Raw genomic sequence first — 72,089 nt, forward strand, 5'->3', positions numbered from 1 at the left:
CACAAACCACCCAAATGACCGACATTCTTTGAGAGACGGGGAGATCCGAAATAAAATCCATAGAGATATGTGTCCAAGGCCTCTTCGGGACCGGCAAGGGCAAAAGCATCCCACTGGCACGAGAACAGCAGGGCTTAGCCCGAGCACAAATCCCACAGGACTGCACAAAAGAACGCACATCCCGCGACAGAGACGGCCACCAAAAGGATCTAGCCACCAAATCTCTGGTACCAAAGATTCCAGGATGACCAGCCAACACCGAACAATGAACCTCAGAGATAACTCTATTCGTCCACCTATCAGGGACAAACAATTTCTCCGCCGGGCAACGGTCAGGTCTATTAGCCTGAAATTTTTGCAGTACCCGCCGCAAATCAGGGGAGATGGCAGACAAAATTACCCCCTCTTTGAGAATACCCGCCGGCTCAGGCAAACCCGGAGAATCGGGCACAAAACTCCTAGACAGGGCATCCGCCTTCACATTTTTAGAGCCCGGAAGGTACGAAACCACAAAGTCAAAACGGGAGAAAAACAGCGACCAACGAGCCTGTCTAGGATTCAACCGTTTGGCAGACTCGAGATAAGTCAAGTTCTTGTGATCAGTCAAGACCACCACGCGATGCTTAGCTCATTCAAGCCAATGACGCCACTCCTCGAATGCCCACTTCATGGCAAGCAACTCTCGATTGCCAACATCATAATTTCGCTCAGCAGGCGAAAATTTCCTGGAAAAGAAGGCGCATGGTTTCATCACCGAGCAATCAGAACTTCTCTGCGACAAAACAGCCCCTGCTCCAATTTCAGAAGCATCAACCTCGACCTGGAACGGAAGCGAAACATCTGGTTGGCACAACACAGGGGCAGAAGAAAAACGACGCTTCAACTCCTGAAAAGCTTCCACAGCAGCAGACAACCAATTGACCACATCAGCACCCTTCTTGGTTAAATCAGTCAACGGTTTAGCAATACTAGAAAAATTATTGATGAAGCGACGATAAAAATTAGCAAAGCCCAGGAACTTCTGCAGACTCTTCAGAGATGTTGGCTGAGTGCAATCATAAATGGCCTGAACTTTAACAGGGTCCATCTCGATAGTAGAAGGAGAAAAAATGAACCCCAAAAATGAAACCTTCTGAACACCAAAGAGACACTTTGACCCCTTCACAAACAAAGAATTCGCACGCAGGACCTGGAACACCATTCTGACCTGCTTCACATGAGACTCCCAATCATCCGAGAAGACCAAAATATCATCTAAGTATACAATCAGGAATTTATCCAGGTACTCTCGGAAGATGTCATGCATAAAGGACTGAAACACTGATGGAGCATTAGAAAGCCCGAATGGCATAACCAGGTACTCAAAATGGCCCTCGGGCGTATTAAATGCTGTTTTCCATTCATCGCCCCGTTTAATACGCACAAGATTATATGCACCACGAAGATCTATCTTGGTGAACCAACTAGCCCCCTTAATCCGAGCAAACAAATCAGACAGCAGCGGCAAGGGGTACTGAAATTTGACCGTAATTTTATTTAGAAGGCGGTAATCAATACAAGGTCTCAGCGAACCATCCTTCTTGGCCACAAAAAAGAACCCCGCTCCCAATGGCGACGATGACGGGCGAATATGACCCTTCTCCAAGGACTCCTTCACGTAACTCCGCATAGCGGCGTGCTCAGGTACAGATAAATTAAACAGTCGACCCTTAGGAAACTTACTACCAGGAATCAAATCGATAGCACAATCACAATCCCTATGCGGAGGTAGGGCATTGGACTTGGGCTCATCGAATACATCCCGGTAATCAGACAAGAACTCTGGGACCTCAGAAGGGGTGGATGATGAGATAGACAGAAATGGAACATCACCATGTACCCCCTGACAAGCCCAGCTGGACACAGACATAGATCTCCAATCTAATACTGGGTTATGGACTTGTAGCCATGGCAACCCCAACACGACCACATCATGCAGATTATGCAACACCAGAAAGCGAATATCCTCCTGGTGCGCAGGAGCCATGCACATGGTCAATTGGGTCCAATACTGAGGCTTATTCTTGGCCAAAGGCGTAGCATCAATTCCTCTCAATGGGATAGGACACTGCAAGGGCTCCAAGACAAACCCACAGCGCCTAGCATACTCCAAGTCCATCAAATTCAGGGCAGCGCCTGAATCCACAAATGCCATGACAGAATAGGAAGACAAAGAGCAGATCAAAGTAACGGACAAAAGAAATTTCGACTGTACCGTACCAATGGTGGCAGACCTAGCGAACCGCTTAGTGCGCTTAGGACAATCGGAGATAGCATGAGTGGAATCACCACAGTAGAAACACAGCCCATTCTGACGTCTGTGTTCTTGCCTTTCAGCTCTGGTCAAAGTCCTATCGCACTGCATAGGCTCAGGTTTATGCTCAAATAATACCGCCAAATGGTGCACAGATTTACGCTCACGCAAGCGTCGACCGATCTGAATGGCCAAAGACATAGACTCATTCAGACCAGCAGGCATAGGAAATCCCACCATGACATCCTTAAGGGCTTCAGAGAGACCCTTTCTGAAAATACCTGCCAGCGCACATTCATTCCATTGAGTGAGCACGGACCACTTTCTAAACTTCTAGCAATAAATCTCTATCTCATCCTGACCCTGACACAGAGCCAGCAAATTTTTCTCTGCCTGATCCACTGAATTAGGCTCACCATACAGCAATCCGAGCGCCGGAAAAAACGCATCAATATTACATAATGCAGGATCTCCTGGCGCAAGGGAAAATGCCCAGTCTTGAGGGTCGCCACGTAATAAAGAAATAATGATCTTAACTTGTTGAACTGGGTCACCAGAGGAGCGGGGTTTCAAAGCCAGAAATAGTTTACAATTATTTTTAAAATTCAAAAACTTAGCTCTATCTCCAGAAAATAACTCAGGAATAGGAATTTTAGGTTCTAACATAGGATTCTGAACCACTAAATCTTGAATGTTTTGTACACTTATAGTGAGATTATCCATCAAAGATGACAGACCCTGAATGTCCATGTCCACACCTGTGTTCTGAACCACCCTGATGTAAAGGGGAAAAGAAAGACAGAACACAGTGCAAAGAAAAAAAAATGGTCTCAGAACTTCTCTTTTCCCTCTATTGAGAAGCATTAGTACTTTGGGCCTCCAGTACTGTTATGAACAGGTTATTCAGAACCACAATGGACCTTGTAGTTCAGAGCACACAAAGTGACCTGACAATTACCAAAAACATAGGACGAGCTCTGAGACGTGGGAACTCTGCTGACCGCAATCCCTAATCCTATCCAACCACACTAAAGGTAGCCGTGGAGCGCTCCTGACCAGTCCTATGCGCCTCGAGCACAGCCTGAGAAACTAGCTAGCCCTAAGAAAGAAAAATAAGCCTACCTTGCCTCAGAGAAATACCCCAAAGGAAAAGGCAGCCCCCCACATATAATGACTGTGAGTAGAGATGAAAATACAAACGCAGAGATGAAATAGATTTAGCAAAGTGAGGCCCAACTTACTGAACAGACCGAAGATAGGAAAGATTGCTTTGCGGTCAACACAAAACCCTACAAACAACCACGCAGAGGGGGCAAAAAGACCCTCTGCACCGACTAACGGTACGGAGGTGCTCCCTCTGCGTCCCAGAGCTTCCAGCAAGCAAGAAAAACCAATATAGCAAGCTGGACAGAAAAAATAGCAAACAAAAATAACACAAGCAAAACTTAGCTTATGCAGAATAGACAGGCCACAGGAACGATTCAGGAGAAAGCAAGACCAATACTAGAACATTGACTGGAGGCCAGGATCAAAGCACTAGGTGGAGTTAAATAGAGCAGCACCCAACGACTTAACCTCATCACCTGAGGAAGGAAACTCAGAAGCCGCAGTACCACTCCCATCCACCAAAGGAAGCTAATAGACAGAACCAGCCGAAGTACCACTCACGACCACAGGAGGGAGCCCGGCCACAGAATTCACAACAGGGTACATGGTGATGTTCCATTTTTGTCTATTTCGTCTTCCACTCTTTCTGAAGTTCCAGAGTTTTTGTCGGATTATTGGGATGTATTTGATGAGCCCAAAGCCAGTGCCCTACCTCCTCATAGGGATTGCGATTGTGCAATTAATTTGATTCCTGGTAGTAAGTTTCCTAAGGGCCGATTGTTCAATTTATCTGTGCCAGAACACGCCGCTATGCGGAGTTATTTAAAGGAATCCTTGGAGAAAGGCCATATTCGCCCGTCGTCATCACCGTTAGGAGCAGGGTTCTTTTTTGTGGCCAAGAAGGATGGTTCTTTGAGACCTTGTATTGATTACCGCCTTCTTAATAAAATTACAGTCAAATTTCAGTATCCTTTGCCATTGCTGTCTGATTTGTTTGCTCGTATTAAAGGGGCTAGTTGGTTCACCAAGATAGATCTTCGAGGGGCGTATAATCTTGTGCGTATTAAACAAGGCGATGAATGGAAAACAGCATTTAATACGCCCGAGGGCCATTTTGAGTACCTGGTTATGCCATTCGGGCGTTCCAATGCTCCATCAGTATTTCAGTCCTTTATGCATGACATCTTCCGAGAGTACCTGGATAAATTCCTGATTGTGTATTTGGATGATATTTTGGTCTTTTCGGATGATTGGTAGTCTCATGTGAAGCAGGTCAGAATGGTGTTCCAGGTCCTTCGTGCAAATTCCTTGTTTGTGAAGGGGTCAAAGTGTCTCTTTGGAGTTCAGAAGGTTTCATTTTTGGGGTTCATTTTTTCCCCTTCTACTATCGAGATGGACTCTGTTAAAGTCCAGGCCATTTACGATTGGACTCAGCCGACATCTGTGAAGAGCCTGCAAAAGTTCCTGGGCTTTGCTAATTTTTATCGGCGCTTCATCGCTAATTTTTCTACTGTTGCTAAACCGTTGACTGATTTGACCAAGAAGGGTGCTGATGTGGTCAATTGGTCTTCTGCGGCTGTAGAGGTTTTTCAGGAGTTGAAGCGTCGTTTTTCTTCTGACCCTGTGTTGTGCCAGCCAGATGTTTCGCTTCCGTTTCAGGTTGAAGTTGATGCTTCTGAGATTGGAGCAGGGGCTGTTTTGTCGCAAAGAAGTTCTGAGGGCTCGGTGATGAAGCCATGTGCTTTCTTTTCTAGAAAGTTTTCGCCTGCTGAGCGTAACTATGATGTTGGTAATCGTGAATTGTTGGCCATGAAGTGGGCATTCGAGGAGTGGCGTCATTGGCTGGAAGGAGCCAAGCATCGCGTGGTGGTCTTGACAGATCACAAGAATTTGACTTATCTTGAGTCTGCCAAACGGTTGAATCCGAGACAGGCTCGATGGTCATTATTTTTCTCCCGTTTTGATTTTGTGGTTTCGTACCTTCCGGGCTCTAAGAATGTGAAGGCTGATGCCCTCTCAAGGAGTTTTGTGCCTGACTCCCCGGGTGTTCCTGAGCCGGCGGGTATTCTCAAAGAGGGGGTAATTTTGTCTGCCATCTCCCCTGATTTGCGGCGGGTGCTGCAAAAATTTCAGGCTGATAGGTCTGACCGTTGCCCAGCGGAGAAACTGTTTGTCCCTGATAGATGGACTAGTAGAGTTATCTCTGAGATTCATTGTTCAGTGTTGGCTGGGCATCCTGGAATCTTTGGTACCAGAGATTTGGTGGCTAGATCCTTCTGGTGGCCGTCTTTGTCGCGGAATGTGCGTTCTTTTGTGCAGTCCTGTGGGACTTGTGCTCGGGCTAAGCCCTGCTGTTCTCGTGCCAGTGGGTTGCTTTTGCCCTTGCCGGTCCCGAAGAGGCCCTGGACGCATATTTCTATGGATTTTATTTCGGATCTCCCCGTCTCTCAAAAGATGTCGGTCATTTGGGTGGTTTGTGATCGCTTTTCTAAGATGGTCCATTTGGTACCTTTGTCTAAATTGCCTTCCTCCTCTGATTTGGTGCCATTATTTTTCCAGCATGTGGTTCGTTTACATGGTATCCCGGAGAACATCGTTTCTGACAGAGGTTCCCAGTTTGTTTCAAGGTTTTGGCGATCCTTTTGTGCTAGGATGGGCATTGATTTGTCTTTTTCCTCGGCTTTCCATCCTCAGACAAATGGCCAAACCGAACGAACTAATCAAACTTTGGAAACATATCTGAGATGCTTTGTTTCTGCTGATCAGGATGATTGGGTGTCCTTTTTGCCGTTGGCTGAGTTCGCCCTTAATAATCGGGCCAGCTCGGCTACTTTGGTTTCGCCGTGTTTCTGCAATTCTGGTTTCCATCCTCGTTTCTCTTCAGGGCAGGTTGAGTCTTCGGACTGTCCTGGTGTAGATACTGTGGTGGATAGGTTGCAGCAGATTTGGACTCATGTGGTGGACAATTTGACATTGTCCCGGGAGAAGGCTCAACGTTTCGCTAACCGCCGGCGCTGTGTGGGTCCCCGACTTCGTGTTGGGGATTTGGTTTGGTTGTCGTCTCGTTATGTTCCTATGAAGGTTTCCTCTCCTAAGTTTAAGCCTCGTTTCATTGGTCCGTATAAGATTTCTGAGGTTATCAATCCTGTGTCATTTTGTTTGGCCCTTCCTGCTTCTTTTGCCATCCATAATGTGTTCCATAGGTCGTTATTGTGGAGATACGTGGCGCCTGTGGTTCCATCTGTTGATCCTCCTGCCCCGGTGTTAGTTGAGGGGGAGTTGGAGTATGTGGTGGAGAAGATTTTGGATTCTCGTGTTTCGAGACGGAAACTCCAGTACCTGGTCAAGTGGAAGGGTTATGGTCAGGAAGATAATTCCTGGGTTTTTGCCTCTGATGTTCATGCTGCCGATCTGGTTCGTGCCTTTCATTTGGCTCATCCTGGTCGGCCTGGGGGCTCTGGTGAGGGTTCGGTGACCCCTCCTCAAGGGGGGGGGTACTGTTGTGAATTCTGTTGTCGGGCTCCCTCCTGTGGTCATGAATGGTACTTCGGCTGGTTCTGTCCATGGACTTCCTTTGGTGGGTGTTTCTGAGTTTCACAGGTGACGAGGTTAATTCGTTAGCTGCTGCTCTATTTAACTCCACTTAGATCTTTGCTCCATGCCACCTGTCAATGTTCCAGTATTGGTCTGTTCACTCCTGGATCGTTCTTGTGACCTGTCTTCCCATCAGAAGCTAAGTTCCAGCTTGTATTTCTTGGGTTTGCTATTTTTCTGTCCAGCTTGCTATTTAATTTTTTGTCTTGCTTGCTGGAAGCTCTGGGACGCAGAGGGAGCGCCTCCGCACCGTGAGTCGGTGCGGAGGGTCTTTTTGCGCCCTCTGCGTGGTCTTTTTGTAGGTTTTTGTGCTGACCGCAAAGTAACCTTTCCTATCCTCGGTCTGTTCAGTAAGTCGGGCCTCACTTTGCTATATCTATTTCATCTCTGTATTTGTATTTTCATCTTTACTCACAGTCATTATATGTGGGGGGCTGCCTTTTCCTTTGGGGAATTTCTCTGAGGCAAGGTAGGCTTTATTTTTCTATCTTCAGGGCTAGCTAGTTTCTTAGGCTGTGCCGAGTTGCATAGGGAGCGTTAGGCGCAATCCACGGCTATTTCTAGTGTGTTTGATAGGTTTAGGGATTGCGGTCAGCAGAGTTCCCACGTCCCAGAGCTCGTCCTTATTATCAGTAACTATCAGGTCATTCCGTGTGCTCTTAACCACCAGGTCCATTATTGTCCTGACCACCAGGTCATAACAGGATGCCTCATCTGTTGGTGCTGGAGCAGTCCTCTTCCAAAAGGATGCTCAAGGTTGGAAGCATCCTTGCTTCTTCTTTTCTAAGACCTTTTCACCAGCAGAGAGGAATTATTCCATCGGGGACAGGGAGTTGCTAGCCATGAAGTTGGCTTTTTCGGAGTGGAGACATCTCTTGGAGCGAGCTTATTTTCCTTTCCAAGTCTTCACAGATCATAAAAATTTGGTGTACCTGCAGACAGCCCAGCGGTTAAATTCTCGCCAGGCCAGATGGTCCTTGTTCTTCTCCCAGTTCCATTTCACCCTTCATTTTCTTTCTGGGGAGAAGAACATTCATGCTGATGCTCTCTCTCGCTCCGTTGTGCCATCTGTGGAGGAGGAAGAGGAGCCTCGGCTTATTGTCCCCACCGAGAGCCTGAGAACTGTGGCCCCAGTTTCGCTAGAGTCTGTGCCTCCGGGCAAGACTTTTGTACCACCCAGTTTGCGACCGGAGGTTCTCTCTTGGGCACACTCATCCAGGGTGGGTGAACATTTTGGTCCCAAAAGGACATCTGAGTTACTGGCAAGGACATACTGGTGGCCGCATATGGCTCGTGATGTCGCAGACTATGTTCAGGCGTGTGTCTTTTGCGCCAAGAACAAGTCCCCCCGGCAACGGCCAGCTGGTTTGCTTTATCCTCTGCCGGTGGTGGACAGGCCCTGGGAGATGGTCGGGATGGACTTTGTGGTGGGCTTACCCAAGTCTCGTAGTTGCACCATTATCTGGGTGATCACCGACCATTTTTCCAAAATGGTTCATTTGTTGCCTCTTCCAGGGCTACCATCTGCACGGGCTCTGGCAGCCTTGTTCATCAAACATATCTTTCACTTACAAGGTATGCCGGACAAGATTTTCAGTGACCGGGATCCCCAGTTTGCGTCTCGATTCTGGAGGGAGCTTTGTCGTCTACTCAGTATTGAGTTAAATCTCTCTTCGGCTTATCATCCCAAGACGAATGGGTTGGTTGAGAGAGCCAATCAGACTCTGGTCACTTATTTGCGACATTTTGTTTCTGCTAGGCAGGATCACTGGGCATCCTTGTTACCGTGAGCAGAGTTTGCCCTTAACAACGCTGTAGCCGACTCCACTGGTCAGACTTCTTTCCTCCTTAACTACGGCCAGCATCCGCGGGTTCCTGTGCCTATGCCCGTGTCATCTGCTGACTCCAGGGTGGCAGACTGGGCAGTGGAGGCACGAGACATTTGGGACCGCACTCAGGATGCCATCCGGGCCTCCAAGGAGAGAATGAGGTCCTCCGCCGATGCACATCGGCGCCCTGCCCCGACCTTTGCTCCTGGCGACTTAGTGTGGCTCTCCGCTCGTAACATCAGGCTGCGTGTTGAGTCCACTATGTTTGCTCCTCACTACTTGGGTCCCTTCAAGGTCCTCGAACAGGTTAATCCTGTGGTCTACCATCTGGCCCTTCCTCCACACCTAGGTATCACCGACACCTTTCATGTGTCCCTCCTTAAGCCCGTATACATGTCCCGGTTTTCTGAGTCATCTGCCGGGACATCAGGTTTGTCTATGGACGATTACGAGGTGAACACAATTTTGGGGTGCAAGGTGGTTCGTGGCAAAAAAATTTATTTGGTGGACTGGAGGGGTTACGGCCCTGAGGATTGATCCTGGGAACCTCCTGAGCACATTCGGGCTCCGCAGCTCATTGCTGCCTTTGAATGTAGCGAGGCCCAAGGGAGGGGTGCCCTAAGAGGGGGGGGGGTAATATTAGGGATCGAGTTCCTGCCTCTGCACAGGGGGGATCTCAGGCCATCTCCGCTGCGGTCTCCTATTCTTCTCCTGCCGCAGTGGAGCCTGCTCAGCAGAGACGTCGATCCCAGCGTCTCGCTCAGTCTGACTCTGTGCTAAGGGTTACTGCTGCATTTCCTGCTTCTGCCATTGAAGTCAGTGCTGGGCAGCGGCGAGCAGAGGGTTCTAGGACTAAGTCCTGCTTTTCACGTTCTGAGCATGCCTAGAGTAAGATCTCTCAGTGGAGATCGAGGGTCACATGGTCAGATACTGCAGCTAAGGTCATTGGTCCTTCTTGGAAAGTCCTTGTAGGTGCTAGGACTAAGTCCTGCTTTGCACTCTGAGCATGCCCAGGGCAAGATCTCTCAGTGGAGATCTGGGGTCACATGCTCAGGTACTGCAGCAACTCCATTGGTCCTTCTTTGAAGGTCCTAAATGTGCTGCAACTATTTGCAGTGCGGCCGTGCGCTAGTGTTGTCTTTTGTTATGTGCTTTGCGCCAGTGTGGTCACGTGAGAGTGCGTTCAGGGACCCGGTTGAAATAAGCCCCTAGAATCCTGGCACCTCCAGCGAGGAGTTTTTGTTTGAATGTATTCAGGGACCCGGCTGAAATAAGACCCTAGAATTCTGGCACCGCCGGCGAGGAGTTTGTGTTTGAATGTATTCAGGGACCCGGCTGAAATAAGCCCCTAGAATGCTGGCTCCTCCGGCGAGGAGTTTTATGTACATGCGTGACCACTGACTGCTCTCTGTTTGGGCAGTTAGCCTGTGCCTCTGTGGAGTCTAACAGGGCACAGTGCTTCTCTTCCACGGCTACTCAGTGAATTAACTGAGTTAGTCTATACCGCCATATAGTACTGCCGTTTGCTAGCAGCAGGTACTCCTGCACAGTGGACCCCGGGCTGCGAACGCACCAATATCAATAAAAACATCTCTATTTACTCGGTGCGTTCTGCTAGCCTTAACAGACAGTTCTTGCATAAAGAATGAGCACTTCTCCAGTTTTGCGTATAAATGGTTCTCCCTGAGTCTCACAAGAACTGTCTGGAGATGATGTAAGTGAGACTGACTGTCCTCTGAGTATATCAAGATGTCATCCAGGTAAATGACAACATAGCGCCCAATCAGGTCAGAAAAAACAACATTAATAAAATTCTGGAACACAGCAGGGGCGTTAGTGAGACCGAAAGGCATAACCAAATTTTCAAATAAGCCCTCGGTAGTCAGAAAAGCTGTTTTCTATTCATCTTCCTCTCGAATCCTTATCAGGTTATAAGCCCCTTGTAAGTCAAGCTTAGAAAACCATTTGGCCCCAGTGAGTTGATTACATAAATCAGGAATCAGAGGAAGAGGATACGTGTTTTTCACAGTGATCTTATTCAGTTCCCGAAAGTCGAGGCACGGTCGCAAACCACCATCTTTTTTCTTCACAAAGAAAAACCCCACTGCGACGAGTGAAACAGAAGGCCGAATATGCCCCTTACGGAGACTCTCAGTGATGTACTCTTTCATGGCTTGGCGCTCGGGCCCAGACAAATTGTATAAACGAGCCTTAGGTAATTTGGCTCCTGAGATTAAATTAATAGCACAATCACCGGGTCGATGTGGTGGAAGCGCCTCAGCCTCACTTTCGGAAAACATGTCTTCAAAGTCTTTCAGGTACTCCGGAATACTCTCCAGACCGACAGACGACACAGATACAGACTTTATCGGGTTAACAAAAGGTCCCAGGTTACAACACGGACCATTACCCTTACATCTCCATTGAGTAATCTCCCCCACCACCCAATCAATGGCAGGATTTTGGCGTTGCAGCCAGGGCATTCGCAGAACCAGTCCTCCATTGAAATTCAGGCAACAACACAAACAAACGTATCCGTCAAAACACTGGATGCGTTGCACACGTTTTTCACTATTTTCACGACGTACAGCAAAACGTCACAACAACGCATTACGATGCCCACCAGCAGACGGAAGTGTGAAACAAACCTTAGGAACCCTTCCATCCTTCCTCTCCCTCCCCTTATACACATGGCTAATCCCTGGATTATTCACCATTGCCTATGGAGTATATCAGGAAAAGACATGTCAGTTATATAGATATAGATGCACAGGTCAGTGCCAAGATCCATTCAGGACCAATATGGTACCAAGTAAAAATCAAAAGGAGCAAGGCAGGAGTTATATCAGGATGTAGCAAATGTTTTTAGCAAGAGGGTCCTGCGGGTGTAATAGATTAGCGCTCCCAATTGCTTGCAAGGTCTAAGAGCAGGTTTAGGTTTATAAGTCCTTGAAACAGTGGCAGTGTTGGGATTGCAAAACCCAGCCTGACCGCCTGGTATGAGGCAGTCATCATTGGTCAGGAGACCCAGCGGATGGGCCATGTAGTGTTATTCAAGCAGGTTCTGTGTTTCACGTATGTGTGAAGCCAACCAATCAGTAAGCTTATAATTAAAGTAAGCTGCGTTTGATGTCATGGAGCCCGATGAAGCCAGAAAGTGGCATTGGACTGTGGAGAGGTGACGCACAATAACTGAGTCATGTTGCAGGTATAACGGGCAGGGAAGCCGTGGCCAAGAGTCACATCTGCACCCTGCCACACTACAGAAAAAGGGTGCTCCTGGCTACGTGTGTGCTATCAGTTTAGCAATTCGTCGATGCACCTAATCCATTATTTCCCAGTATTGTGAAGTCCTTTCTCTCAGGAAAATAAGGAAACGAATTCAGGTGAGCTCCTTGAGAGAATCCAGGGTTGCCACAATCGAACAATTTTATGTTGTCACCCGTGGCTTCTGCTGAAAGACCAGAGTTTAAAAATAGACTTCCCTTTACTAAGCAAACTAGAGAAATGCATAAATATCAGATAGAAGGCAAAACACTTAAAGGATACATCTTTTGTACAATACAGAGGCAGCAACTTCACGGTTACATGTGACGGTACATATCTTCCATTACATGTTAGTCAGTGAACAGATCACAATGAGGACCTCCATCTTCCCTTGAGTAGGCCACACACCCTGAGATGCATCGCTGCAACCCTCTTAACCATTCTCAGCTTCCAGTTGATGTAGGCCATGCGGCTCTTGGTTTGTCACTGCACCTTCAGTTCCCCTTAGGAAAACACCTGTCTCAACCTGGCCATCGTCTCCTCTAAGATCCTCAGGTCTGCCTACACTTTTGCCTCTTATCTATTATAAATAAAGCTTGCTGTAGGCCTCACTTGCCTGAGAAAGGATTCCTTCTGCCACTTGATATTTGTTTCTTTCAGAACGTACTGCCTGAGAATGGTCTCCCTTTCCTTTTTTTGCACATGACACCCCTTTTCAATGAAGGTCTGCAAACTACATGACCATAGGTTATTCCCTTTTCAATGCTTTTCCACTAACTGTCTCTTAAACAGGAAACTAAATTTCCTATGCCCTCTTATCTCTTCCCATCCTGGGCTGGCCCCAATAGGTAAACCTATCCACAGGCGACTTAAGTGTTGCAGATCACAAAACATTAAAAACATTGCAATGCATTAAATTACTATAAGGTGTTCAAGGGAGTGTTGACAGCTTCTGCATTCCTTTACACTCCCCCACTTTAACAATGGCCATCCTCAGCCATCCATTACCTGCAAGAGAATAAAAGCAACCAAACCATAAAACAATATAAAATGCATTCTTGAACTTAAGAGAATCTGAAACATCTTCTCCTTTAGAGTGTAACAGTCCAACAGTCTGTGGCCACCAGCTCTGCCGGTAAGAGATTGCTGCTGTGAGAGGGAGGTAAGAACAACAGGGTAGAATATGTTTCATCAGAGCACATGGATGGTACACTTCTATGGGAACTTGTAGTATAAAGATCTCTATAACTTCTAATTTCGGAGGAGTAGAAGTCACATCTACCTGCTCTGTGTCTGATACAATCTAAGCAGGGGCGTTACTTCCTGTGATTATAAACAGGAAGTCCGGAAAATTCCCGCCAAACAATCCTCAGTTTTTCTCTAAATCTCAGAACCACCTGAACACTGCACATACATATGCATTGTACGTTTTGGATAGCAGTTTTTTTTTTATTATTGGCGCTCAGTATTTTCAGATGAGGCTTTTTTTAAATTGCCATTGTGTAAATACAAAACATGTTTCCTCAGGAAGACCAGTAGAAAGAGTCGTCTCTGAATGCTTCCTACCATTGTACTTGGCAGAGATCACGGAAACAGACTTCTGAACAGGATACGGGCAGCATGAAGTTGCCAGCGGGAAATTCCAGCAAAATATCTCATCGAAACAAAGTCTGAAAACCTGCGATTTCTGTGAAAATCCCAAGTATTTACTTAGGATTGTACACTATATGTATCTTTCATGCTTTTTTACTATACACTTTCTGCTATTTTTTTTTTTACTTCACTATCCTAAAATTGTGGTACTTTTATTAAACTCCTCCGAGGCCACAAATGTTGACGGTAACGCCTGTTTTTGTGCAAATTTACACATTCCACACCTCTTTTCCAACTCATTTGCAGGATAGTGGCACAAGAAGTCCCACTATTGGAAATCTCAGGGATCAACTGCAGTTTGTAAAGGATTGGGCATTATGTGTTTTTCTTTTCCCTTCAGCGCCACCACAGGAAAAAGGAGGAATTACACAGTTCCCATAAAATGTAATGTACGAACATGTCAAGTGAAGCATTTGTATTTGCTTTCCCCTCGGCTTGTACATGAGGGTCCTATTCCCTAACGCAGTATTGTCACGATACCACCAGGGGATCGTTCAGCGGATGGCATGACACACACAATGGAATGGAAATGGGGAGAGGGAGGATTTACCAATAGGGAATGAGGGATGGTCACCACCTGAGCTCAAACCTGAGCCTGTCCCTGCACTCCCCTAACGCCCTAAGTGGGTCCTTCCTCCCCACTGCCATCAGGAACCTTGTCCCTCGCTGTTACCTAACACTGCCCTGCCTAGTGCACTGGCTGGCAAGGGCGCTAGCCTCACCATTGCAAATAGAACAACACAGGGGACAGTGACAAACACGAGAAAGACAAGGAGAAAACACCAAACTTGGCTTAATAGCCTTCTCTGCTGCAAAGCACCGTACAGCAGAAGCAAGGCACCCAGACCACATACTCCACGAAACCAGCAGATTCACCACTGCACCCACAGAGCTCCTTACTCCAGGCTTGGTCAACATAGATTGCTCTATCACCGACAGTAAGCTGATGCATCAGGTGACTATTTAAAGGATGGTGGGAGTGGTCACCACCCACATCAGCTGACCGAGCAACTCTGCAATTGCAGTACACTTCCAGCAGGGGAAGCTGACATTAACCCCTCATGGCCATAAAAAGAAAAAGCTACATTTAAATCATAGTGGAACCAGAGCTGCCACGCATCCAAAAATGGATTGTGATTCGTGACAAGTATTCTGTGTTTGTATGTGACCGGCTTTCCCATGGGTAATTTCTGAGGTCAATATTTGTGCATAGACTGGACCATAATGTGAAGATCAGTAATGTAATGAATGTACACAGTGACTGCACCAGCAGAATAGTGAGTGCAGCTCTGGAGTATAATACAGGATGTAACTCAGGCTCAGTAATGTATGTACACAGTGACTGCACCAGCAGAATAGTGGGTGCAGCTCTGGAGTATAATACAGGCTGTAACTCAGGCTCAGTAATGTATGTACACAGTGACTGCACCAGCAGAATAGTGGGTGCAGCTCTGGAGTATAATACAGGATGTAACTCGGGATCACTAAAGGATCAGTAATGTATGTACACAGTGACTGCACCAGCAGAATAGTGAGTGCAGCTCTGGGGTATAATACAGGATGGAACTCAGGATCAGTAATGTAATGTATGTACACAGTGACTGCACCAGCAGGATAGTGAGTGCAGCTCTGGGGTATAATGCAGGATGTAACTCAGGATCAGTAATGTAATGTATGTACAGTGACTGCACTAGCAGAATAGTGAGTGCAGCTCTGGAGTATAATGCAGGATGTAACTCAGGATCAGTACAGGATCAGTAATGTATGTACACAGTGACTGCACCAGCAGGATAGTGAGTGCAGCTCTGGAGCATAATGCAGGATGTAACTCAGGATCATTACAGGATCAGTAATGTATATACAAAAAAAATTATTTTGGTAAACGGTAAACTTGTGATCATAGTTAGACACACACACACACATGAGAGAACCATAGTTGGGACAATTTCCATGTTCTTCTCTTTATTAGTTTTTGGACATTATATCAGGACCAATGAAAATTACCCAATTCACAATCTTGTAACTAAGATCAATTACCTTTATTTCACAGATATTTATGAAAATGATAAATGTTAGAGTCAAATACATTTATTGAGAAGGGAAAAAAGCACAATTTCCATGCTATCAAAGTAACAATATTTAAATATTAACAAATGTATATGTAAAGAATACAAACTGTGCGTAAGAAATCTGATATAGTAAAACCATGTAAGTGTATGCTAGAATTTTCTTTCATCTGTGAAATTAATCTCTCATCTAAACAGTCCTTTAAAATAACATTGGTCCGAGTGCTGCACTTGGACTGATAATATGGCTGTGTCAACGTTGCCTTACAATGACTGCCGAGAGATTTTGGGATATTTTATGACCTTCAACCATTGTGATTTAAAGACTTTAGTTACATCATATAAAACGCAAAAATTGAAGCCCATTACGCAAATTAAAGGGACACTGTCACCTGAATTTGGAGGGAACAATCTTCAGCCATGGAGGCGGGGTTTTTGGGTTTTTGATTCACCCTTTCCTTACCAGCTGGCTGCATGCTGGCTGCAATATTGGATTGAAGTTCATTCTCTGTCCTCCGTAGTACATGCCTGCACAAGGCAAGATTATACTGTACAGGCATGTACTACAGAGGACAGAGAATGAACTTCAATCCAATATTGCAGCCAGCATGCAGCCAGCGGGTAAGGAAAGGGTGAATCAAAAACCCCAAAACCCCGCCTCCGTGGCTGAAGATTGTTCCCTCCAAATCCAGGTGACAGTGTCCCTTTAAAGGGAATCTGTCAGCAGGTTTTTGCTATGTAATCTGAGAGCAGTATGATGCAGGGGCTGAGAGCCTGATTTCAGTGATGTATCACTTACTGGTCTGCTTGGTCCAGTTTTATCTGGTGCAGATCTAGCAGAGCTCAAGAATGCTGAACCCCGCCTATTCCACTGATTGGCAGCTTTCTATATATAACTCCGCCCATACCTCTGATTGGCTGATTTCTGTATACACTGTGCATTGACAAAAAGTTGCTTATCAGTGGTGGGGGTGGGGATGGACCAGGAGGTACCAGACACTTAGTTCTGAAATGATAATCTCCTGCTGATAAAACACTGATTTTATTGAAAGAACAACACAGCCTAGTAAGTGACACATCCCTGTAATCAGGGTGTCTGCCCCTAATTCATGCAACTTTCACATTATATTGCAAAACACTGCTGGCAGATTCCCTTTAATGTGTTCTGCCACAAAACAGCTTCACCAAAATCTTAGAAAATGACATGGCCAACAAGGGATATTTGTAAACAGCTGCCTGTCTTGTGGGTCTTCCAGGTTGGTGGTGTTCAACATATTAACTGCAGATATCCTCTGAGAATTCGACAGGTCTTTTTTGATGCATAAAAAGGACTTTACGTGTCGTCTCCTGTAGGAATAGAGGTAAATTATTCTGCAATTTATGCAAGAGGAGTTTGAGTAGTGACTCCCATGCTGTACGTGGGCAGTCATGTGGATGCACAGCAGACCCCCCATCTGTTGTATGCGCACAAGCACGGTAATGTGACTATTCCTTGTACCTGTACATGTGACATGATGACTGCCCTGATAATGCTGCACCCAATTTCACCCTACATTTAAAGGGGTTGTGCAGGATTAGAAAAACATGGCTTCTATTTTTTTAATTTTTTTTACAAAAATGTATTCTGCCTGTGAGTGTATCATATGGTATTAGATGTTGGATCTAGTGCGATTTAGCTGGGTTACCACTGAAAAATGGCAGTCATGGTTTGTAATTTTCTTTACTTTTTTGACATCTGGAAGGTCACATTTATTTTTTGGTCACCCTTTTGACTCCTTACCTGATATCTGGGCATGTGTCGCCGAGGGCACCTACTTCTAGCTTAATTGTTTCCAAATCCTTAGGGTCAGATGCTATGATATTGGCCACCTTGTGGATCACATCATTCGCCCAGGCGGCTTCTGACTGTTGAGCAACATTTAACTGTAAAAGGGAGAATTATTATTAGGGGTATAGTCCAGGATACAGCCATGACTGATAAGATATACAGGTAGGTCCAAAAATATTTGGGCAGTGATAGAATCTTCACAATTTCAGCTCTGCAGGCCACAATTTTGGATGTAAAATGAAACACCTGAGATGTAATCGAAGTGGAGACTTTCAGGTTTAATTAAAGGGGTTGAGCATTTTAGAATTGCAAACATTTTTCTACAAATCAAGAATTATCACAACCAAAAATCCACTGGTTGGATATAAAGAGCGACACCACTCAAAAGATAGTAAATACATATAATTTTGTTATAGTATATTTAAAATATAATGAAATAAGGTACCAAAACCTTATTCTACCCCATAGATTCTCTTTACTTTTCCAGCTTGGTTTATGCTGCTACAATAAACCAAGCCTTTTCTTAAAGAGACAGTGTCCCAGTCTTACCTCTGTGTCCAGTCGAGTGAGCCACTCTACCACTATATTATATATATATATATATATATATATATATATATATATATATATATATTGTCTAAGGGTCACTTCCGTCTGTCTGTCTGTCCTTCTGTCACGGTTATTCATTTGCTGATTGGTCTCGGCAGCTGCCTGTCATGGCTGCCGCGACCAATCAGCGACAGGCACAGTCCGATTAGTCCCTCCCCTACTCCCCTGCAGTCACTGCCCGGCGCCCGCTCCATAATCCCCTCCACTCACCGCTCACACAGGGTTAATGGCAGCGGTAACGGCCTGCGGTGTAACGTACTCCGTTACCGCTGCTATTAACCCTGTGTGTCCCCAACTATTTACTATTGATGCTGCCTATGCAGCATGAATAGTAAAAATATGTCATGTTAAAAATAATAAAAAAAACAAAAACCCTGCTATACTCACCATCCACCGCCTTTTCCGCTCCTCGCGACGCTCCTGGGATCGCTCCATTGCAAGCGGCAGCTTCCGCTCCCAGGGCTGGTGTGCGACAAGGACCTGCCGTGACGTCATGGTCATGTGACCGCAACGTCATCATAGGTCCTGCTCACACCAGCCCTGGGACCGGAAGCTGGCGCTTGCAATGGAGCGGTCCTGGGAGCGACGCGAGGAGCGGAAAAGGCGGCAGATGGTGAGTATAGCAGGACTTCAACGGGCCTTCGGAAGGTGAGTATATGTTTTTTTTTTAAGTCTCTATACTACGTTGCTCTGTGCTGGGCAATATACTACGTGGCTGGGCAATATACTATGTGGCTGGACAATATACTCAGTCGCTGGGCAATATAGTACGTGACTGGGCAATATACTACGTGGCTGGGCAATATACTACGTGGCTCTGCTATATACTATGTGGCTGGGCAATATACTACGTGACTGGGCAATATACCGTACTACGTGGCTCTGCTATATACTATGTGGCTGGGCAATATACTACGTGGATGGGCAATATACTACGTGGCTCTGCTATATACTATGTGGCTGGGCAATATACTACGTGACTGGGCAATATACCATACTACGTGGCTCTGCTATATACTATGTGGCTGGGCAATATACTACGTGGCTGGGCAATATACTACGTGACTGGGCAATATACTACGTCACTGGGCAATATACTACGTGTCTGGGCAATATACTACGTGACTGGGCAATATACTACGTGGCTGGGCAATATACTACGTGGACATGCATATTCTAGAATACCCGATGCGTTAGAATCTAATTGGGAATACATATTAGTCATCTGGGGTGCAGGAAACACAAATAAAGAGACATACAGATTCAAAATGAGAGTGAGATGCACAATGACATGGAAACTATTATATTTAGCTAGTGAAAATGTAAAAAAGGAACCTGTGATGAGACCACACAGTATTCGTGCCTACACTGTCAGCGAACCATGTACATGTGCACAGATGTGACTTTCAGTTCACGATTTAAATCTGTTACAAAAAAAAACCCATGAAAGCTGCAGACTGTACCACAGGCGGCTGAATACATTAGATTCACATTTACTTAGTCATAATAGGTAAAATCAGGCTGACCATGTAATATGTATGGATGCCTTTCCATTTGCTCCCAACTTATGATGTTGGGGAAGAGAAGAATCGGACATGTTGAATTTTAATGTGTGATCCTTTTGTTCTCATAGAAGATACGCAGCTGGCAGGAGTGTCTAGCAGGAGCATACTCCTTTATCCTGAGTGTGCATGTGTATGCAGTGGTTGGGAGAGCTGGAGCAGATACACATAGTCTTCTCCCACAGTTATTCATTACTACAGCCCCTGCCTGTACTTACATGGTCAATACTGAACTGCCTGAGGAGCTTTGCCGTCTCACACATTTGGGTGGCCAGTGACTTCTGCTCATCTATATCGCAATTCCTTATTTCCTTTATTTCTGTTAGATATTTGGTCACTAGGTGCATATGGATTTTAGCAGCCACAACCTATAGAGAAAATACATTTAGATCTGTCATCAGATATGTTCCTAGTACTAGTCATAGTTGGCTATTGAAGTATTGCTTAGACCAGTGTTCCCCAACTCCAGTCCTCAAGAGCCACCAACAGATCGTGTTTTCAGGATTTCCCAGATGATGGAATTGTTGCCTGTCAAGGTGATGGAATTCTCACCTGGACAATACTAAGGAAATCCTGAAAACATGACCCGTTGGTGGCTCTTGAGGACTGAACTTGGGGAATACTGGCTTAGACTATAAAGTCTGCACAAGCTATGATTAGCAAGACATCGATACTGAGTGGGCTTTCAAATGGTGAGGTGACCAACACTCGTGTTTTATAAATTTGATTTCTTTGTGCTAGTAAAACTGAACAAGAGTAAATCTAAATAGTTATGAAAGACCGATTCCCTTTAAATAATACAATTCTTGCTGCCTGCAGCCACCACTAGAGGGAGCTCACTGCATACTGTTTCACCACAAGGTATACAGAAGGCTCCTAGGCTCCCTCTAGTGGTGGCTAGAATTTTATCATTTATCTCTTTGTCTATGCAGAGGGATTTGGAACTTTATATATTAAGTACAGACCAAAAGTTTGGACACACCTTCTCATTTAAAGATTTTTCTGTATTTTCATGACTACGAAAATTGTAAATTCACACTGAAGGCCTCAAAACTATGAATTAACACATGTGGAATTATATATTTAACAAAAAAGTGTGAAACAACTGAAAATATGTCTTATATTCTAGGTTCTTCAAAGTAGCCACCTCTTGCTTTGATGACTGCTTTGCACACTCTTGGCATTCTCTTGATGAGCTTCAAGATATACGGTAGTCACCGGGAATGGTCTTCCAACAATCTTGAAGGAGTTCCCAGAGATGGTTAGCACTTGTTGGCCCTTTTGCCTTCACTCTGCGGTCCAGCTCACCCCAAAGCATCTAGATTGGGTTCAGGTCTGGTGACTGTGGAGGCCAGGTCATCTGGCGTAGCACCTCATCATTCTCCTTCTTGGTCAAGTAGCCCTTACACAGCCTGGATGTGTGTTTGGTGTCATTGTCCTGTTGAAAAGTAAATGATGGCCCAACTAAACGCAAACCAGATGGAATAGCATGCCGATGCAAGATGCTGTGGTAGCCATGCTGGTTCAGTATGCCTTCAATTTTGAATAAATCCCCAACAGTGTCAACAGAAAAGCACCCCCACACCATCACACCTCCTCCTCCTCCATGCTTCACGGTGGGAACCAGGCATGTAGAGTCCATCCGTTCACTTTTTCTGCGTCGCACAAAGACACGGTGGTTGGAACCAAAGATCTCAAATTTGGACTCATCAGACGAAAGCACAGATTTCCACTGGTCTAATGTCCATTCCTTGTGTTCTTTAGCCCAAACAAGTATCTTCTGCTTGTTGCCTGTCCTTAGCAGTGGTTTCCTAGCAGCTATTTTACCATGAAGGCCTGCTGTACAAAGTCTCCTCAAAGCTCATCAAGAGAATGCCAAGAGTGTGCAAAGCAGTCAAAGCAAAAGATGGCTACTTTGAAGAACCTAGAATATAAGACATATTTTCAGTTGTTTCACACTTTTTTGTTAAGTATATAATTCCACATGTGTTAATTCATAGTTTTGATGCCTTCAGTGTGAATTTGCAATTTTCATAGTCATGAAAATACAGAAAAATATTTAAATGAGAAGGTGTGTCCAAACTTTTGGTCTGTACTGTATATAAAAAAAGGAGTCTCAAAGACTGCATTAATATTTTCTCCAGTTATACAAAGTTCTCAAGACTTACGATGAGGGATGCCTAGGCAGAAACTAAGTGGTTGTGCACAGTAAGGCTACTTTCACACTAGCGTTGTTTGGCGCACGTCGCAATGCGTCGTTTTGGAGAAAAAATGCATCCTGCAAATGTGCCCGCAGGATGCGTTTTTTCTCCATAGACTTGCATTAGCGACGTATTGCCACACGTCGCATCCGTCGTGCGATGGATGCGTCGTGTGTTGGCGGACAGTCGGCACAAAAAAAGTTACATGTAAGGTTTTTTTGTGCGTCGAGTCCGCCATTTCCGATCGCGCATGCGCGGCCGGAGCTCCGCCCCCTCCTCCCCGGACCTTACAATGGGCCAGCGGATGCGTTGTAAAACTGCATCCGCTGCCCCCGTTGTTCATTTTTTTCGCAGTTTGCGTCGGTACGCCGGGCCAACGCATGGCGACGGCCCCGTACCGAAGCGAGTGTGAAAGTAGCCTAAGTGCACTCTATTGTCAATTATAACATTCAATATCTCACCTGGCGACATTCATCAGACAACGTAGATAGAGAGGACAGATGGTTTTTGGCTTTAGAAATTATTTTCCGCATGATTTCCAGACTGTTCAGTCCTTTTGTCTTGCTCAGCCTTCTGAGATTACACTGGATAGAAAAGTTTGCTTAGAATAGTATTAAAGTGTTCCAAGCGGTATATTATAGTGACCATGTATTGACATGCCGTACATTGGTACACATTAAAGGGGGTTGTCCAGGTATACATTTTATGGTGGGGGGCTCAGCTATCATGTTAATGTAGACCTAACCAGCTTCAGCGGTCATATGCGCTGTAGGCAAGACATCGCCAATGCAGCCTGTCAGCAAAGACCAGCGCAACGGCGGTGAAAATCCATGGTGGATGATAGGTGAATGGTGGATGATGGGCACGTCGGATTATGCAATGGGCTGCTACAGATATGTATAAAAATAGATTCTCCTAAACCACCAGAAATATAACAAAAAATGTGTCTTCCCATGAGCAGTTGTTTGCCGCTGACAGATGGGAGCCCTGCAATCTTTTTCCTGTCTAAACCCCTGATGCCTCTTCTTTTTAGAAGGTCCAGTGCGATGTTATTTGTGTGTCACACTGCAATGATGGCATCGAGTCAGGCCTACATATTAGAAGAGGCGCAGGGAATTCTGGCAGGTAGGAGGTAGTTTACGGAGTTCCTATCCAGCAGCCATGGACTACTGATGTATCCTCTGCACCAGGGTCCTGCTAAGCGATTTCCAAATCTCTATTCATAATTCCCAATAAGGAAAATACCTTGCTAGAGCCACATGTATTCTGATGTCTGGGAATGCCCAAAAATGCAAAAATATAGGATGGTTTTCTATATTTAACCCCTTCACACCGCGTCCAATTTCCGTTTTTTGAGCTTCTATTTTTTCCTCACCCTTCTTCCCAGAGTCATAACTCTTTTATTATTCTGTCCACATAGACAGATGAGGGTTTGTTATTTGGGGGACGAGTTGTACTTTTGAATGACACCATTTGTTTTACCACATAGTGTACTCGAAAATGGGAAAACAATTCCAAGTACGGTGAAATTGTGAAAAAAAAAAAAACAACACACTTCTAACATTTTTTTTTGGGGGGGGGAATTGTTTTTACGGTGTACATTTTGTGGCAATAATGACCATGTAGTATGATTCTCCTCAGTGGCGTAACTACAAAGTTAGGGGCCCCGGTGCGAACTTCCAAATGGGGCCCCCCCCTGCAGCCCTGCCATACAACTCAATGTAACCCCCATAGAATACAACGTAGCCCCCCTAATAGTATAATGCAGCCCCTCATACAGGGGCAGTGAGAAAGACACGAGCAAATGGTGACGAGGGGGCAGGGGAGAGGGCACAAGGGGGCTAGGGGAGACAGGCACAAGGGTAACATAGGGGGGCTAGGGAGCAAGGAAGACAGGTACAAGGGGACACATGGGAGCTAGGAGGCAGGGGAGAAGGTTACAAGGGGACTAGTGGGCAAGGGAGACTGACAGAAGGGGACAAGGGAGACTGACACAAGGGGACTAGTGGGCAAGGGAGCCTGACACAAGGGGCACATGGGGGCAAGTGGGCAAGGGATACAAGCACAAGGGGACACAGGGACAAGTGGGAAAGGGAGACTGACACACAGGGACTAGTGGGCAAGGGAGACTGACACAAGCACAAGGGGACAAAGGAGACAGGCACATGGGGACACACAGGGACAAATGGGCAAGGGAGACTGGCACACGGGGACAAGGGAGACTGGCACACGGGGACAAGGGAGACTGGCACACGGGGACAAGGGACACAAGTCCCTGACACACACACACACACACACTACCAGCTCATATACACAACTCACAATCTCCTCTCTGGTACAGGGGTGGCTGATGTAAATCGGCTGCAGCTCTGCAGCTCCTCCTGACTAAAGCGGCTCCGTCCTGCACCTCCCCCCCTGCTCTCACCTTCCATCCCGGGGCTGCAGAGCAGAAGCTGACAGTCTCACCTGGCATGATGACTGGAGCTGCTTCCTGTCTCTCACGTGCCCCGGCTGACCCCTCCCCCTAGATACGCCTCGGACTGTTGCCGTGCAGGAGGAATCTCCTGCACTGCAACATGGTGTTGGGTGCCCCTGACCTGCCGGCCCGGGCCCCTGACCTGCCGGGCCCGGTCGCACTGGCGACCGCTGCGACCGCGGTAGTTACGCCACTGATTCTCCTCATCAATACAATTAAGGCGATACCAAATATGTCCAGTTATTTTAGTTGTGATAAAAAACAAAATCTGAAGTTTGCAAAAAAAAAAAAATGTTGGTTTTTATTTTTCACAGTGGCAACTTGTGGGGTAGGGGCGTCTCTAAGGTCCCTATAAACAAGCCTCAGGCCATTAGTCATACGGGTTTTGTCCTATCCGTACCATCTGGGGGACAGAGAGGAGTAACAACAGTGAGGACCTTATGGTAGCTTATGCAAGTAAGGACCTACTACATTACTGTGCGCTAGGGGAAGCCTATTGAATTCCTCCTGGATAAAGGGGACTCTGGATTTGCCTTCAGACCAGCCGGACTCTGCCTACCCTGTGGTCCCTACCCTGGACTGTGGATGCTGAAGCCTCCAGTAAAAGGTAAAGAGACTGCACCCCTGTGTTCTCGTTATTCACTGCGCCTTACATCATCCACCATCTACACACCGGGAAGCCCTGGGGACATACTTCACCTGTGGGAAGGTATACCATCTAGCTGCCATAACATCACCCCAGCGGACCCCTAAGCAGCGTCGGTCACCTTGACCGAATACCACAGATGGCGTCACGAACACTGCCCCTTTACAGACCTTTCCCCCACTACATCAACGGACCTCCCGAGGGCCACGGACCGGGTCAGCCGCCGTGACATCCCCATCGACTACAGAAGGGCCTGGTACCGAGTTCCCCATAGGCCTTGGGGGCGATCCACTTTACAGTTTTCACACATTATCATAACGGTCCCAGTTGGGGCTCACAATCTAAATTCCCTATCGGTATGCCTTTGGAATGTGGGAGGAAACCCACGCAAACACGGAGAGAATATACAAACTCTTTGCAGATGTTGTCCTTGGTGGGATTTGAACCCCGGACTCCAGCGCTGCAAGGCTGCTGTGCCACTGTGCCACCATGCTGCCCCACATTTCTGAATGCGGAGATACTCTTTAATATCTTTATTTTTAATGGGGTGAAATGGGGGTGATTTGACCTTTTTAATTTTTTTTTTAAACCTTTTTTTATGTTTTGCTGTTCTTGTTAGCCCCCTTTAGGAGACATCAAGATGCATGTAGCAGAAATCATGGTCTCCTTTGAAGCCCGGCCACAGTCAAGGTTTCAAAGGAGCTCTGTGATGCCAACCCATCAGTGACCCGCAATCATAAATGTCCTCTGGAAGTAGACTCCTCATCCTCTGGGGCTTGAGCAGTCCTCACGCAGAAGTTTTCCTCTGGTTGCGTGGTAACCTGTGGTGTCTTCTCCAAAACTTTCTCTGCTCCTGAACATAATAACTCGTTTGCGAGTTATTAGCGATTAAGATGGCTTTGAAGGAGTAGCGTTACCTTCTCAAAAGGTACTCAAAAACTTGGCTTATCTGCAGTCTGCACAAAGGCTGAATCCGCACTAAGCTAGGTAGTCGCTGTTCTTTGCCCGCTTTGAAGTCGTTATACATTTTCACCCGCCAACAAGAACATCAAGGCGAATGCACTCTCTAAGTCCTTCCTAACCACCGACCTAGAGGAGGAGCCCCAACATGTCATCGAACCTTCCAAGATGATTATTGTGGCCCCAGTGAACTTGCCTCAGGTTCCTCCAGAGAAGACTTTAGTGTGATAATCAGATAGGAGGCATGTTCTGTTGTGGGAACATCTTTTTAAATTGGTTGGCCATGGCAGGCAGAGAAAGACTACACACCTTATGTTGCGTCATTATTGGTGGCAATCCATGAGAAAGGATATTGTGGAATTCATTTCAGGCTCTCCGTCCTGTGAACAAAACAAGATTCCCAAGCAAATTTTGTGCTGGCAACTTTTACCTCTTCCTTCAGCTCCCTGGCAGCACATTGTGATGGACTTTATTATGGATCTCCTTATGTCCTCTGGATGCACCATCACTTGGGTGGTGGTAGATCGCTTCTCGAAGATGGCTCACTTTGCTTGCTCTTCTGTCTGCTTCTGTGCTCACGGAGAAGTTTATTCAGGACATCTTCCGTCTTCACGGATTTCTACTTCATGCTGTATCCGACTGGGGCATTTCCATTCACATCCAGATTCTGGAAAGCCACTTGTAAACTTTTGAACATGATCCATGACTTTGCTTCTGCATACCACTCTCAATCCAATGGTCAGATGGAGGGGGTCAACCAAATTCTTTCAAGTTTTCTGTGACATTTTACGAATGTGCACCATGACGACTGGGTCAAACCTTTGCCTTGGTCGGAGTTCTCCTATAATAATCTTGTTGTGAGTACTCTGCAAAGTCACCATTCTTCATTGTCTATGGTCAACAGCCTGGTATTCCGCTTCCGGTGTCTGCTGCTTCTGGTGTCCATGCAGCCAAAGTTCTCCCTGAAGATTTCTCCTACATTTTGAGGAACACCAAAGCCACTCTTGAGTAGTCCTCCGAACGGATAAAAAGGCATGTTGACAAAACACACATGGATCCACCATGTTTTCAGTGAAGAGATAAGGTGTGGCTCACCTCATAATTAGTGTTGAGCGATACCTTCCGATATTCAAAGGTATCGGTATCGGATGGTATCGGCCAATATCCAAAAAATATCGGATATCGCCGATACCGATACCCGATACCAATGCAAGTCAATGGGGCACAAATATCGGAAGGTATCCTGGATGGTTCCCAGGGTCTGAAGGAGAGGAAAATCTCCTTCAGGCCCTGGGATCCATATTCATGTAAAAAATAAAGAATAAAAATAAAAAATATGGATATACTCGCCCCTCCGAAGGACCCTGGCTGTCACCGCTGCGAGCGTCTGCCTCCGTCCCTAAGAATGCAGTGAGTGAAGGACCTTCGATGACGTCGCGGTCAGGTGACCGGTCTCCTGACCGACCGCTCACGTGACCGTGACGTCATCGAAGGTCCTTCACTCACTGCATTCTTAGGAACGGAGGCAGACGCTCGCAGCGGTGACAGCCAGGGTTCGCCGGAGGGGTGAGTATATCCATATTTTTTATTTTTATTCTTTATTTTTTACATGAATATGGATCCCAGGGCCTGAAGGAGAGTCTCCTCTCCTCCAGACCCTTGGAACCATACGCACCGCACACGCCGATTCCGATTTCCGATATCGCAAAAATATCGGAACTCGGTATCGGATTCCAATACAGCAAATATCGTCCGATACCCGATATTTGCAGTATCGGAATGCTCAACACTACTCATAATACATCCGCCTCAAGATTCAAGCTGATCAACACCATCTCCTACAAGTGAAAGCTTCCAGCTTCTTTATGCTTGCCTAACTCCTTCCATGTATCTCTCCTTAAGCCAGTTGTGTTGAGCCACTTCTTCAAAAATCCTGGTTCCACAAATGTGCCAATTTGCTCTGAGGATGTCTTTGAGGTGGAGAGCATCCTGACCATGAAGAGAGTGAGGTAAAAAAAATTTCCTGGCCTGGTGGATTGGAAAGGTTTTGGTCCCAAAAAGATTGTGCGAGCCCAAGGAGAATGTTTATGCCTTACTTCATCTGCAGAGATATCTTGTGGGCTTGAAGAAGAGGGGGTGTAAAGAGGGTGTACTGTAACGACGGCATTCCTGCATGATTCATCCGCTTTCCCCCAGCAGGGACGCCATCATTCTCACTGCCACAACTGCATGGCTCTTTCCCCTCATCTGGCTCCCACTGCAACGCCCAGGTCTTTGAGCCTGCGCACGCTGTTGAGATCTCCCTGCAATGATCTTAGGGCGTGCACACACTCCTTGCTGTTAAAGGGGCAGCACATTCACTCTGATGTGTACCTAGCCTATAAGTGATAGGCATCATGTATTTAAGGTACTCACCCCTGTAGGGAGGTGTCTGAGCAACTTTAGTGTCTAGTCGGCCTTGCTAGTTAGTTGTTAGGCCCTTGTTTCTGATTGCACCTGGTCTATACCTGAACCTGAAACTGTCCAGTCTGTGCCTGTACCTGAATCTGCTAAACCTGTATGCGCACTGTCTGAACCAGCACCAGTATCCATACTGTCAGTTATCCTGTTCCAGTCCTACCTTGGACTCAGAGTCCGTACCTACTTCCCAATACCAAAAGTCTGCCCTGGGACTCTGATCCCATTTTTCATGGGACTCCGAGTTCCTACCTGTGTCCTTGACCATTGGGGTTAGCTGCTGCAATACTGGAGACCGCCCTGGAGTGGTACCTGGGGGCTACCTGCAGCTCAAGCATAACCTCACCATCAGAGGCTCTAGCGAATACCAGGTAGCTGCTTAATAACGCCCCTTCAGGGTAGGCCCAGCCTGTGGTGCAGTGAGTCCACACCCACCAGCTTGACAGTTTAGTTGCACTTTCAGACACTTACTTCTTCATCTTTAAACACGTTCTGGAGGAGGATATTGTCTCCTTTTTTTTCAATCTCTTGAAGGATTAAATTAATTTTCTGCTTTTCTTCTTCATTGGCTCTGAGATTTTTAGCAAAGTCTCTAAGATGAAGAGGGACAATAGAATATATGAACAGACCGCTGTATAGGGACATCCCCCATACTGGCCAAACTTGACCAACCTAGGTTTCCTTCAGAAGCAGATAACCTCTTTATAGAAGAGTCCGTTCATACCTGTGGGGTGCTTATTTTCTTTAAGGAAATCTGTCACCAAGTCTTTGCTATCTCATCTGGGATCATATATCCAAAAAGGAAGGGAAGTAACAAACCAAGAAAAATAAAATATAAGAAACTTTATTCAATATGATTAAAAGACAAAAATGCAATTCATATATAAGCGTATACAAAACAAGGGAAAAACACGGCAGAATGGACCCAAGGCAATCCACAAGGTGTAGATAAATAGAAAAAATAGAAAAAAGTGGATTACTAAATACATATGCACCAGCAGGCTCTGGATTATAGAGCCACAAGTGTAGGTGGACGACAAATAGATATAAGTGTGTCACAATAGAGGACTACTATAATGTACTGGACAAGAGGCCATATAATTATACTCATATATAGTACTAGTGTACATAAAAAATGTAGGGCAGTATCAACTATCCGGTAACCACATAGGTCCGGAGTAAAGTGTCAGTGGATAGTGCAAAATAACGCAGAAGTCCATGTCAGTCCATATAAGAGTCATACTGAAGAAATCATACATAAGGTATCAGCGTTGTATGCATACCTGCTGGTGAGGGGATTTGCCGTGGGACAGGATAACCCCGACGCGCGTTTCGCAACGTGGCTTCTTCCAGGGGGTCGCAATAGTAAGTGGGACACAGTGCGATCTTATAGTGTGCGGCGGTAATAAATTACTGCATTTTTGTCTTTTAATCATATTGAATAAAGTTTCTTATATTTTATTTTTCTTGGTTTGTTACTTCCCTTCCTTTTTGGATATATGCTATTTCTGGAGGTACGCCTCAGATATTGTTTGGTCTAACCTTTTGGGTATACTCATCTGGGATCAGCATGATATCAGCAAAGAGACCCTGAATCTAATGATGTATCACTTAGTTTACTGGGTGCAGCAATTCTGAGAGCTAATCCTGCCCACATAAGGCTCTGTATGTACATAGTCTATAAACAGTGAGCTGGTTATCACAGAAGGGGGTGGAGCTGGACACGGAAGTTCAGGCCAGCTGGTCACAGCAAACATAATCATCCGGTGATAAAACCTTCAGTATAAATAAACAGAACACAGCCGGACATGAGACACATTGTTAAATTCAGTGTTTTCACACTTTCCTTATGCTGTCCTCAGATTACTTAGCAAAAACCTGCTGACAGATTCCCTTTAAATGTTTTGTTTTTTTTTAATTTATTAAATCATTTTTGCACGTGGGATCATTATTGAAGTCTCAGATACCTGGAGAAAACTAGGCTTATTGCTCTGGAAGTCGCCGTGTAACAGTCATAATGAAGTGCAAGGAGCGAATAGTCATTGTTCACAGCTTTGAGAGTTGCGGTTGTTAACATGCCCGAGCACTCTGACAGCCTGCTCTGCACAGATGCACTAAGGCTACGTTCACATTAGCGTTTCCCGACACAGCGTCGGGAAACGCTGCGGCGACGCATGCGTCATGCGCCCCTATATTTAACATGGGGGACGCATGGACATGCGTTGTGCGACGCATGCGGTTTTTTTGCCGCAAGCGTTGGGCGCAGAAAACGCAACAAGTTGCATTTTTTTTGCGTCCAAATTTCGGCAAAAAAGGACGCATGCGTCGCAAAACGCAGCGTTTTTGCGTGCGTTTTTATTTGCGTTGTGCGTTGCGTCGCCGACGCAGCGGCGCACAACGCAAATGTGAACGTAGCCTAAACCATGAACTGTCAAAGTGCTGAGGCGTGCTTACAGCCACCGCTTATGTACTGAGCAATGACTGTAGTCACTCTGCGCATGCCTCTACGACTTAAAGGGAGTCTGTTAGCGCAGAATTATTGCCCAAACCAAATGTGTTTTGTCAAGATCCTTACCGGAAGTGGCTGCAGTAGTCAGTGTTTGCCATGATTATTTCTGTGAAATTAGACTTTGTCCGGTTCTTTTTTTGATAATTATTAAATGATGATTTGTATCTAAAACAAAACATTACAATGTATCACTGGATGACAACAATAAATGCTATTTGCCTTATACTTCCTCTTCTTAGAATTACCAAAAGATAAAAATTTATAGTGCTTCACGGAAAACAAAGGCGACTTTATACAAATGTAATGGGAGTTTCATATATAATGGAGGGTTGGCTAAATTATCGTGAAGTCTGTTTTCCTTGTGGTTGCTGTCATTTCCTCAAAATGTATGAACTTGTAAAGCGCCATGGAATAAATGGCGCTATAACAATAAATAATAATGATAATAATTGATATTTAATTAAACTAGTTGCATCTTTAGATATAACACACACCAATTCTGTCCAGAACTGTGTTCCCATACTTTACTCTGTCCCCTACTAGATTGAAAATTGCAACTTTTTTTGCAAAAAATTTTTTTTCTTCATGTACGGTATATAAATCAAGCATAGACTTATGTAGCTGAATTCCCACTGATATTTCAAAAGTGTAAAGTAAAATTGTGAAAAGGACTCATCCCCCCCACACTCTGTCTCAATTGTCTATGTAATTGCGGAAAAAACTTCATAGAAAGGAACTTTTTGTAGAATTCTTACTGTACCTATTTAGGAATTGCAGAAATTCACTTTCCACCATCGGCATCACTCTGCTTACAAAATCATCTGGTATTTCCTTAGCTGAGTTGATAACTCCCATAAACATCTGTTAAAAAATGCTAATTAATCAGCAAAATACATTGTGTACTGTACTTGGGAATGAGTACGGTATCTACTACAGATCTCCAACAATCACACATCATTCATCATGCTGATCTCTTCATAGATGGCAGGCTTGGGGACCCAGGTTTATTGACAACCTCTGCACTTGTAGGCTATGTTTTGTATGTGCTTTTTTTATGCAAATTTTCAGCTGCGTTTTACAGTACTGGCAAAGTCTATGAGATTTCAGAAATGTCATGCACACAGTTTGGTTTTTTTTTGTCTTCAGTATTTTGTGCAATACCTTAGTTTTTGCAAAATGTAGCATGTCACTTCTTTCAGTGTTTTTTCAGTGTTTTTCACCCATTCAAAGCAATGGGTGGTGCAAAAAAACGCTGCAAAAACGCAGGTATCAGGTTTTGCTGCGTTTTTTTTGTGCCAAAACCTGACGAAGTAGAATCAGATTTTTTTTTACGAACTAAACTTTGTCAACATGCAGAAGAGACAAATGTATCCTAACAAAAAACATGAAAAAATGCACCAAAAACGCAGCAAGAAACACAATAAAAACTAAGCAAAACCTGCTTTTTTGAGGCAAGCTTATTATTGCCAAGAGAGCAGGTTTTGCCTGTGGATAAAAACGCAACGTGTGAACATGGCCTTACAACAGTATTCCTAGATTTGATTCCCCTAAGGATTTAAGACCAGGGGCAGCTGTAACTTCTGAAATTCCTATAGCAACATCCCTACATTTGGTCCTCTCAGTCTCCTGGGTGGCTGTACCGTCTGCAACCTTATAGCACAACCCTACTTTTCCGCTCCTCTAAGCGCTGGGGCCAAGGTATGACAGTAATCTCCGCATACTCTGCATTTGTAGTTTTGGACTCCCTCTGGCCCAGATGGAGCTATAACTTCTGCACCCCTGATGGCCAACATCGCTAGTTTGGAGCTCAATTAGGCACCAGGGCCCAGATGTGGCTGTATTCTCTGCACTTTCTACAGCTACATCCCTACCTTTTTGGTTCCTTCCACCTCTAAGGCCAAGGTGTATATTCTCTCCCTATATCTATATCACTTATTTTGGGCTCTCTTAGGCACCATGGCCTAAGTATAGATCCTCAGTAATCCCAGCTACATCCATTCTTTTGGGTGCCCTTAAGATTCAAAAGACAAGAGACAGTAGCAACAGCTTCCTCTCTACCTACTTATGAAGACTGCAATGATATGCAAAATTTGCCAAAAGTCCAATTTCTGGCGTTACACTGCTAAAAATCTGGATAGAAAATAGGTGAGGTATTATGCACTTGTCCTGGATCCGTGCTTTGCTTCCCTCACCCTGATCATTTAAACTCTGTGCTCCATGCCATGTGATTATCTGTCCTGGCTTATATGAGGCCTACCAAAACACACACAGGTGTCTTGGTTTTAAGACTTCAGTATTCCTAGGACTTTCAGTTTGTTAGTGCAATGATCCTGTTTGCCTGCGGCTTCCAGTAACTCTGCTACTGGTCTGTGATGTCCAGGACGTCTTCTGTCTGCCCGCAGCTTCCAGTAATCCTGCTACCTGTCTGTGGTTTCCATGATGTCTCCGGTCTGCTTGGTATTTCTAGTAACCCTGCTACCTATCTGTGATCTCCAGGAAGTCTCCAGTCTGTCTGAGGCTTCCAGTAACTTTACCTGTCTGCGGACTCCATGATGTCTGCTACCTGTCTACAGTCTCCAGGATGTCTACAGACTGCCTGCAGCTTCCAGTAACCTTGCTACCTGTCTGTGCTCCCCAGGACATCTTTGGTCTGTCTGGGGCTACCAGTAACGCTACCTGTCTGCAGACTAGAGGACGTCTGCAACCTGTCTGTGGTCTCCAGGACGTCTCCTGATTCCTGTAGCTCTGCTGCACTGATGCCTGCAGGCTGTGTGCCCACCCGGAACTTGGGCTTGGCGGATCCACCTTACCAGGTGAGCCTAACACAAGGCTTGGAAAACCAATGTCCAAAAGTCGGTATTTTGGGGTGATACATTAGATGGGCCTTAATTGTCCTGCATTTTGCTGTGTAAATGCCTGTAAGTTTATGTATGTGCACATTTTCCACTGCCAATAGCATGACTGGGTCCATGTTTAATATCAGTATCTCTCTTGTAAAAATTAAATAATTTATTTTTAATATACCTTTAGGATGATGTGAGATATTTCATAAAGACTAGATGGGTTTTGTTTCCAACTTTTCTCCAATTCTTCTAATGCTTTGTTCCACCACTTCTTCAGATCGTCCTGTGTAAAAGTAATGTTAACATAATTTCTATGCAAATTACAAATAGAGTAAAAAAATTAAAAAAAAGAACAATGGGAGAAAGGAAATGAAGATCAAACCTAAAACTGCCTATAGTTTTTCAATTTTTTTTCTAGTAACACTGTGTTTTACTACATGCTGTTCAAAACATATAGCATTATGTTCAGGAGGAGTTGCAGTAAGTTCTATTTGCCCTGCACAGGCTTGTTTAACCTTCCTTACATGGGACTTCTCCACCATGCTGTTCAGGCTTTTTTTTAACTGTCCTCCATGGGATTTCTCTTTGTTTACATGGCTTGGTTTACCTGTCCTACATGGGATCTCTTTTCTAAACTGTGTATCTGTCCCACTCAATAGAACAGTACACTTGACTATACACTATCAAAATAAGAGGAATGTCAAATAGAGAAAAGTTTATCAGTTCAGCCTTATTTAAAGAAGCACTCCTCCTCCCATTAAAGTTTTAATTCTTCTAATATATTACAGTCACCATATTATATAGCACTGTGTACTTCCAATTGCTCATTTGCCTTTCTACTCAGCTAATTCTTCTCTTATTCCATTAGGTGTATGACATCACGTGATTAAAAACATGAGGTCGATTTTCCCTGCATGACTCATAAGTCACTGCAAAAGTCCATGGCAGGGGGGATTGGGGAGGCAGCTGAGTCAGGAGTTGAAGAGGGGAATGACTCCTGCATGCAAATTAGACTTCTCTTTTCTCTGCCCTGTGTAGAAACAGGAAGAATTAACTGGGTAGAAAGGCACAATGAGCAATTGTAATTACACAGGGCTATATAATATGGTTACTGCAGTATATCAAGAGGATAAGAATGTTTTATGGGAGTGCTTCTTTAAGTTAATTAGACTGAGATACAAACCCATATACATACAGCCCATGTACAAGAGTGCTGCTAGTGTGAAAATATTCAAATCCCACTTATCTCCAGTAGTGTCTTTAGAAATTCATTCTCTGCCTGCCTTTTAATATAAAATAACAGCTTATACAGAGTATCTGCATATTGCACAATCTCATTATATTATCAACAGATACCTATACATATAAAAGACTGTGTGACTTATCATCACTATTGTTTGCAAACCCAACACAAGAAAAGATGATATTTTGGTCCAAATTATTCAAAATATACCAAACTTTATTTTATAAAAATTACAAACACAATAGAAGGGGACTGAGACACAAAACCATAACCCCCAATAAATGCTATACAAAAAGGAGGCGTGCCCCCCTGTGCATCTAGTAGTGGGCATATGTTGATAACTAGCCTCTCTAACATATAATCCCATAACATCAGAATACACAGAGACAGCCTATATGTAATTAAGTAAATAGCCCACTATCTACCATGATCACTTCTCGGAGTTGTTACTATTCCGAGATCTGTTTGAATAGATCCAAATACTCAATATAATCACCTTCTAGTAACTGTGATCCAGATGTCCCTGGGGTGCGCCTCCGCCTCAATGCGCGTTTCGGTTCCCCCTAACGAAGGTGCTTCTCCGAAACGCGCGTTGGGGCGGAGGCGCCCCCCTATGACATTTGGATCACAGTTACTAGAAGGTGATTATATTGAGTATTTGGATCTATTCAAACAGATCTCGGAATAGTAACAACTCCGAGAAGTGATCATGGTAGATAGTGGGCTATTTACTTAATTACATATAGGCTGTCTCTGTGTATTCTGATGTTATGGGATTATATGTTAGAGAGGTTAGTTATCAACATATGCCCACTACTAGATGCTCAGGGGGACGAGCCTCCTTTTTGTATAGCATTTCTTTGGGGTTATGGTTTTGTGTTTCATTCCCCTTCACTTGTGTTTGTAAATTTTTATAAAATAAAGTTTGGTATATTTTGAATAATTTGGACCAAGATATCATCTTTTCTTGAGTTGGGTCTGCCTTGTAATATACTCTATACTCCTGTAAAAATAATGAAGGAGACACAACAAGCAATATTCTCAAAGAGAATCTGTCATCAGCATTTTACTACACCATCTGAGAACAGCATGATGTAGGGGCAGAGACCCTGATTCCAGCAATATATCACTTAATGGGCTGCTTGCTACAGTTATGATTAAAAACTGTCTTTTTGGCTGCAGATCTTTGCTGTTCTCTGAATGCTGACCTCTGTAACCCCGCACACACCACTGATTGGAAGCGTTTTGTGTACGCTGCTTATAGGCAGCTGCCAATCAGTGGTGGGGGTTATACAGAGATCATGAATATGGAGGACTACATGGCAGCAGGTTTACAAGTACTCTAGTGATAATATCCTGCTTATGAAACAGCAATTTTATCAAAACTACAGCAAGCAGCCCAGTAATGACACATTACTGCAATCAGGGTCTCTGTCTCTGAGATGCTGCTCTCAGATTAGGTGGCAAAAAAACTCAGTGATGGGTTCCCTTTGAAGGAATTCTGCATTGTGACAATCCCTGCTTGCTTAATAGCTGCTATGACAATAATGATCACAAAAGTGTCTTAGTACCAAGTTTCTCCACAAATCACAGCTGATAGTGGTGGTTTTAGCAGGAAGTGTTTAATTTCTCTGCAGCACCACCACAGGAGAAATTAAGTATTACATACACTGTTTCCATTCCAATAAATGGGCCGTCTGTGTTTGGCAGGACATGACCGATCCACTAGAGCAGATCTCCACCTTGCCCAGCTGATGAAGATCCTATACAGAGGACCTCCTCTATTAATGTAGAATTCACTAATGAAGATGGGATTAAATGTTAATAGGGAACTCCTATTATTATTTCTTTTATGATATACATGAAATGAACTTTCCTTTTGTTTTTGTGTATATTGGTCTTCAAGTTGGCGTATTTCATCTGTAGACAGCAGTTCTCCCAGTTGGGCCTCATATAAGTGTTTTCTAATGAAACTGTTGTACAGAAGAAAAAAACAATGCAGATGTTAGAATATTCCTCTTCCCATGTATGCCCAATTATTTTATGTTTTTTTGCAATAAGTGAATTTATTTCCCCTAGCTGAATAACGACCACACAAAGCATTGTATCGGGGGTGCTTATATAGACTCTCATCAAAACACAATAAACACCTGTCCGTTCTCCTGATATTGCATCCTCATATCAATTCCTGAACATCTTCTCATAGAACTTTTGCTTTGATTTTTTTTTTCTTTTATTCCTCTTTGAAATGTAGAATAAATAGACAACTGGGTGTTATCATTCCCTTTGTAAAAAAGGTGAGATCCCCCACCGTATTGCACTGTTGACAATGACATATTGTGCCCCCTCTATATTGACACCGTTTAAGTATCGAGGGATGATTAAACCCAGTTGTCAATTTATTAATTCATTTCCAAGATGAATAAAAGAGGAACAGTACAATGCAAACTTGTCAGAAAATATGCACCAAAATTATTTAATGGGAAATGCCATTATTTGCTAAAATCGACATGTTCTCCTGGCACCAAGGCCTGATGTGACTGCTACGTCTGTACCCCTTATAACTGCACTCCAGGACTTGGGCTTCATCATTTGATGAAGGGTCTAAAGTTGACCATATACTTAAAGGGAATCTAACTTTATTTTTTGACCACTTAATTTGAGAGCAGCATAATGTAGAGATGGAGATTCTAGTTCCAGGGATGTATCTTGTACCGGGCTACTTGCTGTAGTTTGGATAAAATCTCTTTAATCAACAAGAGATTATCACTAGAGGTTTAGAAATCTTGCTGCCATGTAGTCCTCCATATTCATGATCCCTGTATAACCCTGCCCTCTAATACAGATTGGCAGCTTTCTGCCTATGCACTGGAAGCGGCCAATCAGTGGTGTGGACGAGTGTCACGATGCAACAAGACCCAAAGTGGGGTCGGTCAGTGGACGGCGCAACACACAACACAACGTGATGGAAATGGGGAGAGGAAGGCACTGCTGATAGTGAAATGGGGGCTGGTCACCACCTGAGCTCAAACCTGAGCCTGTCCCTGCACTCCCCTAAAGCCCTAAGTGGGTCCTTCCCCCCCCCCCCCACAGGAACCTCATCCCTCGCTGTCACCTAGCACTGTCCTGGCTAGTGCACTGTGTGGCAAGGGGTGCTAGCCTCACCACTGCAGATAGTATCACACAGGGGACAGTGACAAACACGAAAGGAATAAGGAGAAAACACCACACTTAGCTTCCAGACTCCACTGTCAAGCTCCACACTGCAGATGACACTGAAATTGGACTCAAAACTCCAGAAACAACAGACAGCAGAGCGCTGCCACTGCAAGGCTGGGCTCCATAGAGAAACTCTATCACCAACACTCAGCTGATGCATCAGGTGACCATTTAAAGGATGGTGGGGCTGGTCACCACCCACATCAGCTGACCCAGCAACTCTGCAACTGCAGTATATTGCCAGCAAGGGAAAAACTGACATTAACCCCCCGCTGGTCCTGAAAGGAAAAAAAGCTACATTTAAAACAGAGTGAAACCAGAGCTGCCACAAATCCAAAAATGGATCGTGACAACGGGGTTATACAGAGCTCAGCATTGAGAGAGCTGCTAGATCGCTAGCAAATCAAGCCATGATCTCATCACAACTGCAACAAGCAACCCAGTAAGTGACACATCACTGGAATCGGGGTCTCTTCCCCAACATCACTCTGCTCTTGGAGTAACAGGAGTGGTGACAGATTCCCAATAAATGTTTTAAGGTGACATTCTTCTTTTCTCTACTGGTTTGGTAATAAGTGCTAGATAAGTTTGGGTCCTACAGCCTGGATTCCTGTTACGCTGTGACTGTAAGAAAGTCAGTGAAGGGGGACCTTATATTGCCCCTTAATTTACAGAGAAGGTGGAGATGTCTGGTTCTTGTACCTCTCTATGTTCCTATGAGATCCTACACAGCTCTCACTCTCCTCCCAGAGAGGAAAGAGGCAGGACAAAAAGGGTAACGCTGGCTGGACACACAGGGGGCAACCAAGGCACAATCAAACGACAGACACACAGGATAAAATTCAAAAGGAAAATGGGTACACAGTAAAGAGGCAGAAAAGCAACACAAAAGAAAGACAGAAGGGGACAGTAAAGGTATTCACCACAAACCGCATGCATCAATCTCAAGATGACAAGAGCGACTCCCCAGACCACTTTCTCCAATGCTGCCAGTAACAGAATCAAGATTCTATTGCTCACATGGAGGGAAGCCAGGCACAGGCTCATATAATGGAAGGGAGTGGTTCCAATAACCAGCCAATAGACAACAAGAACTATAAACCCTTTCCATGCCACAAGACACTTGTTAATTCATGAATGTTCGTATAGATTTAAAGAAGATCTGTGCTCAGCTAATTGCTGCAATCTTCTAATCTCAGATGTACCACAGGTCTCAGCAGAGTGCGGCATATTCATGACAATTTCATCTCTCCTGCAGCTAGGCCATAGCTAGGATTCTGAGCGAGCAGAGTGGTGGCCAAGCATTCTCAGTGCTGCTTCATGCAAACTCCTCCTAGTCAAGGTATTGCTGATGTGGTGAATGGAGCGCTGGGATCCCCAGTTCTGGCAACTGGACTTCCGCTAAACTAGTATTTATCAACTACATACTGGATGGGTAATAATATTATTATAATAATAATAAGTGGTCAAAACTATCACTGTAGACCCATCCAGCACTCAGATAGTCAATCGATCCAGTCCCACATCAACATTGCCAATGATTTGACCCACTCTGAGATGTCTCCCTCTTTCTCTCTGGCCTATAGTGATAAATATCAGGAACTTACTTGGGATATATTGTTTTTGCCCAGCTCAGCAGACAGTGGATATTATTAATTTCGAGGACACCACTTTTTGCAGCGAGCCTTATGACAAACTGCAACTGCTGTTGATACAGTTTGGACGACTTATGATCCATCTGCATAGCATTTGCCAGAGTCACTAATGTTTGAGCCAAAACGGAGTCTTGAGCATCTTTTGGAAATATTGTCATGATCTTAATCTGTTTCGTAGCAGGAACGGTATCACTAACTTTCACGCTCTGCTGATCTGGAATATTTGGTTCTTTAGTTCTCTCCAAAAGATTTTTTAGTACTTCTGCTTGCTCATCCTGTTCTTCAAAATCTGCAAAAAAAAAAGTCATGATTGGGGAAGTTTACCTGTCATTTTAGGTAACTTTTTAGAATAAACTGTTGTATGTATGTACATAGGGAAGGACCTGTCAATCATTGGGAGCGATGCAGGGAGAAGAGGATCGGGGGACTGTATCAGACAAGTCAGGTCTCTCCCAGTATTTTCCAGCCATAACTCAGGATCAGAGTCAGGATATATAATGCGACAAAATTGAAATATTTGAAAGGTTTTCATGCACTGCTCACTTCAGCATCAGGACGCAGTCGTGTCAGCAGATGCCTGCCGAGATGTGTGCAAGAACAGCCGAATTTGTGCACCCGTCCTACTCTAATGAATACAATACCTGTGGTCTGTGCATGCATTTGCACGGGCATCGGCCAACACTGCAGCATCAGTGCCTCTTATCTCCCAATGCGGAAGATGTTTGTAGATTGTTGCAGATTAGTGGGGTTGTCCTGACATAGGATAGGCCATTAACATTACATTTAGTGGGTTCCATCACCAGGCACACCCACTGATCAGTAATTACGGTAATACCGTCAGCGGCAGTTAGGCGTAAATATTGAATAGCAGTTGATCAGAAATACAATTATGCTCCACTCAATGCATTTTCATCTTTCCGCCTCCGGAGCTTAAAAGGTGATAGCTGGTTGTGTTGGACGCCGCCAATCTGATATTAAGGCCATGTTCACATGTTCCTGATTTCCCTGCTGTTTTTTCTGCACTAAAAACCGCAGCTCTTGGCAGAAAACGCAGGTGCGTTTTTTGGTGCGTTTTTTGATGCGTTTTTTGATGCTGTTTTTAGTGCAGTTTTTTATGCAGTTTTCTCTGCAGAGTCTGTGTGTTTTCTAGGAAGTTTTTTTAGGGTTAAAATGGCTGAAAATACCCTAACCCTACCCCTAACCCTACCCCTAACCTTAACCCTAACCCTACCCCTAACCCTAACCTTACCCCTACCCCTAACCCTACCCCTACCCCTAACCCTAACCCTAGTTCTAACTGTAGTGGGGAAAAAAAAAAATTCTTTATTTTATTATTGTTACTACCTATGGGGGTGATAAAGGGGGGGGGGAGGCATTTACCTTTTTTTTATTTTGATCACTGTGAGGTTATCACAGTGATCAAAATGTGCCTGGAACGAATCTGCCGGCCGGCAGATTCGGCGGGCGCACTGCGCATGCGCCCGCCATTTTGGAAGATGGCGGCGCCCAGGGAGAAGACGGCCGGACGTTCACCGGGAGGCCCGGTAAGTATAAGGGGGGGAGATTAGGGCACGGGGGGGGGGGGGCGTCGGAGCACGGGGGGGTGGCATCGGAGCATAGGGGGGTGGGATTGGGGCACGGGGGGGCAGCCACACTGCAGCGGTTCTGCACCACAAACCGCAGAAAACCCGCAGATATTTTTTTCGTCTGCGGGTTTTACTGCGGGTTTGACCTCACAATGGAGGTCAATGGGTGCAGAACCGCTGCAGTTCCGCAAAAAGAAGTGACATGGTACTTCTTTTTTACCGCAGCTATTCAGCGCGGCTTTTTTCGGGATTTTCCGCAATGTGGGCACAGCAGTTCCTGTTTTCCATAGGGTACATTGTAATGTACCCTGCATGGAAAACAGCTGCGGACCCGCAGCGGCAAAATCGCGGCGGTTCCGCATTAAAAAAAGGATGGTGTGAACATGGCCTAATAATCTATATAACTAGAAACAGCCTGATTAATGGCTCCAGCATGGGGATGAAACGCGTCATGTTACTTTTAAAGTGAACCTGTCAGAGGACACATGCTTCACGATCCATAAGTATGATTTCAGCCATGTGTGTTTGACTATGAAATGCTGCTGGCGGGGACCAAGTCGCACAGGTCACAAGTCTCCCCACCTGCTCCCCTTGAGAGTCTGGATATGCACTGTATCCATCCATAAATCCATCCATCCAGTGACTTACCAGTATGGTATGTTGCGCCTTTACCAGCTACTGACTCCATTTCAATCTCTGATGATAAAAATAGAAGCAAATAGAATAAAATTGGGTTGTCCCACAAACAAAAGTTGATTTTAATCAATAGATCTTGGAATAATAATAAGTTCCACAGTTGGATGTGTTTGTATAAAATATTCCTGTGCTGAGATAATCTTATAAATGTGCCCCTGCTGTGTACTGTGTAATGGCCGTGTCTGACCGTACAGGAACATGGTCTGAGCCTACCACATCTACTGGGCAGAGGAAGATGCAAAAAAGTATACAGACATTACAGGACTGAATCGCAGCTGATACTTTCTGTAAGGAAAACATGTTTAAAAACAACAAGCAAATGTTTTATCTCACAGAAACAAATCAGCTGTGATCCCCTGCTGTCCTTTCCGTATACTCTTTTGCTTCCTCCCCTGCCCAGGAGCTGTGGTACCTGTTCACCATGAACTGGAGCAGCTCTGCACGGTCAGACACAGCCATTATACAGTACACAGCAGGGGCACATTTATAAGATTATCTCAGCACAGGAACATTTTTTTAGCACATACAGTTGGGGAACCGTTACTTGTTATTACCTGTGTATTGTTGGTTTTTTCCTCAATTTATCTTTTGATTGCCAATCTGTGTATTTTTTTAGTTCCCTGCATTTTTTTTTCCCGTCGTGGCAAAAAATTATAATATCTCTCTTTCTCCTTCCTGTCGCAGCTAAACTATTCACGGAAGATTTCTAGAGTATGTGCAAAAAAAATTATAATATTCCTACAAAAAATAATAAAATTAAATATCTTTATTGAATTCTATTAAAAAAAGAGTATTCAATAAAGATATTTAATTTTATTATTTTGAAGTGTTTTTGTAGGGATATCATATCTATCTCACATTAAGGGTATGTGACCATGTTCAGATTTGTCTCCTGCAAATATTGGATGGATGGCAGGAAAAACCCTGCATAAAATAAACCTATTGTATCGGCGTTACCCATTCCCTGTAGACTGTGAGCCCTCTCTCCTCCTGTACCTGTCCGTGACATGTATAGTTCAAGATTACTGTACTTGTTTTTTGTTATCTATACCCCTCCTCACATGTAAAGCGCCATGGAACAAAAGGCGCTATAATGATAAATAATAAGAATATTTTTACTTGTGTTTTTCTTTTCCATTAATTTTAATGGGTGGAAATGCTGAAAAAATTGACAGGCTGCACATATGAAGAAAAGAAAAAAGGTTTTTAAGGTTCAAATCTGCAAGGATGGGACGTGGGGGTCTGCTGATGACCCCTGTGCCTGTCATTACAATCCTCCTGGGAAAGTCAGGCCATGGTTGGCATTCATATGAGATCATGATTTTCTCTATACATAGCAGTGCTGCTTCAAGTCCCCTAAGGGGACTATTAAATACAGTAAAAAGTGAAAGAAAACGTTTATAAAAATGTGAAAGAAAAAAAAAAACACAAGTTCAAATCACCCCACTTTTTGCCCTATTAAAAATAGACACATTTGGTATCACCACATTTGTAAAAGTCTGATCTATGACAATATTAAAAAAATTTAAAAAAAATAAAAACACCAGAATTACATTTTTTTGCCTGCTGCAGCATTGCAATAAAAGGCAATAAGAGGCGATCACAACATTGTATCTACCCCAAACTGTTGAAGGATGATGGAAAGGTAGGAATCAATGCAGTCTATTGGTCAACGCGTTTCGAAGTTTCAAACTTCCTCATCAGCACAATACTACATCAGCTCAGGGCACAAAAAAATAAGCCCTCACACAGCCCCATATCCCGAAAAATGAAGAAATTACAAGTCTCAGAAAATGGTGACAAAAGCAAAAACATTTTAATACAAATTTCATATCTTTTTTTACCATGTAAATAAAAACAAAAACTATACGTTTGGTATCTGTGTACTGATACTGACCTGGAGAATCATATTGTCGGGTCAGTTTTACCTCATAGTGAACATGGTAAATAATCCCCCCCCCCAAAAAAAAAAAAAAAACAACTGTTGAAATTCACTTTTTTGCCATTTCAAGGCACTAGGAATTTTTTTCCTGCGTTCCAGTGCATCACATAATAAATTGAATGGCGTCATTCAAAAGTTCAACTAGTTACGTAAAATACACAAGCCCTTGTACGGCTATGCGGATGGAAAAATAAAAAAAAAAAGTTATTGTTCTTGGAAGAAGGGGAGGAAAAAAAAGGAAAATTGCCCGGGGGGTTAAGGGGATAAAACCTATGCCTGCATTTATACTTTATATTGGGTATTTGTGGTTCTGCTTCTTGTCTTGTGCGGTATATGATCAGTATTTACCGAGTTTGATACAATACTAACAACAATAATTTATTTTTCATTTTCTATTGACTTCCTCGGGGTGAATTTTGCATTATATTTAGTGACGACTGATCGGTCGACTTACCTTTAATGTCCCGTGCATCTTTAGGAGGAGAAAATTGTGGAGTTTCATTACTTTCTGACTTCTTTTTAGGTTTTATCTTTTTAAAAAAGTCTGATAAAAATAGAAAATAATAATAAGAATCAGAATAATAAGAATATAATAATTCTATTCATTTTACTTTACCTTTAATCTTGGTAAATATATTTTTCTCTTTTGGATTTGCTTTGCCATCCTTTTCCTTTTTATTAGCTAGACTGATTTCTTCATTTTCCACATTTACATCTTTTTTGCCACCTGATCCTTTGTTATATTCCGGCATTTTTTTCACCACCTGTTATGGCAAAAAAAAAAAAAAAATAAATAAATAAATAAAATACAAATTAGAACAGGAAAACTTTGGAACAAAAATATGAATTGGCTAAACATAATATGAAAAACAAAGGAGATGTTACAGCTCCTAGATGAAAAAAAAAATTACATTTTTCATTCTGAGTTTAAGATTAAGACGGCAGTTTGTAGCCGAAACGCGTCACTTTCTTTCTCTCCTCTTGTCCTGCAGTTTTGGATAGCACAGAGCAGTGCAATTTTTTTTTAGTTTTGTAGTAATACAGCATTGAAAATTTGTAACTAGGAACTCAAACTACTTTTTTTTGTTTTTAAAATCGTACTTACATGGGTTCAGGACAGAGTTCTGCGCTCCTGGAATTGGTGAGCAACTACGGGTCTAAAAATAATACATTTATTAAGAAATTAATACACTTAAGAATATGCACAGATAGATGGAGAGATACATTGATTACTATAACATTAAATACATTGTAATCTACTATCTCTATAAAAATATGCTGTATTACAACAGGGAGAGAGTGATGTGCTTACAAGAGCTGCAGTCTTAGGATTGAACCTGAAGCTCTGTGCAAAATAAACCCACTGAGGTTACACCCACTGACATTACACCCACTAGTCACCGTCCCACATTTTGTTGTGGAAAAATACTCAGACAACCCATTTACTGGAAATGCACTTATCTATCTTTTATTTTAAAGTGAAAGTCCTTTCAAACAAGACCTGCATAAAAAAATCACGATCCTGCTTCCTCGTAAGTTAAAACTGATTTTGGAGCACATTAGAGTCTAATATCTCCAGTAACTGTCCCAATTCTCATACTATACAACTTGCCCTCTTTTTTTGTTCCTGTTCGTCTGCATTCTGCCAGCATTACAAGTGTTGGAGCTTTCTTAACCTCACTTCTCAGAGTGTATTTCTTTTGTGGTTGTCCAATAGCATTGTCGATTATGTGACAAGCACAATGCAAATATTTGTTGTTGTTATTTCTGTGTGTAGAGTGATAGAGGAGAGCTAAAGCCTAAAGATTTGTCCCCCCATCCAGTAGAGAGCTAAAGACCTGCTCCCATCCTGTAGAAACCTAGGGATGCATCTCATCTGGTAGAAAACGAGGGACCAGTGCCCTCATCCTGTAGATGGCTAAGGACCCTCGCCCCCATCCTGTACATGGCTAAGGACCTGCCCCATCCTGTAGATGGCTAAGGACCTGCCTCATCCTGTAAAAGGCTAAGGACCTGCCCCATCCTGTAGATGGCTAAGGACCCACCCCATCCTGTAGATGGCTAAGGACCCATCCCATCTTTTAGATAGTTAAGGACCCGCCTCATCCTGTAAATGGCTAAGGACCCGCCCCATCCTGTAGATAGCTAAGGTCCCACCCCACCCTGTAGATGACTAAGGTCCCGCCCCATCCTGTAGATGGCTAAGGACCCATCCCATCTTTTAGATGGCTAACTACCCACCTCATCCTGTAAATGGCTAAGGACCCGCCCCATCCTGTAGATGGCTAAGGACCCACCCCATCCTATAGATGGCTAAGGACCCGCTCCATCCTGTAGATGGCTAAGGACCCTTCCCCATTCTACAGAAAGCTAAGGACTCACCCTCACATACCGCAGAGAACAAAGGACCCTCCTGCACATCCCGTAGGGTGCAAAGGACCTGGTCCCACATCCTGTCGGGAGCTAAGGATCCACCCCCCACAGTCCGCAGAGAAGAAAGGACCCACCCTCATTCGGTAGAGCCGAAGATCCACCCTCACATCCCACAGAGAGCCAAAGTTCCGTCTTCACATCCCATAAAGAGCAAAAGAACTACCTTCACATCCCGCCATGAGGCAAGGATACACATTCACATCCTGCAGAGAGCTAAAGACCCGCCCTCACATTTCGTAGAGCACTAAGGACCCGCCCCCACATCCCACTGAGATCTAAGGACCCGCTTCCACATCGTGTAAAGAGTAAAGGACCCACCCTCACATCCTGCTGAGCACTAAGGACCCGCTCCCACATCCCCCCGAGAGCTAAGGACACGCTCTCACATCTCGTCAAGAGCTAAGGACCTGCCCCTACATCCCATAGAGAGAAAAAGATCCACCCCCACATCTCACTGAGAGCTAAGGACCCTACTTTGCATCCCGCAGAGAGTTAAAGACACACCCTCATATCTCGCAGAACACTAAGGACATCCCTAAGAGAGGAAAAGACCCACCCTCACATCCTGCAGAGAGCTAGGGACCTGCCCTAACATCCTGCAGAGAGCTAAGAACCCACCCTCACATCCCACACAGAGCTAAGGACCCACCCTCACATCCAGCAGAGAGCTAATGACCTGCCCTCACATCCCGTAGATGAAAGGATTCGCCCTCACATCAGGTAGAGAGCAAACGACCCGCCCCAACACCCCACCGAAAGCCAAGGACCAGCCCTCACATCCCGTAGAAAGCTAAGAAAGGACTAGTGATGAGCGAATATACTCATTGCTCGGGTTTTCCCGAGCATGCTCGGATGATCTCCAAGTATTTATGACTGCTCAGAGATTTAGTTTTTGTTGATTCAGCTGCTTGATTTACAGCTATTAGCCAGCCTAAGTACATGTGGGGGTTGCCTGATTGCTAGGGAATCCCCACATGTAATCAAGCTGTCTAGTAGTCACAAATCATCTAGCTGCGGCAAGGTAAATGAAATCTCTGAACACTAACAAATACTCGAAGACCATCCGAGCGTGCTCGGGAAAACCCGAGCAACGAGTATATTCGCTCATCACTAGAAAGGACCCATCCTTACAACCCAAAGAGAGCAAGGACCAGCACTAACATACTGTAGAGAGCAAAGGGCCCGCCCCCACATCCTGCTGAAAGCAAAGGGCCCACCTCCACATCTTATCGAGAGCATAGGACTTGCCCTCACAACCCACAGAGAGCTAAGGACCCACCCTCACATCCCACCAAGAACTAAAGACCTGCCCTCACATCCGTAGAGAGGAAAGGACCCACCCTCATGTCCCATAGAGACCAAAGGACCCACCCTTATGTCCCGTAGGGAGCAAAGGACCCATCCTCACAACCCCTAGAGAGCAAAGGACCCAACCTCACATCCCGCAGAGAGGAAAGGATTCACCCTCACATCCGGTAGAGCCGAAGATCCACCCTCACATCCCACAGAGAGCCAAAGTTCCATTCTCACATCCCATAAAGAGCAAAAGAACTGCCTTCACATCCCGCCATGAGGCAAGAATACACATTCACATCCTGCAGAGAGCTAAAGACCCGCCCTCACATCTCGTAGAGCACTAAGGACCCACCCCCTCATCCTACCAAGAGCTATGGATCCGCCTCCACATCCCACTGAGATATAAGGACCCGCTACCACATCGTGTAGAGAGTAAAGGACCCACCCTCACATCCTGCAGAGCACCAAGGACCCGCTCCCACATCTTGCCGAGAGCTAAGGACACGTTCTCACATCTCGTCAAGAGCTAAGGACCTGCCCCTACATCCCATAGAGAGAAAAAGATCCACCCCCACATCTCACTGAGAGCAAAGGACCCTACTTTGCATCCCACAGAGAGTTAAAGACACGCCCCCATAACTCGCAGAACACTAAGGACATCCCTAAGAGAGGAAACGACCCACCCTCACATCCTGCAGAGAGTTAGGGACCCGCCCTAACATCCTGCAGAGAGCTAAGATGATGATCTCCAAGTGTTTATGACTGCTCGGAGATTTAGTTTTTGTTGATTCAGCTGCTTGATTTACAGCTATTAGCCAGCCTAAGTACATGTGGGGGTTGCCTGGTTGCTAGGGAATCCCCACATATAATCAAGCTGTCTAGTAGTCACAAATCATCTAGCTGCGGCAAGGAAAATGAAATTTCTGAACACTAACAAATACTCGAAGACCATCCGAGCGTGCTCGGGAAAACCCGTGCAACGAGTATATTCGCTCATCACTAGAAAGGACCCATCCTTACAACCCATAGAGAGCAAGGACTGGCACTAACATACTGTAGGGAGCAAAGGACCCACCCCCACATCCTGCTGAAAGCAAAGGACCCACCTCCACATCTTGTCGAGAGCATAGGACCTGCCCTCACAACCCACAGAGAGCTAAGGACCCACCCTTACATCCCAACACGAGCTAAAGACCTGCCCTCACATCCTGTAGAGAGGAAAGGACCCACCCTCATGTCCCATAGAGACCAAAGGACCAACCCTTATGTCCTGTAGAGAGCAAAGGACCCATCCTCACAGCCCCTAGAGAGCAAAGGACCTTCCCTCAAATTCCGTAGAGAGCAAAAGACCTGCCCCCACATCCTGCCAAGAGTAAAGGGCCCGCTCCCACATTTTGTCGAGAGCATAGAACCTGCCCTCTCATATTGTAGAGAGCAAAGGACCCATCCTCACAACCTGTAGAAAGCCAAGGACCAACCCTCACATCCTGTAAAAAGCTAAGAAAGGACTAGCTGCGGCAAGGAAAATGAAATCTCCGAACACTAACAAATACTCGGAGACCATCCGAGCGTGCTCGGGAAAACCCGCGCAACGGGTATATTCGCTCATCGCTAGAAAGGACCCATCCTTACAACCCATAGAGAGCAAGGACCAGCACCAACATACTGTAGAGAGCAAAGGGCCCGCCCCCACATCCTGCTGAAAGCAAAGGGCCCACCTCCACATCTTGTCGAGAGCATAGGACCTGCCCTCACAACCCACAGAGAGCTAAGGACCCACCCTCACATCCCTCCACGAGCTAAAGACCTGCCCTCACATCCCGTAGAGAGGAAAGGACCCACCCTCATGTCCCATAGAGACCAAGGGACCCACCCTTACGTCCCGTAGAGAGCAAAGGACCCATCCTCACAACTCCTAGAGAGCAAAGGACCTTCCCTCATATTCCGTAGAGAGCAAAAGACCTGCCCCCACATACTGCCAAGAGTAAAGGGCCCGCTCCCACATTTTGTCGAGAGCATAGGACCTGCCCTCTCATATTGTAGAGAGCAAAGGACCCATCCTCACAACCTGTAGAAAGCAAAGGACCTGCCCTCACATACCGTAGAAAGCAAAGGACCCGCCTTCACATCGCGCACAGAGCTAAGGACCCGTCCTCACATCCTGCAGAGAGCTAAAGGCCCACCCTCACATCCTGTAGACTCTACAGGAAAGAATTCGACCTCATATCCGGTAGAGCGCAAAGGACCCGCCTCTATATCCCGCCGAGAGCCAAGGACCCACCCTTACATTCCGCAGACTTGCCCTCACATCCCACAGAGAGCTAAGGACCCACCCTCACATCCCATAGAGCAAAGGACCCACCCTCACATATCGTTTAGAGCATGGGACCTACCCTGACATCCTGTAGAGTGCAAAGGAGCGGCCCTCACATCTCGTAGAGAGAAAAGGGCAAGCACATCCCACCGAGAGTGAAGGACCTATCCTCACATCCCACAGAGAGCTAAGGACCTACCCTCACATTCCACAGAAAGGTAAAGACCCACCCTCACATCCCACAGAGAGCTAAGGACCCGCCCTCATATCCCACAGAGAGGTAAAACCCACCCTCACATCCCACAGAGAGCTAAAGGCCCACCCTCACATCCCATAGAGAGGAAAGAACCCACCCTCACACCCTGTATAGAGCATAGGACCTATCCTCACATATCGTAGAGAGACAAGGACCAGTCCTCATAACCCGTAGAGAGCAGAGGAACGCCCTCACATCCCATAGAGGAAAGGATTCACCCTCATCTGGTAGAGAATAAAGGACCCACCTCCACATCCCGCAGAGAGCTACAGACCTGCCCTCACATCCCATAGAAAGTAAGGACTGGCCCCCACATACTGTAGAGAGCAAAGGACCTGCCATCACATCCCATTGAGAGTAAAGGGCCCACCCCCATATCCTGCTGAAAGCAAAGGGCCCGCCCCAACATCTTGTCAACAGCATAGTACCCGCCCTCACATCCCACAGAGGTAAAAACCCAACCTCACATCCCACAAAGAGCTAAGGACCCACCCTCACATCCTGCAGAGAGCTAAAGACTCACCCTCACATCCCGTAGAGAGCAAAGGACCCACCCTAACATATTGTAGAGAGCAAAGAGCCTGCCCCCACATTTTATAGAGAGTATAGGACCTGCCCTCTCATCCCATAGAGAGCAAAGGACCTTCCCTCATATCCTGTAGAGAGCAAAAGACCCGCCCCCACATCCTGCCAAGAGCAAAGGACCCACTCCCACATCTTGTCGAGAGCATAGGACCTGCCCTCTCATCCCATAGAGTGCAAAGGAGCCACCTGTCACGCTGCTGCAATGCAGGTAGGTGCAGGCTCCATCAGATGGCAGTAGAGGGAAAGCACCTAAACAGAGCTGACCTGCAGTGCAGCAGTGAGGCTACCACAGGTGGCAGCAGAATAGTCAAACAAGATGAGTCAAATCCTAGACTGTAGCACAGTACCAAAGGAATAAGCAAACTCACGGTCAGAGACAAGCCAGGAAGTCAGTAACTTTCAGGAGCGGATAAGCCAAAAGACAAAATGCAGAAGCAGGTCAGGATACAAACCAAGTCAAAACCAGGGAGTCAGCACACTAAAAGGAAACACGGAGTCAAGACGGGAACAGTGGAAAACAGAGACACAGGTTCAGACAGCAAACGCAGCAGGACAAATCAGAGCAATCAGAGTCAGCTACAGCAGCACTAGGCAAAAACTATAACTGACATCGCCTGCAGGAAGCAGTGGCGATAAATAGCCAACCTGAACCCAGACAGAGGCTGAGAAGGGTTAACTCTTGACATGACCAGACCAGGAAAAGGGAAAACAGGACTCAAAACCTGGTCTGGATCATGACATCGCCCTCACATATTGTAGAGAGCAAAGGACCCATCCTCACAACTTGTAGAAAGCAAAGGACTAGCCCTCACATACCGTAGAGAGCAAAGAAACCACCTTCACATCCCACATAAAGCTAAGGACCTGCCCTCACTTCCCGTAGAGGAAAGGACTCGCCTTCACATCCGGTAGAGCAAAGGACCCACCTCCACATCCCACCGAGAGCCAAGGACCTGCACTGACATCCCGCCGAGAGCCAAGGACCCACCCTTACATTCCACATAAAGCTATGGACCTGGTCTCACATCCCACAGAGAGCTAAAGACCCACCCTCAGATTCCACAAAGAGGAAAGTACCCACCCTCACATCCTCTAGAGAGCAAAGGACCCACCCTCACATATCGTAGAGAGCAAAGGACCTGCCCTCACAACCCGTGGAGGGCCTGCCCCCACATCTTTTTGAGAGCATGGGACCTGCCCTCAAATCATGTGGAGTGCAAAGGAGCAGCCCTCACATCCCCTAGAGAGAAAAGGACCAGCTCCTTCATCCCGCTGAGAGCTAAGGAACCATCCTCACATCCCACAGAGAGCTAAGGACCCACCCTCACATCCCACAGGGAGGTAAAGACCCACCCTCACATCCCACAGAGAGCTAAGGACCCACAGTCACATTTTGCAGATCGTTAAAGACCCACCCTCACATCCCGTATAGAGGAAAGAACCCACCCTCACGCCCTGTAGAGAACAAAGAACCCATCCTCACATATCGTAGAGAGCAAAGGACCAGTCATCACAATCTGTAGAGAGCAGAAGACCACCTTCACATCTTGTAGAGGTAAGGATTCATTGTCACATTCAGTAGAGATCAAATGACCTGCCCTCGAAATTCCGCAGAGAGCTAAGGGCCTGCTGTCACGTCCTGCCATGAGCTAAGGGCCAGCCTTCACATCCTGTAGAGAGCTAAGAACCCACCCTCACATACCACAGAGAGCTAAGGACCAACACATCCTGCAGAGAGCTAACGACCTGCCCTCACATCTCTCAGAGAGATAGGGACCTGCCCCCATCCTGTAGTGTAGACCGTTATATAGTAATGAGTTTTGATCTTTTCCCTTTTATCTCTGGTCCTCGTCAAGGGAGAAATATCAATAAGGTTTTCTTTTTTCCTCTTGGTTACATTTGTGATTGTTATTGTACTTGTCTTGCCCTTTATCATTTTTGTATCCCAATAAATAGGAAGTGGCATTGACATGAAACCTTTTGCCGGACAGTGAATGAATTTGGTGCATGTTAGCGTGCACCTCTATGTGCCTCACCACAAAAATTTTTCCAGTCAGGGAAGGCATAATTAAACTTGAATTAGACGGGCGGATGTTGACCACTTTAGCTGAGCTGAACGAGACTGATGTCACAATGCCAAAGTTGCAAAAATGTTGCACAACTTCACGTTACGCAACATTTAGCAACTTTTCAGAGTGTTTTAAAGCCGTATACTGTCATAAACAGTTTGATGAATCGGCCCCTGTAACCTTTTGGCTTCAAACAATAGTTAGAGACTAAATATCATGGTCCTAATTCAGACATGAAGAGCACACGGTTCTTAAAGAAGCACTCCTCCTCCCATCAAAGTTTTTATCCTCTTAATATATTGCAATCATCATATTATACAGCACTGTGCACTTACAATTGCCCATTTTGCTTTTCTACCCAGCTAATTGTTCTCTTCTCCATTAGGTCTATGACATCAGGTGATTAAAAACTGTAGAAACAGGAGGTCAGTTTGCTTTGCACAAGTCAAGAGTCACTGCAAAAGGCTATTGCAGCTTCAAGAAGCGGAGCAGCTGGGTCAGGACCGGAGTTGAAGAGGGGAATAATCCTGCAGGGACAAGAGACTTCTTGTTTCTACACAGAACAGAGAAAACAGAAGAATTAGCTAGGTAGAAAGGCAAAGTGAGCATTTGTATGTACACAGCGCTATATAATATGGTGACTGCAATATATTAAGAGGATAAAAACTTTGATGGGAGGACGGCTTTCTTAATGACCTGCCTTTGCTACATGCTGAATTAGTTTTTCATTAAAGTGAACCTGTCAGTAGGATTGTGCACAGTAACCTACAGTGTCAGGTCGGTGTCGTTATACTGATTACAATGATACTTGGTGATAAAATCCATCTTGTGGTTGTTGTTTAATCTTTATTTTCAGTTTTGAGTTAAAGGGACTCTGTCACCTGAATTTGGAGGGAACAATTTTCAGCCATAGAGGTGGGGTTTTCGGGTGTTTGATTCACCCTTTCCTTACCCGCTGGCTGCATGCTGGCTGCAATATTGGATTGAAGTTCATTCTCTGTCCTCCGTAGTACATGCCTGCACAAGGCAATCCTTGCGCAGGCGTGTACTATGGAGGACAGAGAATGAACTTCAATCCAATATTGCAGCCAGCATGCAGCCGGCGGGTAAGGAAAGGGTGAATCAAACACCCGAAAACCCCGCCCCTATGGCTGAAGATTGTTCCCTCCAAATTCAGGTGACAGAGTCCCTTTAATGATATGCCCGTGCCCCGGGGCGGCCTGTGGGGGGGGGGTCTTCATGTGGTGCTCTGACTAGATATTCATCTGTATGACTTCTGACAGGTCACTGATCCCTCACTGACCTACCCCCTTAGTTTAGATAGTAAATATTATATATATATATATATATATATATATTGTAAGGATTTCACTCACTCAGCTGCGACGGCTGACACTCAGGAGACGTGTTCCTTTAAAGTTCACTGGGTTTATTGCTTCATAAACCATGTTGCAAACAACAGAAAACAAATAGCCTTTGGTTCAGGTAAAGAAAACAAGTGTCCAGTTCATCCGGCTCAGTCCTGAAGCCGTAACACACTCAGGAGGGTTTCACCTCCACACATCTCTGCTGTGTAAAGGATTAGCCAGTCTACATTACAGCAACCAGGCACTTATGTGGCACATACCTCCCATCGACTACAAACCCTTTAGCCATGCTACATACCTCCCCCCTCTGCCTAAAGCCGTGGGGCTTGGCACTTTCCCCCACTAAACAAGGGATTCTCGATAGGGCATCCGCATTACTGTGCAGCTTTCCGGCCCTATGTTCCACATGGAAACTGAAGTCCTGCAGGGCTAAGAACCAACGGGTGACTCTAGCATTTCTTCCTTTCGTTTCTCTCATCCACCTAAGCGGGGCATGGTCAGATACCAGTCTAAATTTACGTCCCAGCAGATAGTACCGCAATGTGTCCACTGCCCATTTTATGGCCAAGCACTCCTTCTCAACGACTGAGTAGTTCTTTTCAGATGAGGACAGCTTCCTACTCAGATAGAGAACAGGATGCTCCTCCCCATGTAGTTCTTGGGAAAGGACTGCTCCCACCCCAACATCTGAGGCATCTGTCTGAAGAATAAACTCTTTCTTGAAGTTTGGGGCCATCAGAACGGGTTGCTTACATAAAGCCTCTTTCATTTCTTGGAAGGCTGAATCTGTTTCTTCGGACCACTTAACCATTACCGATTTTGTCCCTTTTAGCAGGTCAGTCAGAGGCGCCGCCATTGTGGCGAAGTTTGGGATGAACCTCCTGTAATATCCCACGATTCGCAGGAAGGCTTTAACTTGCTTCTTGGAAACTGGTTTTGGCCATGTTTGAATTGCCTCCACTTTACTGATTTGGGGTTTTATTTCTCCATGACCCACTATGTATCCAAGGTACTTAGCTTCTTCTTTACCCAATGCACACTTCTTCGGGTTTATTGTAAATCCGGCCTCTCTTATAGCATCAAACACCGCTTGGACTTTCTCCAGATGACTCTCCCAGTCCAGGCTAAAGATGACGATATCATCTAGGTACGCAGCAGCGTATGCCTTGTGGGGTGCAAGGACTCTATCCATAGCCCTTTGGAAGGTGGCCGGAGCTCCCTGTAGGCCAAATGGCATCCGGACATACTGGAAGCATCCATCTGGTGTAGAAAACGCCGTCTTCTCCTTGGCTTCCTGTGCCATGGGGATCTGCCAATACCCCTTCGTCAAATCCAAGGTGGTTATGTACCTGGCGGGCCCAAGCCTTTCGATGAGCTCATCAACTCGGGGCATGGGATATGCGTCGAACTTGGAGACCTCATTCAACTTCCTATAGTCGTTGCAAAATCTCCACTCCCCATCAGGTTTTGGGACCAGGACAATTGGGCTCGACCAACCGCTCTTGGATTCCTCAATGACTCCAAGCTTCAACATACGCTCCACTTCCTTGGAGACTATTTCTCGACGGGCCTCAGGAATTCTATAGGGCTTCACGTTCACGCGCACATGGGGCTCTGTCAGGACCTCATGCTCTATGACCTTCGTGTACCCAGGCAACTCGGAAAACAGGTCCCTGTTTTTCTGGAGTAACTCCCGGCATTGCTGTTTCTGGGACTCCGATAGCGTCTCCGCTATAGTAACCGCTCCAACCTCATCTTCTGGGTTGCTTAACAACGATGGAGTTACTGTCGGCTCTCTATCTTGCCACGGCTTGATAAGGTTGACATGGTATACTTGGAATGGTTTCCGTCTTCCTGGTTGGTGAATTTTATAGTTTACTTCACCAAGTTTCTCGACAACCTCATATGGCCCTTGCCATTTGGCCAAGAACTTGCTTTCCACTGTCGGAACTAACACAAGAACTCGGTCTCCCGGATTGAATTGCCTCACTCTTGCAGACCGGTTGTAGACCCTGGCCTGAGCTTCTTGTGCTTGGAGAAGGTGTTCTTTCACGATAGGCATCACCTTTGCAATCCTCTGCTGCATCAGGGCCACATGCTCAATGACGCTTCTGTGGGGCGTGACTTCGGCTTCCCAGGTTTCCTTGGCTATATCCAGGAGTCCTCGTGGATGTCGGCCATACAGAAGCTCAAACGGTGAGAAACCTGTGGAGGCCTGTGGAACTTCACGAATGGAAAACATCAAATAGGGTAAGAGACAATCCCAGTCTCTACCGTCTTTCTCTATAGCTTTTCTCAGCATGCTCTTCAGTGTCTTGTTAAATCTCTCAACAAGGTCATCTGACTGGGGATGGTACACCGAGGTCCTCAACTGGGAGATTTTCAGGGCTTTGCATAGTTCCCTCATCACCTTGCTCATGAAAGGTGTCCCCTGGTCAGTCAGGATCTCCTTCGGCAGACCTGTCCGGGAAAAGACATGGACCAACTCGCGAGCTATACTCTTTGAAGAAGAATTTCTCAAGGGAATTGCCTCAGGATAGCGTGTGGCGTAGTCCAGGATGACTAATATATACTGATGGCCCCGGGCTGATTTAACTAAGGGACCGACCAAGTCCATGGCAATTCTCTCGAATGGCACCTCAATAATGGGCAGTGGCACAAGGGGGTTCCGGAAATGAGGAGTGGGAGCAGTTAGCTGACATGTAGGTCAGGACCTGCAATAGTTCACTATTTCCCGGTGGCACCCAGGCCAATAGAACCTCTGCACAACCCGTTCCTGCGTTTTTTCCACCCCTAGGTGTCCACCCAAGATGTGTGAATGGGCCATGTCCAACACCTTCCGTCTATATGGACCCGGCACTACCAACTGCTCTACCAACTCCTCCCTTATTTTCGTGACCCGGTACAACAACTCCCTGCTCATTAGAAAATGGGGAAATCTTGTGTCTGCCCCCGGCTCCTGTACCACCCCGTCAATAACTGTGACATTATTAAAGGCTTCCCTCAGAGTGGGGTCCCTATGTTGGGCAGTCCCAAAATTTTCACCGGATACCTCTAACTCCAGAATGTCAGATGCAGGGGACACTTCCTCCTCATCTCCAGCCAGGACACAAAAAGGAAATCTGTCTGACTCTGGGTGTGGCACCACCCTTCCCGGGTTCACTGGTTCCCTACTCTTGCTAGGGAGCTCAGAACCTTTCCCCCACAAATCCCAAAACAAACAGAAATCCCGGCCAATAATTATAGGGTGCAACAAGTCCTGAACGACGCCGACTATGTGGGACTCCGTGCCACATGTCGTTTCAATGTTCACACTGGCCACAGGGTAGTCCTTTGCATCACCATGTATGCACCGCACTCCGACCTTCTTTCCCGGGAGCAGGTGGAGAGGAAAAGTGGCCCTCACCAGGGTCACTAGGCTCCCCGAGTCTAACAGTGCCGTTACTGCTTGACCGTTCACCTTCACGGGACATGCTTGAGGTCCCTCGTTGGGCGGAGAGTTCACACTGCAAGCTGGATACGCATAGTATGAACAACGGCGTCCCATGCTGCAGTCCATCTGCTCAGTGGTTTGGGAACAACGGGCAGCTATATGTCCTGGCTTGTGGCACCTCCAACAAATAATATCACCCGTGGGGACCTTGGGCACCACCTCCCCCGCCCTTTGTGACCTTGGACGCACCACCCCTTTTTGGGACTCAGCTGCCTTCTGGGATCCCCAGTACGGCATTGGCTGCCTCCCGAAGGAGCCTTCCAACCCTTGGTACCTCTCAACCAGTCCGATCAGCTTGTCGGCATTCTGGGGATCACCCTGGGCAACCCAAGACTGTATAGGCCTCGGGAGGGAATGGACAAACCGATCCATCATCACCCGTTCTACCACCTGTGCAGGCGCAGAGGACTCTGGCTGCAGCCATTTCTGGACCAGGTGCAACAGATCAAACATTTGGGAACGAGGTGGTTTGTCCCGGTGATAGCCCCAGGAGTGAACTCGCTGTGCCCTGACAGTCAGTGTCACCCCCAAACGTGCGAGAATCTCGGCTTTCAACTTGTGATACTCTTTGGCATCCTGCAAGGTCAAATCATAGTACGCCTTCTGGGGTTCTCCCGTCAGGTATGGCGCAAGTACCTCTGCCCACTACTCTGGCGGAAGTTTTTCCCTCTCAGCGACCCTCTCAAACACCGTCAGGAAGGCCTCAACATCATCCCCGGGAGTCATTTTCTGCAACGCGCGTCTTACCGTTTTCCGGACGTGGGTGTCATCAGCCAAACCTGGGGTTGGGGCGCTCGCCTTGCCCTGGATGGCGGTTGCCAGAAGCTGCATCTGTTGCTGATGCTCCTGCTGGCTCTGCTGCATCTGCTGCCGTTGCTCCTGCTGGCTCTGCTGCATCTGCTGCTGGCTCTGTTGTAACTGCTGCCGTTGCTCCTGCTGGCTTTGTTGCATCTGCTGCCGTTGCTCCTGCTGGCTCTGTTGTATCTGCTGCATCAACAGCCTGTTGGTCTCTTGCTGCCTTTGCTCCTGCTGGCTCTGCCTTTTCTCCTGCTGTGACTGCATCTGGACCAATTGTTTCAGCAGGTCCTCCATTTTCTCCGGCAATGCTTGCTGGCTTGCAACAGCCTTGACCCAGGACATTCAAAATAAACTCACGTCTCCGCTGGGAACGCTGCCCGCATTCTCCACCAATTGTAAGGATTTCACTCACTCAGCTGCGACGGCTGACACTCAGGAGACGTGTTCCTTTAAAGTTCACTGGGTTTATTGCTTCATAAACCATGTTGCAAACAACAGAAAACAAATAGCCTTTGGTTCAGGTAAAGAAAACAAGTGTCCAGTTCATCCAGCTCAGTCCTGAAGCCGTAACACACTCAGGAGGGTTTCACCTCCACACATCTCTGCTGTGTAAAGGATTAGCCAGTCTTATAAAGAGCTAACCCCACCCAGTAACCCATTACATGATTAGCCATGTGGTCTGACATTACCACAGGTCCTGAAACACATATACAAGATTATGTGCAAGAAAGGAATACTCCGGGCTACATTACAGCAACCAGGCACTTATGTGGCACATACCTCCCATCGACTACAAACCCTTTAGCCATGCTACAATATATATATATATATATATATATATATATATATATATATATATACACAGCTCTGGCAAAAATTAAGAGACGACTGCACAGTTTTATAAAAATCATCTTGAAAGTCTTGAGTGAGGAAAAGAAGGACTCAATTCTGGCTTTACTAGCAAAGGGATACAGTGAGCGTCATGTTGCCTCCATCCCTAAAATTTCTAAGACGGCAGTACATTACAACAAGGTGTGTTAATTATTACAACAAGGTATGTTAACTATTTCATCACCTGTGGAGGCTTCACAAAAGGAAAATGTGACCTGCCTCTCTTTGTACTGAGGACTAAGGGTACCGTCACACTAAGCGACGCTGCAGCGATACCGACAACGATCTGGATCGCTGCGTCGCTGTTTGGTCGCTGGAGAGCTGTCACACAGACAGCTCTCCAGCGACCAACTTTGCCGGTAACCAGGGTAAACATCGGGTTACTAAGCGCAGGGCCGCGCTTAGTAACCCGATGTTAACCCTGGTTACCATCGTTAAAGTACAAAAAACAACCACTACATACTTACCTACCGCTGTCTGTCCCTGGCGCTGGGCTTCTCTGCTCTGGCTGTGAGCACAGCGGCCGGAAAGCAGAGCGGTGACGTCACCGCTGTGCTTTCCGGCTGCCCGGCGCTCACAGCCAGAGCAGAGAAGCCCAGCGCCAGGGACAGACAGCGGTAGGTAAGTATGTAGTGGTTGTTTTTTTTTACTTTAACGATGGTAACCAGGGTAAACATCGGGTTACTAAGCGCGGCCCTGCGCTTAGTAACCCGATGTTTACCCTGGTTACCAGCGAAGACATCGCTGATTCGGCGTCACACACGCCGATTCAGCGATGTCAGCGGGAGAGCCAGCGACGAAACAAAGTGCTGGACTTTCTGCCCCAACCAGCGATATCACAGCAGGGGCCTGATCGCTGCTGCCTGTCACACTGGACGATATCGCTAGCCAGGACGCTGCAACGTCACGGATCGCTAGCGATATCGTCCAGTGTGACGGTACCTTAAGAACTTAGTGTTCGAAACGCGTTCAGTTGGGACTCTTGTGGAATGCTTTCTCCGGTTATTTGTAAGCCTTTGCTATTTTAGTCATGGAATAAAGAATTACTGCTTTTATATTCACGTCCTGGAGCTGGAAATCCTGCTTTTTTTTTTTTGTGATCCATTCACGTTCCAGCGGAGACATCTCTTTCCCTGCTCAGACACTACTGCCACAGTCTTTGGACATTTACGGATGAGCTGAATATCTTTTTTTTTTTCAGACAACAAAGCTACAGACCCGCAGAGGGCGAAAACGACTCTCCACTGCCTGGGATGACCGTCATCTTATTCGAATGTCACTCAGCAACTGCAGGATGACATCAAGTGACCTACAAAAAAGAATGGCAAATGGCATCTGGGGTGAAGTGCACAGCAAGAACAGTTCGTAACAGGCTCCAAGAGGCAAGACTCAAGTCATGTAAAGGCAGAAAAAAGCATTTCATCAATGAGAAGCAAAGGAGAGCCAGGCTGAAGTTTGCCAAAGACCATATAGATTGTACCACAGAGCACTGGAGTAAGGTAATCTTCTCTGATGAGTCTAATTTTCAGCTTTGCCCAACACCTGATTGTCTTTTGGTTAGAGGGAGACCTGGAGAGGCGTGCAAGTCACAGTGTCTTGCACCCACTGTGAAATTTGGTGGAGGATCGGTGATGATCTGGGGATGCTTCAGCAAGGCTGGAATTGGGCAGGTTAATCTTTGTGAAGGACATATGAATCAAGCCACATACAAGGTTATCCTGGAAAAAAAACAGTTGATTCCTTTTGCTCAGGCAATGTTCCCCAACTCTGAGGACTGGTTGTTCAAGCAGGACAATGCGCCATGCCACACAGCTAGGTCAATCAATGTGTGGATGAAGGACCACTACATCAAATCCCTGTCATGACCAGCCCAATCTCCAGACCTGAACCCCATTGAAAATGTAATCAAGAGGAAGATGGATAGTCACAAGCCATCAAAGAAGTGCTTAAATGTTTGTACCAGGAGTGGCATCAGGTCACCCAAAAGCAGTGTGAAAGGCTGGTGGAAAGCATGCCAAGACACATGAAAGCTGTGATTAAAAATCATGATTATTCCACAAAATATTGATTTCTGAACTCATCTCGAGTTAAAACATTAGTATTGTTGTTTCTAAATGATTATGAACTTGTTTTCTTAGCATTATTTGAGGTCTGCAAGCACTGCCTTTTTTGCTATTTGACCATTTCTCATTTTCTGAAAATAAATACAAAATTTAGTGCTTGGAAATTCGGAGACATGTTGTCAGAAATTTATAGAATAAAAGAACAATTTACATTTTACTCAAAAATATACCTATAAAGAGAAAAATCAGACCAACTGAAAATTTGCAGTGGTCTCTTAATTTTTGCCCGAACTGTAAATATCGTGTATAAAAAAAAAAACTTCTGAAGCGGCGGCGCCTGCGCTGAAGCATGATTGCATATATAATGTGACACGTATAATGTGTCACGGTTTCACCCCTCAGGGTGTCTTGGATGCAGTTACTGACAGATTGGCCATCCAATCTGGTATAGGGGGGTGCTGAGCTGTCAGTGTGTTGATTGACAGCTCGACTATCCAATCTGAGACTGTGAGGCGTTGGCTGTCTCCAGGTGTTCATTATTTCAGGTAATTGCCATGCTTCTTAACTGAGTCTCCCAGAACTCTGTCAGACGTACATTCAGCATGTGAAATTTTGCTTTCCTGTGCCTTGAGTTCTTTATGCTTGATCTGTTGCTTGACCTTGGGCTTTGTTCTGACCATCCGCCTGCTTAACCCCTTCAGCTATGTTTCATTACACAGGTCTGCCCAAAAAAAATTTTCAAGAACTGTTTTGGTTATTCCACGTAATCTTTATGTTTTTAAGTGTGCTGAATCTGAAAATGACCTCCGTTTTGTCACAGGACATTACGTTTTCTGACAATTTAAGTAACTATGTTAAATAAGACAACACCTCAAAATAAATGAAAATAGACTCATAAAATTAATTTTTTATTACAAATGTTTCATGAAAATCATTTTTTAACTGCAATGAGCTCACTAACACACACTAAAATCGATTCTTCTTCCCTGTGAGGCTTCTCTTGGTACATTTACGCTTGTGAGTAGCATCTGGAATGTCTCTCTGAAGCATGCAACAGTAGTCTGCCATCATTGTAATGCTCCATCTTCCCTGGTATCTTCTTTCCATCTCTTTAATGTCCTGGTGGAATCGTTCACCTTGCTCTTCACTCACAGCTCCCAAATTTTCAGGAACGTTGTCAAGGTGGGAATGGAGGAAATGCACTTTCAAACTTATCAGGCAAACTAAAGCTTGAAATACTTTTAGCATTCGTCCAACGATTTTTTTGTACTCGGGGTCTTTCAGGGTCTTTGTTATTGCCTAAAAATTTCTCTACGACCTCTTTAAATGCAAACCACCCTTCTTTTTGAGGATGTGTTATGGTATTGATAAACTCTTGATCAGGGGACGAGACAGGGGTGTCCGCTCTCTCCTCTTTTGTTTGCTCTGGCTGTGGAACCACTGGCTGCTAAGCTTCGACGGTCTGATGAGGTGACTGGGTTTAAATATGGGATGATTGAAGAAAGGGTGGCGTTGTATGCGGATTACATTCTGCTATTTCTGGCTGACCCGGGTACGTCCTTGGAGGGAGCCATTGGGATTATTGAGCGTTTCGGATCGGTGTCGGGACTTAGGATAAACTGGAGTAAGTCTGTCTTGTTTAAGGTGGATGATGATGGTGGGGAGCCACTGGAGGATGGGCGACTGGAGGTGACTAGCCAATTTAAGTACCTTGGAATATGGGTATCTATGCCTGTTACTGACTATATACATAGAAATCTGACTCCAATCTTAGGTGTTCTTAAAGCGAAAGCGGATGCTTGGCTTAAACTGCATTTATCTGTGGTAGGTAGGATGAATCTATTAAAATGATTTTGATGCCAAAAATACTGTATATTCTTCATAATGTGCCAGTTTGGATACCACGCGGGAGATTTAGACAGATTAACTCTCTGTTCAGGAATTTGATATGGGGGAGACAGCATCCGCGTATCAAACTGGAGACACTTCAGCGACCCAAGGAAGATGCGGGATTGGCATTGCCTAACCCTGAAATATATTTTCTTGCAGCCCAGAGTCAGCATTTAAAAGGCTGGGCGCATGAAGGGTCATCTGGGGCGGTACAGCGGCTGATGGAAGTGGTGACAAAAAGAAGGCCAGTGGTACAATGTTTGGAGGATGGATCCCTGGGGGCTCTGGGGAAATTATACCTGACTGCGTTGTTGATACGCAGGCTGTGGGGTAGGCTGAGACATATACGGGGGGTCACGGATTTGACTAGATTCTCACCGCTATGGCATAACAGCAACTTACAGGAGTTTGAGGCACTGGGGGTACTGACAGAATGGCAAGTCAAAGGGATTCAATACGTGTATCAAATAATTGAGCTGTAAGACTCATGTCGGTGTGGTAGTCAGCCTGGGGCACACAGATTGCCTGTCTGTGTGAGACAAACATGAGTGAGAGCTGTGCTCAAGAATTGTGTGATGTTAGCTGGGTGGGAGAAGCCCCCCAGTTGTTGAGATAGCAACGTGTTGGTTTAGTTAGCGCCGGACAGGCTAGGATTTATTTTTATGTTTTGTTTTATCTATGTTGCTTTCACGTTAATAAATCTGACCTGAGGTCAGCCTGCTCAGAAAACCTGCTGTACGCCTCAGATTCAATGCACAAACCACGTGGCCTTTGACCCCAGCAAAGGCGATCCCGGAGTGTTGTGTCACATTGTGGTGGAGAACGCGGGCATACCGTGGCACAGGCGACAGCATGGAAGACGTGGTGAAAGCCTTAGTACAGTCCACTGCCGTACAGCAGCAGGCCACTGCCGCACAGCACGAAGCTAATCGCTTGATGGCCGCACAGCTGAAGGAGTTAGTGGACATGATGGTTGCAGACCGCCAACTTCTCCAACAGGTGGCGCAGCGCCTGGTGAGCATGCCTGACGCTGACCCGGAAGCAGAGTCCAGAAGGATCCATGTGAGTCGATACTGGCAAAAGCTGACTGCAGAAGATGACGTCAAGGCATACCTGACAACGTTTGAGCGGACGACATTGAGAGAGAAGTGGCCGAAGGCACGATGGGCCGATTTGATTGCCCCGTTTCTCTCCGGCGAGGCCCAAAAAGCTTACCATGATTTGGACCCGGAGGTCGCTCAGGACTTTGAGAAGCTGAAAGCTGAGATTCTGGCCCGGCTGGGTGTGACGACGGCTGTCCGGGCACAGAGGGTACATCAGTGGACATACCAGCAAGATAAACCGGCGCGGTCTCAGATGTTCGACCTGATCTACTTGACAAAGAAATGGCTGCAACCCGAGGTACTGACAATACCCGAAATAATCCAGCGGGTTGTCCTGGACAAGTACCTGAGAGTACTACCACCAGCGCTGAAAATGTGGGTAAGCCAAGGAAATCCCACGACAGCGGATCAACTTGTGGAGTTGGTCGAGCGTTATTCCATGGCAGAAGGACTTCCCGACGACACCGCCAGCCCCCGGTCTGTGCCTCCTCCTCGTGGAACCGGTAAGACTGTTCCAGGGACCACGGGTGAAGGAAAATCGCTTAAAACTGTGGGGGAGGAACCTGGGACTGCTCGCACTCTGAGACCGAGAGTATTGGACGGTGGTCTCAGTAGGGGACCTGTTAGGTGTTTCCGCTGCCATGAGAAGGGCCATGTTTCTGCGAACTGTCCTGTTACCGCTGAACCCATGCAGTGCGACGTTATAGACTCTAAAAAACGCATGTCTTTGGTTACACGGCTAGTGAGTGTGAATGCGGGTCAAAATGATACAGCGAAACACCTGTGTGAATTATCTGTTGATGGGAAAAATGTTGTGGCATTACTAGACTCTGGAAGTGTGGTGACTCTGGTGAAAGCTAGTCTGGTGGCACTTCCATCTGGTCCGTCTGACAAGTTTTCTGTAACGTGTGTGCATGGTGACACCTGCTTGTACTTAACAGCGGTCATATGGATTTCCACTCCCTATGGGTCAGTGCAGCACAAAGTGGGACTCGTTCCCGCATTGTTACAGGATGTAATCCTGGGCAGGGATTTTCCCTATTTCTGGCAGTTGTGGGAGAATCAGTTGCTCCTTCACGGTAGCTGTACCCGTGAATCTTCTCCCATGCCATCTGGAGGTCCCGAGTCCCTAGAGGAGACCCCACAGGAAGATGTTGCTGGGGAGGTTAGTGAATCTAACCTTCAGTACCCCTTCTCCGTCATGGCGGGGGAAACGGAGGAAACTGAGGAACCTCAGCGAGAGGCAGAGGCAGACAGCCATCCGGCACCCTGCCTGCAAGATTTGGGAGTCCAGTTGGATGACTTCCACAGCGAGCAAATGAAAAGATCCTACCCTGACTCCGGCTAGGAAAAATGTAAAAATGATAGATGGTGTACCCGTAGAACCTGACACTAAGCTAGCGTACCCGTATATGGTTCTTGAAAATGATTTGCTCTACCAGGTAGAAAAAAAAGGGGAAGACACAGTGCAACGGTTAGTGGTACCCAAACCTTATCGGCGGAAGGTACTGGACTTGGCCCACGGACATATAATGGGGGGACATCTGTGGGTACAGAAAACCACAGAAAGGATATCGCATTGTTTTGTGTGGCCTGGAATACATAATGATGTGCGTAACTATTGTGAGTCCTGTCCAGAGTGCCAAATCTCGGCACCTAAACCTCGGTTCCGTAGCCCTTTGGTACCCCTTCCTATCATTGGAGTCCCCTTTGAGAGAATTGGAATGGATTTGGTTGGGCCCCTTCCCCGATCCGCACGTGGGCACCAACATATCCTCGTCATCGTGGACTATGCCACTCGTTACCCGGAAGCCATCCCTTTGCGTAACACAGCTACCAAGACGATCGCCAAGGAATTGGTACAAGTGTTTAGTCCGGTGGGAATTCCAAAACAGATACTCACCGACCAGGGGACTCCCTTTATATCGAGGGTAATGAAGGAGCTCTGCAGACTCTTACAAATAGACCCGTTACGTACGTCTGTCTATCACCCTCAAACAGATGGCCTGGTTGAGCGGTTCAACAAAACCTTAAAACAGATGCTCTGGAAGGCGATAGACAAAGATGGGAAGAACTGGGATTACTTGTTACCCTATTTGCTGTTTGCCATTAGGGAAGTTCCCCAGTCTTCCACAGGGTTTTCGCCTTTCAAACTGTTGTACGCCCGTCGTCCCCGGGGACTATTGGACGTCGCAAAAGAAACCTGGGAAGGTCAAGTCACTCCCTTTAAAACAGTGATCGACCATGTAACACAAATGCAGGATCGTATTGCCGCTGTCATGCCCATTGTTAGGGACCATATGTTACAGGCCCAGGGAGCCCAGAGGCAAAGTTATGATAGAGGCGCTAAGGTCCGAACATTTGCATCCGGGGATAGGGTGTTGGTCCTAATCCCTACGGTGGATAGTACATTTCTGGCAAAATGGCAGGGCCCATTTGAGGTCCTGGAAAGAGTTGGTGAAGTGAACTATAAAGTGTACCAGCCTGGTAAGAGAAAACCAGAACAGATTTATCATGTGAATCTGATAAAACCCTGGAAAGACCGCTCTGCCCTAACGGTGGATCTGCCCCGTCCGGTTTGTTCACCTACCGTACCGGAGGTGCAGGTTGCCGAGACTCTCTCGGAACGACAAAAATCTGAGGTTAAGCAGTTTTTGTTACAGAACCGACAGTTTTTCTCGGAAAAACCTGGCCGGACTAAGCTAGTGAAACATGAGATTGTCACAGAGCCTGGCGTCACAGTTCATGTGAAGCCCTACCGGATTCCGGAAGCACGCCGTGAAGCCGTCTCCCGGGAAGTGATGGCAATGTTGGACTTAGGAGTCATTGAGGAGTCGCACAGCGCCTGGTCCAGTCCAATCGTGTTGATACCTAAACCGGATGGCTCCATACGGTTTTGTAATGACTTTAGGAAACTGAATGCGGTTTCTAAATTTGATGCATACCCTATGCCCTGGGTCGATGAGTTGATCGACCGGCTTGGTAAAGCCCGATACATTACGACCCTGGATTTAACAAAGGGGTACTGGCAGATCCCTCTGGCCGAGGCGGCCAGAAAGAAGACGGCATTTGCTACACCGGAAGGTCTGTTCCAGTATGTCTACATGCCGTTTGGACTTCACGGAGCTCCCGCAACGTTCCAGAGATTGATGGATCGAGTCTTGAGGCCCCACAGACAGTACGCTTCTGCCTACCTGGATGACATCGTAATTTACAGCATGGACTGGGAAACTCACCTCCGGAAGGTACAAGCGGTGATTGATGACCTGCGAGATTCAGGCTTAACTGCAAACCCCAAGAAATGTCACATCGGACTTGAAGAAGCCCGATACTTGGGCTACGTGATTGGCAGAGGAGTGGTTAAACCCCAGATCGACAAAATACAGGCAATCCAGGGCTGGCCACAACCAGTGAACAAAAAAGTACAAGCTTTCCTGGGGATTGCCGGCTATTATCGCCGGTTCATACCCAATTTTGCAGCCATGGCTACCCCCTTGACGGATCTTACCAAAGGGAGGGGTTCCGTCATGGTAAAATGGACCTCAGCTGCTGAAGAGGCCTTCCACAGCCTGAAACAGCTTTGTGCTCTCAGCCCGTACTAGTGACTCCTGATTTCAGCAGCGAGTTTGTGGTACAAACTGATGCCTCTGATACTGGTGTCGGAGCTGCACTTTCCCAGGTGAGGGACGGAGTCGAACACCCGGTCCTCTACCTCAGCCGGAAACTGAATGTACATGAGCAGAGGTATGCAGTGGTTGAAAAAGAGTGCCTAGCCATTAAATGGGCTCTCGACTCCCTCAAGTATTACCTGGCCGGTAGGAAGTTTAGGCTGGTCACGGACCATGCCCCTCTCAAGTGGATGCACCTCCACAAGGACCGTAATAGTCGGGTAACCCGGTGGTTCCTTGCCCTGCAGGCTTACTCGTTTACGGTGGAGCACCGACCTGGGGTGCAGATGGGGAACGCCGATGCCCTGTCCCGAGTACACTGTTTCAAGAGTGTTCTTGCTCGACCGGAGTGGTCTGAGCAAGGGGGGGGGATATGTAAGACTCATGTCGGTGTGGTAGTTGGGGGCAGGTATATCTCGCCCAGGTATTTGTCCTATGTGAATTAGGCCACTCAGTATCTTCAGGATGCTAATGGGTTAACAAGTGCAGGAATAAAGGATGACCAGCTGGGGGTTTCCAGCGTCAGCCTGGGGCACACAGATTGCCTGTCTGTGTGAGACAAACGTGAGTGAGAGCTGTGCTCAAGAATTGTGTGATGTTAGCTGGGTGGGAGAAGCCCCCCAGTTGTTGAGATAGCAACGTGTTGGTTTAGTTAGCGCCGGACAGGCTAGGATTTATTTTTATGTTTTGTTTTATCTATGTTGCTTTCACGTTAATAAATCTGACCTGAGGTCAGCCTGCTCAGAAAACCTGCTGTACGCCTCAGATTCAATGCACAAACCACGTGGCCTTTGACCCCAGCAAAGGCGATCCCGGAGTGTTGTGTCACAAGGCCTGGAAACTTGGTGACCAAGCATTTGAAGCATTCTCCATCTTTTGGAAGTGATTTGACGAATTGCTTCATCAATCCCAATTTTATGTGGAGAAGTGGTAGAAGAACTTTATGGGGAGGAACCAAGGTTTCTCGGAGGACATTTTTTTCACCAACTGTGAGCACCCTCAGCTGCCAATTCTTCTTGGTCCAGTGATTTTGTCGGTCTCGACTGTCCCATAGACAAAGAAAACAAGGGTATTTGGTATACCCAGCTTGTTGCCTAAGCAGCATGCACAAGACTTTCAAATCCCCGCACACTTGCCAACCGTGGTCTTCATATTTAAGTTTATGAAGAACCAATTCCAAGTTCTCATAGGTTTCCTTGAGGTCTACAGAATGACCTACAGGGATGGAAGCATAAGGACCGCCGTTGTGGAGTAAAACTGCTTTGAGACTTCTTTTTGAAGAATTTATAAAAAGACGCCGTTGTGCTGAATCATATTGGATTTTGAATTGACCCAACAAACCTTCGACATCGATGCAATAAACCAACTTATCTTCCTGGGCAAAGTAAGGAACAAACTTGTTTTCACGATGTCTGAACCATGAAAGACACTCCTGGCAACAATAAATTCTTGCTTTTGAGCCTTGATCTGAGTAACTCAGCGGCATCTTTGGGAAGATTCAAGTCTCTTACCAAATCATTCATCTCCTCCTGGGAAAACAATTTTGGTCTTGTATCATCTTCAAAGTCAGAACTTGATTCATCATCTGGTTCAGGAATGAATCCACCTTCATCGGAGCTAGTTAGCTCTTCCAAGGTAGCAGGGGCCTTGGGTACTGGTATATCTGTGCCATGGGGGATGGGACGAATTGCTGAGTGAATATTGGGGCATGAAATGGAATGCTTCCATTTTGAATTATACCCTTTCATATCGCATAAACAAAAGTAACAATCGTCACTATGGTTCTTTTGCTCTCGCCATACCATAGGAATCCCATAACGGAAAGCTTTTTTCTTACCCTTGAACCAATTTCGGAGGTCCTCAACATACCGTTTGCACACTTTATGAGGCGCTCAAGCTTTATCTTGATCTCCAAGCTTTAGTCCGAAATAAGTGAAGTATACTTTTTTCACAAAGTTTGTAATATTCAGCTGTTGCTTCAACACTGTATATTCACCACAAATGTAACAGAAACTGTCAGGCGAATTAATACACTTCCGCGGAGCCATAATGCTAATTCTGGGAAACACGGTTGAATATGACAAGCTAACACGAACTGAGATGAAAAAGTGTGAACAGGCGAGAACCAAGGTAAAACAATTGAATCAAGCCCGGGCATGTCAAAGGGTGCATGCTCGTTCAGCTTGCAACATGTTGATGCTGGTTTCATTAGCTCACTCTGAAAGTTCTTTTCTTTGAAAGTTATATTTTTTTGGCATTGTATATCTTCAATGCATTGATGTGAATTAATTAATAGTAATTTTGACTTTCAAAACCCTAAGATTAAAAAAATACCAAAAAATAAGAAAAATATACATTTGAAAAGAATTTTGGATTTTGTGGCAAATCCTGATGTCCAGGAACTTTTTCAATATTTTTTTGCTTTCAGCACACCAAAATACATGGAAATTATATGAAAATAATCAAACAGCTTTTTAGTCACAGACCTGTGTTATCTTCCCGGTACTCTGACCTCGGAATGTTACCTGACTACGTTTTTTCCTCTTCCTCCTGTTTCTGACGTACCCTCCTGGCTTCTGACCTTGGGCTCCTTGACCACTCTGACTCACGGCTTGGCTGTGAGAAGTGACTAGTGTTACATAATGTGTATGTAATTAATTTGTTTCATGTTATCCTGGTATTCCTAAAAAAAAAAAAAAAAAAAAAAACCCCACATGTTTGAAAATGGTGACGGCAGTGGCATCTTGCTAGAGAAAATAAAAATTCCTTCTCCAAGATGTCGTGTTGTTGGAGTGTTTGAAATTGTTGAGAAGCTTCTTCTGGTTTCTGCTCAATAGGTGACAGTTAGAAACAAGAAAAATCACATTATCTTATCATGTGTTTCAAATTCCCAAACGCACATTGGGTGGTATTGCTTCTTACCGTAAACCACCGGCACATTACAAAACATAAATGACACATAAAGGGCAGTATAATTTTTTTTTTTTTTAATTCTTTTCCTTGTGCTATTATTACTGTAAACCTATAGATGCCATTGACCATGAACATTTTTTGTTGTTGTTTTTAGAGCGTTGAAAACTGTATTACTGACAGGTAGGGTTGGCAATGGCTGTAACTCTAAAGCGTGCATGAGACGTAGTCACACCTGAACCCTGCAGTCTAAGGGGACCCAAAAAGGTCCAACTGGCCCATATGAGAATGTCAAAACTATGAAAGACCCTGGATAGTTGGTGGCCTTGTTGGTGATTTTCCATTGGGTCCCCAAAGCTTCAAGATACCGTATATACTCGAGTATAAGCCGAGATTTTCAGCCCATTTTTGGGGGGTGAAAGTCCCCCTCTCGGCTTATACTCGAGTCATACCCAGGGGCTGTCTAATTATACTCACCTGCTCCTGGCGCGGTCCCTGCAGGTCCCTGGCTGCCCGGCGCCCCAGTTTCTTCCTGTACTGAGCAGTCGCATGGTACCGCTCATTACAGTAATGAATATGCGGCTCCACCTCCCATAGGGGTGGAGCTGCATATTCATTAATGTAATGAGCTTTAACGGTGACCGCTCAGTACAGGGAGAAGCAGCAGCACTAGGGAAGCAGGGACTGCACAGCACCAGGAGCAGCTGAGTAT

At 45.8% G+C, this 72,089-nt stretch overlaps 1 protein-coding gene across 3 annotated transcripts; it reads right to left on the bottom strand.

The window, feature by feature from the left end:
- Window positions 1-16,481: 16,481 nt before the first annotated feature.
- On the bottom strand, window positions 16,482-52,724 carry LOC138645471 (tumor necrosis factor alpha-induced protein 2-like). Of its 3 annotated transcripts, none has more exons than XM_069734820.1 (15): window positions 52,609-52,724; window positions 45,347-45,398; window positions 44,858-45,005; window positions 44,696-44,785; window positions 42,252-42,299; window positions 39,970-40,306; window positions 37,018-37,116; window positions 34,082-34,181; window positions 31,818-31,918; window positions 31,124-31,222; window positions 29,020-29,140; window positions 22,471-22,593; window positions 20,027-20,176; window positions 17,590-17,732; window positions 16,482-17,156 (listed from the first exon to the last, which is right to left on the bottom strand). In XM_069734820.1, exons 3-15 carry the CDS (start codon window positions 44,991-44,993, stop codon window positions 16,991-16,993), a joined length of 1,713 nt encoding a protein of 570 aa, XP_069590921.1. In that variant the 5' UTR covers window positions 44,994-45,005; window positions 45,347-45,398; window positions 52,609-52,724; the 3' UTR covers window positions 16,482-16,990. The 3 variants fall into 3 exon arrangements, with proteins under 3 accessions (XP_069590921.1, XP_069590939.1, XP_069590930.1); XM_069734838.1 differs by lacking the exon at window positions 52,609-52,724 and adding an exon at window positions 52,244-52,264; XM_069734829.1 differs by lacking the exon at window positions 52,609-52,724 and adding an exon at window positions 45,554-45,574.
- Between the last annotated feature and the right edge of the window lie 19,365 nt (window positions 52,725-72,089).

Source organism: Ranitomeya imitator, chromosome 1 (assembly GCF_032444005.1).
Source record: "Ranitomeya imitator isolate aRanImi1 chromosome 1, aRanImi1.pri, whole genome shotgun sequence".
NCBI lineage: Eukaryota > Metazoa > Chordata > Amphibia > Anura > Dendrobatidae > Ranitomeya > Ranitomeya imitator.

Coding starts and splice junctions, on each gene's coding strand:
- LOC138645471 (XM_069734820.1), bottom strand. CDS start 44,993: ATGCCGGAATATAACAAAGGATCAGGTGGCAAAAAAGATGTAAATGTG. Junction 40,307..42,251: donor AGGCGCAACATACCATACTG/GTAAGTCACTGG, acceptor TTTTTTTTGCAG/ATTTTGAAGAACAGGATGAG. Junction 22,594..29,019: donor ACGTGTTTAAAGATGAAGAA/GTAAGTGTCTGA, acceptor TTTTCTATCCAG/TGTAATCTCAGAAGGCTGAG.